Source organism: Lichenostomus cassidix, chromosome 1Aa, assembly GCF_008360975.1.
Source record: "Lichenostomus cassidix isolate B80296 chromosome 1Aa, HeHo_3.0, whole genome shotgun sequence".
Taxonomy (NCBI): domain Eukaryota; kingdom Metazoa; phylum Chordata; class Aves; order Passeriformes; family Meliphagidae; genus Lichenostomus; species Lichenostomus cassidix.
This window is the reverse complement of record NC_139480.1, coordinates 29,830,124-29,902,212: the sequence shown is the minus strand read 5'-3', so window position 1 is coordinate 29,902,212 and position 72,089 is coordinate 29,830,124. Positions and strand designations below refer to the sequence as shown.

The following is a 72,089-nucleotide window of genomic DNA, read 5'->3' as shown; positions in this document are numbered from 1 at the left end:
AATGGAAGGACCCTGGGCACATGTTTGAGGACAGCTATGTCCAGGCTGGAGAGAAATCTGGGACTGAAGAGGCTGAGCAGGAAGGACAGAGATACCTTCTCTCTGCACTGTATACCTGCAGAGAGGGCTTGTGCTTGGAGCAGATGAAGCTATTTAGGATTTCAGCCATGCTCCCTCCACTGTCCTTCCCCACTTGGTGCCAGAACAATGGCAGCTGTGCGCTGTGAGCTGTGCATGTGTTTGTTGTATTAGTTTGGCAGACTGAACACAGAACTCAGCCAGGGAACAGACATTGCCTCCAGAAGGGGAAATTTTAATGAGAGGTGTTTGTGGAAACACCATACAGCCTTCTTCAGAGCCCTGAGCTGGAAAAGAACTGTAATGTATCCTTCTCTTCCCAGCACAAGAGCATCTGTCCTAACAAATTCAGACTTGCTTTATTTTAATTTTCTTTGTTTCTGTTTAATTAAGTTTCCTCATACCTAAGAGAATAGTAAAAAAAAATATTATTGCAATCCACACAACTATAAAACAAAACAAACCCAAATAATAAAAACATTATATGCCAAGATATTAACCCAAAAATGCAAGGCAGACAAATGCCTTTTCCTTAAAAATTGCAGTGTCAAAGCTTTCGTTTGGACTACCTCTGCCATTGCACAAGTAGATTCAGATTACCAGAGAAACACATTCAAAAACATTTTCTCTGTGTTCTTGCATGCTGTTTATTTTGCGAAATAAGTTTACAAACTGCCTTGTCAAATTCACAACATATACAAAAGAAAGAGTCACATGGTGATTACTGCCCTTGAACGTGAACCAGCCTGAATTTAATGAGTTACAGATCTTTAGCTATCTTTATTTTTTGAAGGTGTTTGGATAAGGATTCTATTGCTATCATTATGTTGCTGATCATTGTTATTACTAATAATATCAGGCATGAACAATGGCTCTCAAGATCCTTAAATGTGAAACCAGGTTTAGCAGTCTGAGATTATCTGTTGTACTTGGGAAGGAGTACCAATGATCTCTTCTCCTGCAACTAACATAAGTTTCTTGCAGAGGGAAGACAGTGCAGGCAGGCAGTGCCATTGCTGCTCCTCCATGAAGGCTGCTGTGCTCCTGCAAGGGCTCTAAGCCTTTGGCTGATATAATTATTTTCATTCCACCTCATTCTCAACAGCTTTTCTACTGCATCTTTGCCTCTCTGCCTTTCTGATTGCTTTTTTTCTGCTTTTTCTCCAGTAGTTCTCTGCATAAAAAAACAAACAGTATTTCTTCCAATTAAGAACCTCAGTAAAATTCCTAGCGCAAAAGAATCAGCAATTTTATTTAAAGAAAGAAAGACAACTTGAACAAAAGCAGAAGTGTTCCTCTGTTAGAAGAAGGAATACTAAACTCAGTCTAGTTCTTTCAGACTCATGACATGAATCATTCTGCTCCGATGCCAGTACTTGGCAATTTCACTCTGAGATAAAACAGAAATAATATGCAATAAAGTATAAGGAATCAACAAATGGTAAATAAAGGCATTTAATTTGAAACATGCATGCAACAGGATCTATAATAATTAAAAAGCTCTACAAAACACTACAAAATAGCATTAAAAGTAGTTCAAGACAATGCTTATATATATATAACACCTACCCACAGAATGAGCCATTTATAGCATTGGTGAGTAACCAATGGACTGTATAATGAAATAATTATTTCATTAGAAATTATCTAGTTAAAAAAGATCTGCATTTCCAAATTACAGAGTTGGGGATTTGGAGGAAACTGAAGATGCTCACTCACTCTGAAAGAGCTAAATGTTTAAGTCAGCCAAGAAAAGAAGATGACATCTCTCATGAAGGCTCAGGAGTCAGGCAGTGGGAGATAACCAAACTCGTGAACAAGGCAATGTGTTAAATCAATCCCAAAAAGCAAAATCAGCCACATTTAGAGTACTAGCTAGAATCCTTTAGAGCCTGTAAGAAGTTACTCCAATAATGCTCTTCATGAGAGTCCACTCTAATGACATGCAGAAGTGTCTTTGTCAGACTAGACAGGATCCTTCTCACCTGACTTTGACTGTCTCAAAGTGCCTTATGGCCATTTCATATTGGTCATAAAGCACTTCTAGACAATTATATGGCTTCTTCTGTGTCTGAGGCATGTCCTGAGGATGTTCAATCCCATCCAAAAAGATTTCAGGAGGGGGTTCTTTCTTTCTATTTACTACAGAGGCAAACCAGACAGTTGTTATTAAGATGGGCACAATTAGGCAAGATTTTCAGCAAGAGAAATCCATTTAGATACTAGATTAAAAAAGCCCTTCACCATAAGGGTGGTCATATATTGGAACAGATGCCCAGCACTGCTGAGCAATCTCCATCCTTGGAGACATCCAAAAACAATTGAACAAAGGTCTGAACAACTTAATAAAACTTTGGAGTTTTAATTGCTTTGTGCAGAGAAGCTCCAGAGATCCCTTCCAGGCTAAATTATTCTGTGATTGCATGAATTCCTTCTGCAGAACAGTATATTATTTATCCACCCACAGATCCACATGCTTTCATGATTTTCCCTCTGTAGGCCATGCTGTGTCATTCCTCCACACATCAAACTCTCAGAAAGCTGAGAGAAGACTGGACATGGAACAGGACATGACAAGGTTCAACTGTCCTCCCCACAATACACATTTTTGCAGTCATAATTTTTCACCATAATATATCTCTATTTGGATCCAAATAAGGGAAGGATAATTAGTATTTTTAGCTACAGACAGCATCGCCTCTATCTAAACAATAGCTGTTGGGTATAAAATTCTGGAAGGTTTTTGACAAGTGAAAACATATTAGCTGAGTTTACTGTGCAAAACAGTTGTAGCATTTAGAAACCAATAACTGATACATTTATGAATGCATTTTTTTAAAGTTATTTTCAAACATATTTAATTGCTTACTTTGACCAGATCAATAGAAATAGGAACTCACTGGATGCATTTTACCTGATATTTTTTGAACCATATATGATAGCTAGAAAGTCCTTTAAAAAACTCACTTTTATCTGTACAGACAGTCCTACATAACTTCTACAAGCAAATATATGCAATAAAAGTTGAAGAAAGAGGCATTGATTGGAGAATAAGCTTTTTGTATTCCTCATATTTCATGTTAATCAGGTTTAATTAGCTCCAGTTAAGGTTCTGTTATGTAAATTGTAATGTTTGTTCAAGGATCCTGTTTGCAGAACTGATAAATGTTGTTCAGCAAAGACCAGACGAAGAAAAGCACAGTTCCAGGGTCACACTAGCTTGAAACTGCTGCAAATTGTACGGAAGCAGACAACAGATTCTGCCATGACCTGAGAGAGATTCTCTTCCATCCCATTTGTTGCCTGCCTGGCTGCCTAAAGCACTTGGATTGTCCAAGCAGGTTCACAGAAGTGTCTGTTAAAAGCAGTGTCAATTCCCAAACCAACAGTTAAAAACCTGAAGCTCAGCTCTTGCTCTATCTACCCAGAGCCATGTCCCAGTCTTTAATCAGGAGCAGTCTCTGCATTTTTCCCCCCATGCTCCCATAACCAGGGCTCTGCTGCAGCCTTGCTCCATACCTCAGCATCAACCATTTGCATCCATTGTAAGCAACTGAAGGAGGCCCCTTGGTACAAATATTCTTAGTATTTAGAAGAGCTAAAATATTATTATGGCAACTTCTCCAGCCCATATGCACAGGTAACACTTTTATATACCATTTCCAAGCACAGCAGCTAAAACACAAATTTTAAATTAGACAACAGATTTTAAATTAAAAATTGATTAAACATTAGACTATTGCAGTTCAAGTATGGGAGCAGAGAAATATTTCGTTGTTTTTATGGGTAACTGTAAAACTTCTAATAACTGATATTGAGCTTGAAAGATGATTAGATTACGTTTTTGATCTCAGTAGAATTAAACTCCATGTGGCATATTAAATAGGCTAGGTAGAATTCCAGTAAGCATAAAAATTAATGTTGTGAATATACTTGGATTTGATCAGCCAAAATGCAATATTATCTCAAATATAAACTATGTTTACTAGCAGCACACTTATGATGCTGAGCTATTGAATCTGGCATAGCAGTTCTAATCAAATCTGGTACTGATAATATAAAACATAAGAAACAGACCAAGTTATTGGAATTACTTCACATCAGAAGTGCACAAATTACTTCTAGATGAATGGACTGAGATTAGTTCTATGTTACCTCTCTACTATGTTTTATTTCTGGCACTCCTCTTCCTGCCATGTGGAGAGAAGAGTATCCCCCAAATAACGATAGCACAGGCATCTGCTTACATGATGGGTTTGCACTAAGTTTGGGCTCTCTATATATTTTAACAAACAACTGCATAAATGTCCATAAATGATGGGCAACATTTTGCTCTTGTGGGAATGTGGAATTGCAAAGAAGGCCAGACTTGAGCAAAGATTTGAGGCTAACCACTCGTTATATTGTAGCACTGATAATAATTTGTTAAATCCACACTACCCTTGCTATTCACATAGTTCTAAAGGCCAACATTAAGTCTGAATAGAATATCCCACATAGTTATGGGGCATTTCCACTCTAGACACAGATTGTGATACACAAGGAACTAATTTAGACCTATCCTGTCATCTGTACTTGCTAAATACTCCTCAGAGCACAGCTGTGCTACCAGCTGCCTAAAGAATAGGGCAATTCTAAAGTTCATGTGCAGACATGGTTTGTCAGAAAAAGCAGGGAAACACAAAAAAATCCTTTAGAGTTGTGCTTTGTCTTTTCCTGAAGACACATCTAAGTTCTGAGTAGGTGTTTATATACAGAAAATCTCCAGAACATAAACCATAGAAAATTAGCAAAGAAATTAGGAGCAGTGTGTAAAGTTGTACACACTCCAAGTTAAAAGGTTTTCCCTGTTACATGATGCTCCCAATTTCTTTGCAAAAAGAAATTCTGCTGTGTGACATGAGGCCAGACCAGAAGGTCTTCCATCTAAAGAGACTCTAGGTCCTAAATCTCATTTTCAGAACACACAATGTTTTCTTTACCTTGAATCAAACAGAGGATATCTTAGTCAAAGTGATCAGATACCATGGCAATGCAAATAAATAGTATCAGCCTTTTGTAACATCAAACCTTCATACAGAAGGATGTCAGATTTTTTAGACAGGTAATTTACTCATCAGAAATAAGGACTCTAATCATTTAAAGTATGTGAAGGTTCATGTTGAATGTACTGAACTGCTGTGATTTTAATAAATGGAAAAATACACTGTGATCAAAAAATTCACTCCCACTTTTTTTAAACTTTCAAAATTTACTTGTAGGTTATTGTTTTTTAAAAAGGCTACACTTAAACCCATTTTTATCCAAAGTAAATAAACTCTTTTACTTGCTTTTTTAGTTAGGCCAGTTTTATTTAACTCTTTTACTTAAACCAAACAAAAAAAATCTGTCCTTCCAGCAAATAATATTTTAGCTATTCACTTTACTCTAAAGTATAGAATACCATTTGGAAGCAGAAATAATTTGAAAAATACTGAAATGAAGACAAACAGGTGCTCCTTGCAAGAGGCTAATCAGGCCCAAGCAAAATCAGCAAGGGGACCCTGAAACCACCTGCTTTGGGGTTTTTTCCATTAAACAACGTGGGGTAGTGGTGTGGTTTGGTTTGGGGGTTTTTCAAGGTTTTTTTTTTCCTTTGTTTTTTGTTTGTTTGATGAACACGAAGCTCTTCATAGATTACCAGCTCCAGGTTTGGACTTAAATTCCCCCTTCTCCAGCAGGTTAGCACTTACCTTCCACATGTTTGTTTTACAGAGCTGGAGTTGCCACAGGGGCAGAATCCCAGAATGCTGTGATCAACCTCCCAGTAGGAGGTGAAGCTGTGTTACTCCTCTCCCACTACACAGCTATTCCCATCCCTGCAGCAAAAATAGTGTAGTTGGTCTTGCTTTGATCAATAAGTTTCTCTTTTGTTCCCTCGTGCACTCAATCAACACACTTTTTTACAAAAGAAATAACAAAATTTCAGTGGACTTTTCCATCAGGAGGCTCAGAAGATGTCTCTACTAATCCATTCAAATGACCTTCAGACTGGCAATGATTTCAATTAGATAATTTTGCACATAAAACCAGGAAGAGCTCTTGCTTGATTAAGACCAGCTTTCCCAAAACCAGGCCACAGAATTTCATTTTTTTTCCTGTACTAGCCTTAAACTTTTGCATTAAAGACACATCTGAAGAGCAGCTCAGTTTTGAAGGTTTTATTTTAAAGGAAAAGGAGTGTAAAACCTGTTTTTCTATGTGGCAAAAAAATGCAAAGTCTCAGAGATATTTTTGTGGGTTGAAGTTTATAAATGCAAATCTGGTCTCTATGAAACCAACATTTTGCCCCAAGAGATCAATCTCAGTGGAAAACCAGTAGATAAAAAGCTGAAGGAGAAAAGTAATTAAGGACAATAAAAACTTTTTTTTTTTAATTTTGAAAAATTTTGCTTAATTCTATATTTGTATTGTATTTTCTACTGTATTTTCTCACAAAGGGTGGTGGGTAGGTTATGCCCAATATATTATACACAGTATTTTACAACACTTTGCCAGTTAATGCATCGTTTTCCAGGACTACTATGCCTGTGGCTGGTAACATGTTCTGATAGCCAGTGTTGATCACGTGTTTTGTAGCAAATATATACAACCCATAATTATATATTTCTTTATGCCAGATGCTGGCTACCCTTCATGCCCTTCAGCAGAGGATCTTTGTTCTTTGGGTTGCACCACTGACATTGACATCAGCTTGCCCAACACCAAGAGGGTTCAACCCATAGGCTTTATGAGCATTGGAAAGAAACATTCCCAAGCTGAACAGCAGGCTGCACCACAAGCACTGCTGAAAACACACTGCAGAGCACTAGCTTCTGCCTGGCTCTGTGGAGAATACATGGGACAACCCTGGGACACCCCCAGGGCCAGTGTTGCAGTGGGGGAAGGACAGAAGCATTTTCCACTTTCTCCTCAGCTCCTGACACCAAAAATTCCATGCTTCAAAAAGGAGAGTTGAAGAGAAGAGTGTAACTGCACCACTAAAGATCACACTGCAGTGTGTACAAACATGATTGGAGACGCTAGGGTAAAGAGTACTAATAATTCAAGCCTGAGGCAAGTACCTGTCTCAGAAAGTTCAGCACACACAACAAAAGTTTGGAAAGCAATACCAAGTAAGGATGTCTTCACGGTGGGCAGCTGATATCTCCGGTTTCCAAGGTCAGTCTCACTACATACATAAGATTATTTTCTTCTGCCTTCTTAAGTATCTCTTTAACTATAAAAACCGAAAGCCTCCTGATTCTTGCATTACAGGAAAGTATAATTAAGCATACTTGAGGATTCCCTGTGCATCTTTCTAGTCAGTAATTTTAATTGCAACATTTCTTTGCAAGTGAAGACCTAAGAAGGCGGCAGTTAGACCATTCTCATACTCTGCATGGCTTTTCCAAACTGTTGTCCACAGTCCACAGTCAAGCCTCAACAGCACTCTCCAAAAGGCAGAGAGTTGGTAATTAGTCCTATGATTAGCACTTTCCTTAGCCTGCTATTCTGTAGCATTCCACTGATTTGCAGTTTCTTCAGTAGTGGAAGAAACCTGGAAATATCTGCCAGTTCTCTTACACAGGTCTGAATTATATTTTAAAATGAACATAAAAATGTTACATACAAGTAAATATGAAAATATTTTATATGCATAAAAATGCTGTTCTCCATATAATTATCCATATAATTATCTCACTATAATTTAATTTCCCACCCAAGGCCTTGCTCTGGGTGGGAATAAGAATTCAGAGAGATAAGTTGTAAAGTGTTGAAATACTGATGACAGGGATCACCATCTTCCCTTCCGAAGGCCGAACGTATCAGAGGAATTGATCTTCATTACTCTTCCCCTCTCTCTCTTTCCTTTTTTTTTTTTTCTCCTCATGTCTCTCCATGAGGAGGTAAAAAAACCCAAAACCAAGCTAATAAACCCAAACAAACAGATGAACAAGAGAGAGGTGAAATGTTATAAACTTGTCTTTCAACTCACTCAAATGAGCTATGGGACTAATTGAGCATGCACTGAAGTCGTGAACCTTTAGGGAAGAAACCTTCAGAACGTGGCCCTACTAATCCATGTGAGATGTGTGACAGGCTTGGGTCCTTGCCCCTTTGGCCATGCTCAATGCTGCCAAAGGAAACCACAAAGGCAGTCCATCAGGCAGCCATCAGAGGAACCAGTCTCAGCCTTGTCTAATTTTATGTCAGTGAAACTGCGTCACCATGCTCCAGAGAGGACAACATGTTCCTTGCATTTTGTTAGAACAGGGCGGATCATAAATTATTTCGGGGCATGTTTTCCCTTGGGTAAATGCATTCTCCAGTAATGTTCAATATACTTGAGAGTATGCTGCTGCAGCTTGGCAAAATGAGTAGGAACAGCAACTCACTCACCCATTATTTTATGTAAAACAGCTCTGTATTTGCAATTATCTGGATAAGTGACAGGACAGTACCCGACTGGGAAAAGTGAAAGCTGCTGAGATTAATCAAGTGTTCCCATGGCAAGAACTGTTCTGGAGTATATGTCAGGTTTGAAAAGAGAAATCTTTCATGTAATATTTGTTTGTTACCATAAAATATGTGGTTTCCCTCCACTTCTCTTTCTGATTTTGACAAGTGGACGCTTTGAAGAATGAAAGCTCAAAAGGTCTACTTTTTCTACCACAAGTATATTGAGTGTTTACAATGTCAGGTTTAATTCTATAGTGAACACTAGCAAAATTGATGAAAAATACCTCTGACTTATGTCTGAATAGAGGGGAAAAAATCACCATAATAATTTTTAAGCTATTCTTCAGAAAAACTGAGAAGAAAACCTTTAGGTACTGGTAACATGAGAAAAAAATACTGAAAGCCTTCCAAAAGAAAAGTGTTGGTGAAATTATTACTGCCATGATAACACAGATATGGTTTATATTTTAGACTGCTATTCCTGTGAAATTATACATGGTAATAACAGCAAGTTGAAAATGCTGCACTGCTTATGACTTGCTAAAACTCTGGCTTTGGATTTAAAAGGTACAAATAGTGTTAACACAGCAAAGAAGGGCTTCCTTCAAAATCATAAATTCCTTTGGAAATAGCTGGAAAAAGAGAGTATTTCAGCTCCAGCTAGCTAAATACTTGAACCTGTGCCCAAGGTTGACCTTCCTCACAAATTGTTTTGATTGAAATAATGCCTACTGGTTGAGACAGGCCCAAGATCCAAACTTGGCAGAGACCAGGCACAAGTTTTTGAATTCCCAATATTTAGCTCACTTGTGGGATTTTTTTCTTTTAAAATACCAAACACCATGAAGTGAAAAGGTTAGCAGGCTAAAATGCTGAGAGTATGACTGTCCAGTGAAGCAGCCTGATTTTTCATAACCTTGTACAAAGTTATGTACAAGGTGTGTACAAAAGGTCTGGGGCATGTTTAGATTGGTATCAGAACTTCAGCACCAGATTCCATATGCCTTTCGCATCCCTCTTCAACCCCAAATTATTTAGGAAACTATGTAGGAAAAGGTTTTGAAGTGAGAATAAAGAAAGGGAGCCATAGTGAAGAGGCTACCATCTGTATATCCTAACAGGGATGTCAGTATGACCTGAAGTGCTGCACCAAAGCTCTTCAAAACTAGATCAGCCCGTTCAGGCACCACAGTGACAAAATCACGTGAAATGGCATGTCAGTCCATACAGTCTTAATGTGTTATATCCCTTTTAGTTGCTTCACTTCATGCTGTAGCCTAGGCCTCTATAAAAGTGTCTTTGAAATCCTGAGATTTTCCCTATCTTGTGGGAAAAAAATAAAGCTCTTTATTTTTTCTCTTAAAAATGTGCATTTGATTCATTCTAAGAGATGACAATCTGAGATCTTGTCAGCAGTTTTCTTGGGTTAATTTCTGTAATAAACAGAGGCTTCTAGTAGATTTAATCTCAAAAAGTATCTTCAGAAACAGAGGTTCAGCTTTTTCAGGGGAGTATATAAGGGGTATAAGGCTCTTCAGCAAGGGATTCCTCACATATTTGAAGTTTTAATCTGACCATATTTTATTCCCAAAGGATTGTATGCAATTTAGTTTTCTTTTTGCAGTTTAGTGCAGAGTGAAACCCATTGAAACTCTGATAAAAGCCTTTATTAAGTGACCATCTCAGATTTATTAAAGGTCTGGGTTGAAAAGTTCACATGGCTGAGGATTTGCTGTGTTTTTTCCTGCCATCTCTAGATTGCATTAATTTCAAGAATAATTAGCAAGTTACTGGAAGCTCAGCATGTGTACAAAAGGAGATGGGAGTTTATTCTCCATAATCTTTAGAAGTAATTTATTCATTCTTAAATCAGATCCAAACAGATTCTGCAAGAAGTATTTTATTATAGGTGTTTATAATTTGTAGTGTGATGGTGCTTAGAAGTTCCAGTCAAGGACCAAGTTTTCTATATGTCACTGGAAGACAGCCCCTGCCTTAAGGATCTAGACGTCTCATTTAAAAAGCCTAGTAATAAAATTATGCCCATGCACTTTCAACCAATTTTAAGAAATAAATCTGTTCATTAAGCAGTGAAAGATTACCCACATTTCTTATTCTTTTACTGGAAAGCACAATGTCTTCTACATGTCAGCAATAATTCATGGTATTGTATAACCTAAGTAAGGTCCTGCCTTTTTCCCATTAAATTCAGTTGTAGGTTTCTTTCAGACAACAGAAGAAGTAAGACCTTTGTGAGTTTTAATTAGATTAAATTGTCTAGTTGTCATCTTAAACAGACAGTAGATCATATAGGTACCTACAGTGCTATTAAATAACATTTGTGTTTAACAGAGCATTAAAAGACTAGATACTTCTACTGCTAGTCATTGCTCTTGCAGTTGTACTTTTAGTGAAATATGGGACTGCATTTTGTGAAGTATTGTATTTTGCTGACAGTTGTAAATTGATTTCTGCCCATCAGCAGAAAAATTTGGAGAATGCATTGTCAAGCTCATGTGACATATCTGTGTGGAGATAGAGGCCTTGTCCACTTACATCTATTTCTCATCACATACAAGTCTGAAGACTCTGTTTAGAGCCAGTAGCATCAGAAATGCATGTCTTCAAGTGCAAGCCTACTCACATGTCATCAAGATGTGTGCAAAATAATAGAATGGCCTCAATTATCAATTATGAAGAGCTCTATCACACTGCGGCTCTTGAGACCAGCTCAACATGTGCCACAATATAAAATGCAGTTTCCTCATTCTACTATCTCAAGTTCAGATATGTGACAATTAACTAAAACTAAAAAGTGGGAAAAAAATCTAATATTCGTCCTTTTAGCTATTATAAAAGGAAAGAACTGGTTTAAAATAGGATTTCTACTATTTTAAAATCTCCTTTATCTTTCCAGATTTAGTACAAAGAAGCAGCCTACGTAATGAATAGCAATTATCGCAAAACACATCAAACAAACATGCACAATAACAAGCGCAATTTAGGATGGATACAGGAAGTGTCTCACAGGATAGTCTGGAAGAAAATCTAATGTAGGGTAGATTTGAATGTATAGGAAGGGGTGAAATTTAAAAATGGGGAAAAAAAAGACATATTGGGATATGGTGAGAGAAGGAAGATGCAGATGACAACTACTGTAATAAGGAAAGAGAAGAGGGATTATGCATCCTTTAGAGCCAACAGTAGAAAAGAAGAGTTAAAGGAGAAATGAGAAAACAAGTGTCATATTGCCTTCAATATAATATTTCAAATCAGTATAAAAGAGGTCTCCTTCTACTAAAAATCTCAACCTCCTTAGCTTGAAGGACATAGAGAGCTGCACCAAAGCCAATGAGCTCATATCTCTAGCAGGCAGCTTTCCAGGGTCCAGCTACACACAGTTTTACTTTGGTGCCATTTACCCAGCCTGAAACATAAAGAGGGAAGTCAGTTGCTATGTCTGTACTGAGTTTGACAGCAATCCTACACTTAGAATTGTCCACAGAGCTCAGAAGTTGTGCACAAGACAGGGACTACTCCTAACAGGCAAAATGGGTAAGGCAAAAGAAAGTTTGCCATACAAACATAAGTTATGCCATGACACTTGTCTGCATGGCCAAGAGCACATCTTAGGGTCATTGAATAGCTTGGCTTAGAAGAGACTTCAAACATCATCTAGTGCCAACATCCCTCTCATGGGCAGGAACACCTTCCACTGGACCAGGTGACTAGAGCAGAGCTAATTTGTCATCTCAGCTACTGGATTGCTTCTGCACTACATTCTTTAGGTAATGAGGAGCTAAATTTCAGTACTGCATTAAAAGGCTTGATATAGTTATACACTATTCACTGAATTTATAGTATGAACTTTCGCAGTTTTGAGAAAATAATTATTTTTCTTCACAGACCATAGCTCTAGTGTGTTTGGACCAGGCCTTTGGATTTCTAGAATATCAGGAAACCTCTAAAATTCTGCAAATTTTAGACCCTGCTTGCTTTTCTTTTTCTAGTAATTATAGTGTCTCTTACATTTCTTCCACTTGGAAACTGGTTGCAGCAGTTTTAAAATAGAAAGCTCATGTTAACAGTAGCAATGCTGTCTCTTCCAGGGTTTATAAATCCCATTTCACTGTTTCACCAGCTTCTCCAGGCCTGCTGAAGAAGTGACTACCATCTAAATGGAGGCACAGCCCTGACAGTTTCTTTGAAGTTTCGATCCGGTTCTTGATCACAAAGAGCAAAATTTGAGCATTTCAGTGATAGCAACAGCTTTGCACAAGGAAGGCTGTTATCCTTGTTTTACCTGGAGTCTTGGATGATGTGCCATGATTTGTTTGCAGGGAGTTTTGCCAAGTTACTGAAATGATAGTGAACTAAATTTGACTTTGTTGTTAAAGAGAATAACCCCATTTGACCCCAGACCTATTCAAAGACAAATAGCCTGAACTTATTATACATATGTTTTGCAAAAGCTGTTTCAACATAGGTGGACACATATAATACAAAGTAAGCAGATATGACCATCTTCCAAGAAGATCAAATTGGTTGTGCTCATGGAGCAACAATGCAACCTAGCACACCTTGCTTCAGATCAGCTGCTTTGGATTTGGAAGTACTTTAACAGAAACACAAGGTTTTTCAGTCAGAATGAACTTGTAGGAAGACCTCATCATCCATGCAGGTGTTCCTTGTATCACTAGTGAGTCAGGTTGCCTTTTCATAAGCATTACACAATAGGCTGTGTTGGTTTTGTGTGCTGATATTTCCTAGGAAACTTAATGTAGGTATATGGCCAGAAAAATTCTTCTCAGAAGTTGCCGTGGTTTTAACTCAGTTATGTTTTTAAACTCACTTTTGGAACAGCAGGGGATTGGTTTTCTATTAAGCTCATTTCAAAGAAAATATTTTGTTTAGATGTAACGCTGGTATGTTTTGAGACTCTTTTTCCTTGCATTTCTTGTGCATTATTTTAATTAGAAAGGAGAGATTTACGTGGACTGACAGAAACTAATAGATACTATAAATAGATAGAGGTCTTTTAGACAATACCAACAAAAAAGCCCACATAGTAAATCTTAAAGTTTAAAGATTTACTATCTAGTTTAAAGGCAAAAAGCAAAGCCAGTCAAAAAAGCAACAGAAAAAAAAATCAAACCTCCCCCCAAATAATTTTTCCTCTTAATACATAAAAGATGCTGACTTTCTAAAGATGCCACCATTCGAGACTTTCCTTTGTTAAAAATCAAAATACATTGTCTTTTTTTGTTACTATTCAAAATGCTGGTTTGAGTGGACTAAAAATATTTAGGGAGGAAGAAGAAATACATTTTGGATTTCACAAAACAATGATTTTTCCATTGCTTCTTTTTCCCTTAGTTTTCCAAATATACACACAGATTTTCAATCATGTCATTGTATTCCTTTGAGTCCAATAGTCTGGCACTGAGCTTCCCCTTCCAGTGCTCTGACCACATCTGTGTGGCACCAAGCCCAAGGGGCCTTATCCCAACTCTTATCAAGTCCTATGCCAACCTAAGTTCAGCCTTTCTCATATCAAATTCGTCTTTCAATCCAAGGGGCCAGAAACCTGCTGATGAGTATTAAGAGTTGGACCATATGAAGGGCAGCAGTCATTCTCATCACACATGACCTTTCTGATTGTCACATTTGTGATAACCAAAATGTGATACCTTTCTCATCTTTGCTTATAGAGCAGTTGCTGGGTCTTGCCCTACAGACCCTTTCCCCAGTGAAAAATCCTCTCACTTTACCCTGGCCTGATTGCCAAATTAACGTCCTTTCTTCTGCCACAACTCTCCTAAGGAATTGCCCAAGGAGAGGAAAAGACACAACACAATATGATGATCAGCAAGTTAATCACAGGATTAACTACCACTATTTTTTCTATTCCTATTACTGTCAGTGGCAGGTTAGCTATTGCCTTTTTGAGTTGTGACTTTTTGAGATCTAATTGTGCCAGTTTAAAAAGCCTAAGCTAGAGAGTACTGACATTGCTGTCTTTTATACCATTGTGCTACATGCAGCTCACAGCCCTGCCCTGATGCTACCAAGTAAATCCATTTGTATGCAAGCCTTACTACATTTACACAATAGCAAGATAACTTTAAAAATTAAATCATTTTTGTCAGTTTATAATATGAAGCTTTCCAGTTAGTTTTTATTTCTTAATCTCTGGTGAAACCTAAACCCTGACAAAGGCCTTAATAGCATTTATGTCCTTAGCTGTTTGCTTTGCCCAGCATCTTTTCTTTTCACTTCACTGTCACCAGACACCACATTACACGAGACACTTTGATGCTGTCATATTTCCAGGTATATCCACTCTGCAGAGCTTATGATTATCTTTTTTAAAAGTATGGTGTGATTTGGGAGACCATTTGATAAGCTGGTAGGTGATTGACTTTAAAATGCCAAAGGGACTCAGCTGACTCTCCTGTTTTAGGCTAAATTTTAGGCAGAACCAAGAAATGAGAGACTGAGCAAGCTGCTTCACTTTCCTCCAGCGTGTTTATCGCATGAAATAAAACACTCTTGTGGAAGCTACTTCTGCTGTAGTTTATGCTACTGTGGCACACTCTCAGTGTTGCTGGGGTGCACCCAGTTAGTGACTTAAGCTCAGCTGATCTCAGCTGCTCTCAGCTCAGGTGACCCAGGTGCCTATGAATGTGTTGATGTTAGTAACAGATTCTGCTTGAAGCTCCCTTAAAGCAATAATCTTCTCAGAGACATCAGGCAGAAGATACCACACAGCAAAAGCTGGTGCACTCAGCCTTATTGCTGCCACCGAGTCAGATATTCACCTTAAAATAAATATTCCTCAGACACAGTGAAAGACCTAACCTTTTGGAATTCATTGCTTCCTCCATTAACATACAAAAAGTGTCGTTTATGTGGCAAGAATGATGCAATACTATTTTCCTTCTGGGTATCCCTGGTCTCTCAGCACTCCCCAACAGTCTTTGCCCATAATGCATGTTTGAAAGAGAGAAAGATCCATGAGAAAAGATTGCCAACAACTTTTGGATTTTGTTTCTAGCTGTTTTAGTTCCTGTGCAGGACCAGAGACCAACCAGCTGCCAATATAGCTCTGACTTTAAAGGGACATCAGTTATTTCTCCCTTCTAAGTTCATTGTATGTCTAAGTCAATTAAAGAATGATTATCCTGTTTAAATATCTTCCTATCTGTTATAAACTCACATAAATATTTAGTTTAAACAAGCATCTTCAATGTGTCTCCCTGCAATCAGCAGCAGGCCCTTCCCATACAAATACAGCTGGATGTTTTGAAATCGAGCATGATGAACTGTGAAAATACAAACCAAAAAATATTAACTGCACATTCTTACAAAGCTGCATTTTTGAGGCAGTATTTCTATCCTCTGAAATATGAACTGTTTATATTGCAACAACTCTGGCAAAATGTGGGTGGGTGAATGCTGACCAATGATGACTACAAGAGGAGATTTTAATATTCATCCTGCTAGGAAAGAAGAACTCTGAAGGGGAGGGGTGAGGGATGAAAGGTAAGAGCAATTGTGCTATTTTAGCTGTTTACAAGTCTTCACCAGGGCTCACTGTGACCTGTTGTGTGGCATCACTTTATCCTGCCCAAAAGCAGGCACTTTTATTTGATCAGATGGATTTCTTCTTGAATACCAGTTTACTATATGTGATCAGTGTTATGTACATCTGCATTGTGAATCTCCTCTAAAACACATTGGCGTTTTTACAATTGATTTAAGGAGAACCAGAATCAGCAATTTTCAAGATGTAAAAAAAGGAATTACTACTATGGAAACTTACTTAATTGCTTCTTAGAACAGAGCATTTTTAAAGGGACATAACTGAAATAAAGCCATGGTTATTATCTAATTATGAGTATTCTACATTCACTGAATCAATAGTAGAAATAATTACTTTTAAGCTTTGAGATACACTGAACACAAACATTTCTTTTTCCACATTAAACAACTACCAGAAATTATCATTCCTCATTCTTTGGCTTTTTTTAAGTGCATAGAAGAAATTTATGGGTAAATAATGGTTGGAGATAATTTTTGACCTGAACAAAGTTTATAAAATTTCTTTGACAATTGCAGAGTACAATGATGCATAACAAAATGCCATGATTAAGCAGACTGACCTAGGACAAGTTACATAACAGATGTTTTAGCTGTAGAAGCATATGTATTATACATCTGACAAGCTTCTGTCTCTACAGATCAGTACTTGTTTGCAAAGCCATAGAGAAGTGATGTCTTAGTATGCAAACTGAATAAGGAAAAAGAAATGCTATATTTAGAAAAAAAATGTTTACTACATAATTTCAGCTGTTAGAGAACAACTATAATTTTAAAATATAACAGATTGAAAGTATTTTTACTCTTCAGATGCTATTAGCCTCATAAGTGGGTAAGTAACAAAAGCATAATTTGAGTCATTGCACTGAAATTTGTATTTGCAAACAATGTGGCACAGTTTTGTGGCCATTCCAGAGCTTTCCTTCTGATCAGGAATGTGCTGGAGATTGCATCTGACCCCTGCCTGGGCAGCAGCTGAGGCAACACTGAAAAAGGTCTGTCAACCACCTACCAAATTAAAAATGTTGCACGGCCATAACTGCATTATTTATTAGTTTAATTTATGTGTTTGCTATGACCACAGGAGGCTGCTCCTGCCAAAGCTTCCCATACTGGATAGCAGGAGGAGGAGATCCACAGTGTTTGGTTTCCAGAAAGGTCAGTCCCAAACACTGGAGCCATACACCTCATAACTTTGTGTCTCAGCATTAAGCTGATTTTCCAGCTCCTTTGTGCCTGAAGAGGAATGGCCAGTGACATGAAAGCTACATCAAAGACTGAAGTAGGAAACTGTCTTTATTTTCTCTTCTATCTCAGTGCTACAAAGCTCCCTACAAAAGAATTCAGTGGATCGTGGCTGGAAGGCTGAGAAAACCAAAAAATTTGAACCTAGCAAACAGAAATTGCAAATATTTACATTTATTATGTTATGAAGGAGTAAAATTTACCTTGTTCAACTAGAATCTGCTAGATAATAGAAGCATGGCATGTCCACTTAAATAACTGTTATTTTGGTAATAAAACTTGATATTAAAAGCTATTCAAAATAATGAATTTATATAAAGTTGCTAATGCCAACCATTAGATGATGTTAAGGTGATTGTAGGAAATGGAATAGAAGATTGTCTTCCTATGTCCAATATTAACACTCAGGATTTAATACTTAGAAATAGTTCAATTAAAATATATATCTCTTTGTTTCTAATAATTACAAACTTTTTCATTGTCTAGTTTTAGCTTTCCTTAACTGCAATCAGGAAAAGATCTGAGTCTGTATCTGGGGATTTTTCAGGTTTGTTTTTTTTTAATGTTATTATTTAGTAATTCAGCTGGGATGGCTTGAAATTAGATTTAACTAAAATTACACTGAAGCGGAACAACAATCACTAAACAGTATTAAAAAAAGAAAGAGTTATGCTTGTTGATTTTCCCTCTAAAATCAATTAAAGAGCCTACAGAAATTAGGAGCAACTGAAAGCACTTCTGGCATAAATGTTGTCTCTGCTGACTTTAAATGGGGACCATAAATTTACTCTGGTATTATAGACTATAGGATGGTGCACTGGGGATTAAAACAGGGAACCACAACAGGTGACAACTGAGGAAAAACATTGTCTGTGACCCCTTTCTCTACGGATCATGGCAAACACAGTCATCAGTTCTTCTAACAGAAAATGAATTCCACCTCCTTCACAATTACATTATAAGTTTAGAAGGAAATCAAACATCAACTAAATTCATTTAAAGCAAGTCACAACCTCTCCCTTTCCTTAATAATTTCAACAGCAGGCAGACATGTTCTTGTTGGTCATCAGCTATTACAGCGTGTGTTTACAGTTTATCACAGTATGTTGGATTTAGCCTCTAAATGTACTTTTTTTTTTCTTTTTAATTTCCTCATTACTTTATTTTTAAAGCATATTGTATATTTAGCAATGTGAATTAGTTGCCATAAAAGTGCAACTCATTACTGGGTAGTTGACTTCGGATGTCTCCTCACTCTTTCAGTGCAGCAAATTGCCAAAGCAGTCCTGTCGGGATGAACAATTCTCCCCTACTCCCTGGGGTTTGTTACAGGGAAGCTAGACTGCACTGGGAAAGTACTGACAGATTTTTAACTTCTTTCCATGCAATTATAAGAATGGAAACAAAGTGAAAGAACACCACAGGAACCACTGTGCTCTCCAGAGAGCATCGCACAGCACATCCCAGAGATAACTGGTGGCCCACAGAGCACAACTGGGGAGCTGCTGGAAGAGAGGTGGCTTTGTAATGAGCCTGCTTTGCTTGCAAGTGAGTTAAATGTGCACTTCAAAGCCCATTTTGCTACCATGTATTTAACGTCCTGTACAAAAGTCACACAGATTTGCCTTCAATTAAAATTTCAGTGCCGAATAATACTTGTAAAATCACTATAATCCCTACGTTTTTCACATTCTACCAACCCACAGAATCACTTCGTAGCATTTTCGGAATAATGTCCAGGTTGTATGAAGAGAAATCATGCTAATTTTTCTCAAATCAGGATACTAAACTCAGAAACTACAATAATAGCATTATAACTGCAATAGTAGCATTAATATTGATTGAAATATTATTAGGCATTGCAATATTAAAACTGTTATTTTAATATTTTTATTAAATTTCCTTTCTTATTTAAAAGTTATCTTTTAGACTATACAGCTTCATAATCTGATTTACTTCTTTATGAAAATAAAAAAATTAAGTTGGTTGCATTGCTCTTTAATACTTACTGAAGCATTTTGCAGACACAATCAATTCAGGGAAGAATATGTTATGCACTTTTCTGATTATGGACATAAACAGGATGGAAATTATGTGACATATTATGTAGGAGAGAGAAAAGGAGTAGTTAGGCAGAAAGTAGAGGCAGGAATTTTCAGTGTCTCAAATAAGGGATTACTCACCACTCTTTCGATAGGCTTCATGGTGTACATTTGTTTGAACCCACCTTTTCCAAAGAGCAGCCAAAGTTGTTTATTTTGCTAGAGAAATCACCCTTAAATTTAGAACAATTTTGGAGAACACTGAGAAATTTGATGCTTTATGAGAGCTGGTTTTTTTCCCCCAGATAAACAACATACACATTTGAAATGCATTCTCTCTTTACTATACTATTTCTTGAATGCAAGCTGGTAATTCTTCTGCATTCTCAGATAATGTCCAGAAATAACAATCAGAAGAACTACTGATAAGGTGAGGCTCCATAATAAAATATGCTATAAGTCACAAACACACAAAGGTAATCAGATGATTTTTCAAAGGCAAAAAGATAATCCAATAAATATACAGGAAAAAGCTTTCTTTGGCTACCAGAAGCTAGTGAGAATATTTTCTTTCTTTTTACTTTTTCTTGATAAATCAAAACAACAGATTACGTCAATTTCTTTTGTTCTTAAATGAATACAGTATAATTAGTGTGGGTATTTTTATTGTATCTTGGTGCTTGAAGTATCAGTCATTGTTCCATATTTATCATTAGAGGCATTTACTTGCTATGGATAATGCTTTAATGCAGTACCAAGTTGGAAAATCAAACATTTCACAGGAGTACACAATCTAAATCTCACTAAAGCAAATGTACAGATCACAGTGAACATGGAACCAGACTCATGATGACTGACATAATGCACACTAACTTCACTCAATACTATGCAAACCTTTTTTTAATATATGTATCTACATGTACAACTTTAAGAATTCCAAAATATAATTAAATGGTTATAGCCTTATCATGATTATTTTTAGCAACATATGTTGCTAAATATTGCATAAAATCAAATTAGTCATGGTATTCAAGTGAGTGTAATGAAACCATCCACCTTTAGGAAGTACTTTCTAATTATAAAAATTTAAAAAACAAAACCAAAAACCATTAACATCAGCTATACCTAAATGTGCACTTTTAAACAGAGTGAAATTAGACTGTTTTACCTTCTTTCATTCAAAGTTGTTTTCCCAGCTGTGCCCTTAACTGTGTTTATGTCCTATTTATTTTAGTAGAAGAACGATTAATTTTTTAGGAAATATTACAACAAACAATTTAGATTTTAAAGATCTCCCCAGGGCTTCTGTTTAAAAAAGACAGAAAGTTACAACTATGGGACCCATGAGCACACCAAAATGGTCTCAATGTGGTACTCCTGATGTAGGGGTTTTGAGGTTTAAACTGAATAAGCTTTAATAATAATACATCAGCTAGAAATACATGTGACAGAACTGCACCTGTTGTATCACAGCCCTTTAACAGACAGATTCTAACTGGATCTGAAAACTGATGTAAGCTAAATTCAGTTTTAGAATACAGCCATTCTTAATAATAAGGGTCATTTTTAATGAAAAAAATACTTTAATGTGTTTGAATATTTTGCATTCTTTCATTACAGGGCAATAAGATCAAATAAGGTACTATTTTAAAAGAAAAATACAGGGATCATGAACATTTTTTCATCTCCATTTGTATTATTTAAAGTTTATCATGACAGCAAAAAATAATTTAATTTCAGCTGCCTAAAAACTAGCAGTGTAGTTTAAGTCTAGCCTCATTTATTAGGCTCCCTTTAATTTTATCATCACCTTCAGAAGTAGATTCATCTTCTCTCTTCTGAAGAAAAATCACTGTTACTTCCAAAGAAAGCTGCTGTGCAATCCATGGCCATTATATCAACAGCCAACATTCTGCAACTGCAACTCCCAGCATAAAAAGTCAAGTAGTTTACATCTGACAAAGCCAAGTTAACCTTTTCCTAGGTTTTTGGCCATTCTGATTTTACTCATCTACTTAGACTGCTGTTCCCTCTCATACCTTAAGCACCAGCTGCCTGCAGAAGTTCAGTGACATCAAATGACCCAAGGAGCAGTGGCAGCACAGGAGCTTTGGTCATTCCACAGGCTCAGGTGTGTCAGTGGAAGTCATGCCTTGGGCACTGTTTGGGGATGTATAACATACAGTATAAATTATTCCATAGTCTGATAACAGAAGCTTCCTGATCTTGCTTTTTCAGTTCAGAACAATACAACTGTACAAAGTAGTGAGATTTTCCACAGTATTAGAAACAGTAGCACACAAGTAGCATTGTCTTTTTTTTCAAATTTAATTTACTTCTTTGAGGTGAGACCCAGCTGTCATACCCTTGAGTACTAATAAGAGTGCCAAGAATCTTCATATCATCCAGTCAAAGCCAGCTAATGAACTCCTCAGGAAAAATAACCTATGAAAAAATGCCAAAGTAAATAAAAATCCTGGCAATTTCCAACATACAATTTTCAGAGATAACTTTATTTTTCCAATTCAATTTTTTATTTGTGAAGTCTTTAGGATCAAATACTGCTCCAGGCAGTCTTGTGAGAAGATGAAAGATGAAGATATTTGTAGCATCACAGACAATGAAACCACTGATCAGCATGACCAAGAATCTATATAAAAAGAGAAATGCAACAGGCTGCAGAATACAGCATAGGGCAGCTTTTCAGACACTTTTATGATCTCTAAAGGGACAATTTAGCATGGTAGAAGTTCACTGAATGGCAGAGATTCAATACCTCCAATGTAATAAGATATCAAAATTATTTCTCTGTTGTCATTAAAACAGGAAAATTAAATTAAGTGGATAAAAATTGTCTCAATGACTGTATCAAAATAATTCAGCCAGCAAGTCTTTCCTCAGGGCTGTAGAAGAGAGGAAATAATGGTCACTTAATCTATGTTAAGTGTGCACAGTGCTATACAGAAGTAGGAGAAAAGATGACACTTGCAGCTAGCTTTCTAATTAATGGTTAGTGAAGATTAGGAAATTTCACTATATAAGACAGACAAAATATCTTGCATGAATATTTTTCTTCTTTAGAAATTCCTGATTCTAAATGGGAATCATCTGAAGCTCTTCCACTTAGGTAAGTCAAGTCAGAGTAGTAGTTAGGTACAAATCCACACCTTTCCAATGATGTCCCTAGCCAACGATGCTCAAAAGTGTTGAAAATCTAGAAATATCCAATTCCACCCTATTTTCCACCTAAGGGCAATGTAGGTTTGCTATATTCATCTGTTAGGAAGTCAAACTTTTAGGTGAAAGATCTATCTTTTATAAAAGCACTTCCACATGGGAAGCGATAGGAAGTCATTCTTACACCATCAGTTGATATCCTTACCATATGGTCATATGCTGTTTTCCCTAAGTTGACAAGCTCTCACAACAAACACTGTCTTCCTCAATGGGAACCAGACAGCAAAACTGTACAAACATATGGTGGTCACTTAAAATGAATTTTAAAAAAGGGAACACGTATAGATTTGGTAAGGATGGATGGGTTCTTGCTTCTTTAGGAGAAATCTCCTTTATTATATTTTTAAGAATATTAAGAGTTTGTTTAAAGAATATTATTCAAGCTTGCTTATTTCTCTATTTATTCAATTACAGAACAGGCCATAAGTATTTACAGACAGAGGCAGTGAAAACAACCAGCTTCTGGCAGACAAGATATGACTGAACATACTGCACGAAGAGTGGCAATATTAATCTTCACTGTTTAATACAGCAACCCAAAAAGGCCATCTGTTTGTCATTTGCAAATGTTTCATAAAACCTACTGAAGCATGTGGATGGTTTGTTGGGACTCTGATAAGAGACAGGAAAAAAGAGCCACATGTATTAATTATATTCATTTCTAATTGCTTATCCTTTAGGAAGTAAACAATATTGCTCCTGCTGAACATGAAACACAAATGTTTAAAAATGCAGATGGGTGTATGGGCACAATCAGCTGCTTGCAGAATACTTTGTAGAAATTTGAGTTTCACATGTGAATCCCTTATCCAAGTATTTGTTCTTCCTGTTTGGGGCTTATAGTAATTAAACAAAAAAAAAAAAACCCAAAAATATTAAAAAACCCACCAAGCAAACAAACAAACCATCAAACAAAAAACAGGGACAAAAAAATAAACAGAAAAAAAATGTTGCTTGGTATGAATACCATGAATACTTCATTATTGATAAAAGACAAAACAGGCAGAAAGCTTTACAAAAAATAATGTTTTATTAAACAAGGCCAGCCTGATTCTTGCAGCCTGACTCATCATTTAGACATGATGAGTAGCAGCAGATCTAAACACACAATATGGGTTCACTGTGAAAAAGGTAATACTCAGAATGAAAAACTAAATCAAGCCAATGGGAGGGCCAGTGTTCATGAGTCACATTAGCTCTTTGCTCCCCACAATTGTTTGCTGAACAAATTTCAGGTCTGCATAAATAGAAGGAGAAACTATATAAAGACACCTGCGCTCCTAATCCAAAAGGTATTATTTTTCTCTTGAACTCTGAGTCTTTGTCATTTCTATTATGCTTATTCTATTATACTAATTCTATTTTACAGGCAACTAGCTCCCTTTCAGTGAATAAGGTTGGGTAATTAGCAGTACTGTCAAATTTATGTCTTCCAGAGACTTTAATTACCACAGAGGAGGCCTAGTTTCTTTAGTGGGCAACCAGGTTTGTGACACACTATTGTGATCCAAGTTTTCTAATACTTCATTTTCAGGTTCTTATTATAGAAAGAGAACTGCTCCCAAACTTGATATCTCAACTGATTTCTGTTGCATTGATTTCTACTTCCTTTTAACAGTATCACAGTCCCTCTCGAGTTGAATAAATGTGGTCAAAATATTGCCTAACCTGTCTTTTTACCTGATTTCTGAAAGAATGAGTCTACCTACACTAGATAGCTTCTTCCAGAGCCAGACAGACCTTTAGCCAATTCGTGATCAAACGTCTAGAAGACATACCAGAGACTAGGATGATTACAGCTTCCCCATTCATTCCCACATTATTCAGCACCACTTGTGCCTGACAACCCAATTCACAGCATGTCTGGCTCAATCCCCAAATCAGACATATTTTCTCAATTATTTGATGACTGTCCACAATATGTTTTCCACAGTTCTGATCTCATCTCTCATTAGCAGACAGGAGTTTGATTAGCTTTTGATCCAGAGAAGCATGGTTTAGTCTGTTACATTTTCAAACAGGATCCATTGTTGAAAATAGTCTTACAGAATATTATCTGTGTGGAAGATTATATTTCACAGTGCTGGCAAAAGGCTTAGACACTGCCTGGCAATTATATTTCTGCAGCACTCTCAGACAGAAGTAAACTATTTTAAAGGTGATTAAGAGTATGTATATGTGATTACATTAAGGCACTTCACCTGTTCCTGCTGATCAGATGATCATTGATCCTTAAATGATATCTGCATGTTCCGAGTTGGTCCAGCGGCAAGGTAAAGTACATTATTTTATAATTCCACTAATTCCACTATGTCAAATACTTTTAAAAATTGTTATGAAGTGCCCAAAACTACATTCAGTCTTGCTCAAGTACAAATACCAAAAAAACCTCAATAACCCACTTGCCTCTAAGTTACTACCCACAGCATGTTGGCTCCTTCCTTTCCAGTTCAATTTAAAGATCTTCAACCTCTAAGCTTATCACAGACTGTAGACACAATTCTTTTGGATAATTCCCAGAAATAGATTAAAAGACATAGCCCAATCTAGGATTGAACCAGGCTGTTGAAGTACAGTTTGAAGTGGTTTTGGACTGCAAACCTTTATGACTGGGCTCTCTTGTTGTCACAATGCTGGACAACAGTACGGCAAAAGATCCTATAACCATACAGAATTTGATGGCTTCTGATGTCTAATGTTAATAGAGGTCTGCCTCTCTGACAACATTAAAGCTTACTACTGTATAAATGTTTCTGGAAAATCATCTGTGAGATGAAATTATAATCTATTTTTCCACCTGATTCATTCCCCCTGGCATTTTCCTAAACAAATAGAACTGTGTTTTAGAGACCTTCAGGGCATAGTATGATAAACTGCAGCAAGTTTCAAGGTAAAATAATGTCCTCTTGATAAAACCAATGTTTACAGCATCTTTATTAGATGCTGAGACAGTGTGCAGGTAGTCTGAAGCATTGCAAGATGAGCAGTGTTGAAATGTATGCTACTTTTTCTTTCAGCTCATTGAAGTCTTCCATTGTTATTAATAGAATTGAGCAAAAGTTCTATTTTATTGCCCTTACCATTAGACAAGGAAGACTAAATATTTATTACATTATATAGCAATTTTTGTAATGCATGACAGACATTGCCTAACAACTACACAAATTCTAAAACAAATTAGAGTCTACTAGTACATTTTTGGAGTCTGCATCAATGCAGACACTGCATTACTGTACAATTAAGATAAGATTTTATTTCTAAAAATCTAACTTTCCTCATTTCTGCTCCTAACTCTGGTGATAAGCCTTGACTAATTTTCCTAAGAAAAAAACTAGGGAAGCTGTTTTTTCTTGTAGAAGACAATATTTTCACTAAGAATCTCATTCAGTTTGAATAACATTTCCAAATCTTTTGATTTACACATTTTTTCACCCTTGATGACATTTTCTGTTGCAAATGCAATAGAATTCTGTCAGTACTCTCCTCCTGTTTTCCTAAAGCTTGGGGCATTGAAGTCTTTCAAGAGACACATTATCTTCCTTTTCCTCTAAAATGGAAGAAATTGTTTCTTCTGATAAAAAGACACCTTCAACAACAGCATTATTTTACCTATGATCAATATTATATTAAAATATTTTGCTGACAAGAAATGTAGCTGATTTTCCCACCCCAGTTTAGTATTAGAAAGCTGGGTGAAGCAAGCTTCAGCTTGCAGATAGGAAAAAACTAAGGTTTAACTCCTACTTTTCCCTAGCAGGGCCCTAGCTGGAATAACCAATTTTCTGCTCATGTCTGAATTCTCCCATTATTGGCTCATGTTGAGCTTCTCGTCCACAGACACTCATGAGTTCTTCTCCCCAGGGCTGCTTTCAATCCATTCTCCTCACAGCCTGTTCTTTGGACTGCCCCAGCTGAGATGCAGGATCCTCCCTAGTGCGCAAAGGGCAGACAGACAGGGGAAGAAGAAACCCTACTGTCTTCAATGTATAATGGAAAACCCCCATAGATGCTTTGCAGAAGCTTCCTTCTCTGCTGGGAAACAGATGTAAACATTTTTTCAGAAGGAGTTGATGGAAACTTTTTAATACTTTCATTCTCTTCATATAGAGCTACTCTAATTTATGCTGCAATCAGCATACAGCTTCAGGCAACAACCAGCTATTAATTTTTCTGGTATGTAATCTATTACTGCCCAGTTGCAAATAGCACTTCTATCACAAATCCAGTGGAATTGTGAATGTAGTGCTGATAATTATCTATGACAAAGATGTTGAACCATAGAGTCTTCCTACTTTATGTTCAGTCAAGCGTCTCTGATGCAGCGACAAATTCATTCTCCCCTGTGGTTCATGAACTGTATACTGAATAATAAATAACATAAAAGAATGCCAAGGACTCTACTCAGGAAATTATTTACAGAGATGATGCAGATGCTGTGATGGCAAAAAGTCAAGCTGTGTACATATGCAGTTGGATGTTTTTGCACTACCTTTGAAGTACTCTGTGAAATCCTACTTTCAAGAGCCCTGATAATTATACCCTTGCCTTGTCCGTACTTTTTATGTATAGTTGAACATGTACTCAGTCAAAAAGAAGTCTTTCATGAAGTGCTTCTCCTGATTCAGCCAACAACACAACCTGTGTGTCCCTGAGTTTTAGATCTGTAGATATTTTGGTCTGAGTTCACTTTACCAAATACCCACATGTCCAAAGAGACGTGGCCACAACACACTGCAGACTGTTTCTTATCTCCTAAAATGTTTTAGCTTTATTTCTGGGATGAGGTTGGCTGCATAAGCTAGAAGGGAAAGGACTGAGAACAAGTAACAAATATTCTCCATCATACAAGCACAGGTTTCCCTCTGTTACTAACTTCTTTCTCCATCAGCATGTGCTAATGAGGCACAGGTCCACATTCTAGAACATGTGTCCCTTGCTTCAGCTTCCACTTCGAGGCTCAGAGAATGAATCTCTCTGAAATTCAAGCCAATCTCACAGCCTAATTTTACTCTGTACCCCTACATCTTATTTTTCTGGGTTGCTGGTGCTTGTCTAACTTGCCAGTAATTCAGTTTTGCTCACTGACACAGCTGATCCTCTACAGACAACAAATATTCCTTAATAATAACGTGCTTTTGAAAGCAATGTTGACGAAACAGTGACGAAACATGGGTGAATTAATTGAATCATCTGTTTATTCTTTTTCTGAAGCACATTCATGGCTTTCTTCTCTGCTCTTACCATAAAATGGAGCACTAATTGAAATTTAATAATAGTCACAAATCCTTGTGTTATTAATAAGCATATTTGAAAGATTATTAATTGTTACTTGGAAAGTACTTGCTAGCAATTCTCTATCAATGTTCTCATATATATTATTGACAGTCAGATTTTAGGTGGCAGATGAATTCAACCTGCTGAGAACACTGCTGAGATGTAGAAAAATCTCAAAAAAAAACCCCCACAAAACCCTACACAGAAGGGTAACTTTGGCACAGAGCTGCCAAATTTTGAAGTTTTGAAAGAGGTAAATCCAGAAAGTGCTTGCCATTATTCCAAACAAAAAGTACCAAATTAAATGCCTTAAAACAGAAGATGAAAATAGTGCTCTTCCCCTAAATACTACCCATCAGTCATACCAATCATAACAAATGATAGTCATTGAAGTAGTACAAGTTTGTAGGAATTTTAAAGAAAGATGGAATATATTGGCTAATTGTCTAGAACAGAAAGAGATTAAAATTGGAAACATTTTTTTTCAGGACATTGTCTTTTTGCCCATGAATCAGATTATTTGGTTGACAAATGAAAAGTCAAGAAAGCAATAAATCTTCTCTTCTTCATTCAGCTCAGAAATAAAAATGAGATGGAGAGGATCTATTAAGTCTAAATCTTTGACAGACTTGGTCTTCTGATTCCATTCAACCATTAAGTACTGTCAGAATTTCTTCCATGGAATAGACTAATATAAGCACCTGATATTTTTGTTACTTTTATTAAAGAAGTGAAGCAGGGTTTCTAATTCAATAGAAAGGAATCTGGGTTTTGTCTAAGTGGGTCCTAATTTCCAATCAAATGCAGCTTGCCACAGTTTCCAATATCCAAGTTATTTACTAAGTAATAAAGAAATATATTGTTTACATTTTTCCCTATTGAAAATACTTCATAAATAATTACAAATAATTCTAACACTGTGGAAGTTGCTCAGCTAAAAGAGATTTTATCTTTTGTAAGTCAAGATGGATCTTCAATTTTAAAGTTTAAATTTACTTGAAAGTCACAATTCAAATGAGTTATATTGGGAATGCCATTATACAGAACCTAAGTGAAATGCAAATATGCAGAAAAAAGGTTAAAAATGTACAATTTAAGTTTTTTTGGTGACTAATTAAATCTCAGTTTATGATCAGTAAATTATACAATAGATTAATTCTATACAAATTAAATTTTATTAGCAAGCAGAGGGCAGACAAAGGCTGAAGTGTGTGTTGTGATAACTGAGAACTTATCTTAAGACCAGATCTGAAAATGAAACAAGCAGACTTTTCTCTGAGAATCCAAATATTGAACTGCTATTATGTACATATTAGACGTGATCTGCACATTATCTTTGAATAATAAAATCAACTTTTCAAACAAGTAAAATAATTAGGAAACTGTGCTTTCATTTCCTGTTTTGGTAACCCTATAAAAAGACAAGCTCATTATTCTTTTAGTTATGGATTATTTAAAATGTGCCCTACAATCTTTGTAATTTCAATGTCAGTAGGTTACCAAAAGCTCCAGGTTGTTGGAGATTAAACTAGTGCCTTCAACCATGGCCTTTTTCTAATTACACACATAATGTAAGCAGTAAAGCCCTGGATTACACTTCTTCCTAAAAGTAAGCAATTTACTGTTCTAATTCTGGCTTGCACTAAGCTAGAATCAAATTATATGCATGTTAGACATATCCAGGATAAACACACAATTTCACAATCAAAAGAATTTCTTGCAGTTGCATGTTCTGCTCTTTTTCAGACTCTATCTCAGGAATGTTTATTATTCTTAAGCAAATCTAGATCAATTTTGAATTAATCATAAAACAAAAATAGCTTTTTTGTTTATTACATGGAGGACTTTTTGTTCCTACTCAAACACAGTCAGCCTTGAAGCTAAATTTCCTAAGCAGAGATGGCTTACTGAGTGATGTGTTGGCATGATGTAGCAGAAAGACATAATAATAGACTTTGACAAGGGTTTTTGTCAAGGTCAGGCTAGATTCTTAGCACCCTGGCAGATCTTCATCTACCATGCCTATCTGCAAAATGCATATGTCAAAGACATAACTGAGGCCAGAGACTCGAAAAGAAACCATACCAAATCAAGGTGAAAAAAAGCAGTGGTTGCTATAGGTAGGATGAGTAAATATTGAAACAAACTACCATGGAAAATGATGGACACCCCATTTTCTACTGTTGATAAATTGTGGCTGAATACATAGCTGGAAAACACACATTAAAACTAATTGTAACTAGCAGGCTACCCATGTGGATCTCTCTGCCTGCTTGCACAGACAACAGAAAAAGGCATTGCAGTCTCTTCTTTCCTTGAAGTGTATGGAGTAAAGGAATAGTTAAGAACTGAGAGTCACAGAAATGATCCTGCTGTTGGTTCTGCCCCTCTTAAGTCAAATTATTTTAACTGATGTCACCATATTTCATCAGGCATTATGTGCATGTCTGTGATCTTGGAAATTTAGTACTGATTGACGACAATTTTGCTGTTGGGAAATATTAGTTTTAAATTTGGGAAATTATCATTTGGTTAGTAGATATTTAAAAGGAAATCAAGTCTTTCAGAAATAGTGTTTACCTTGCATTAAAGAGGCCTGTTGCTTTCATTTCTGTGCAAAGCTCATTTAATTTAGTTAAATACTCATTTCACTCCAGAACAGAAACACCACAGCAAAACCTACTCAGGAAGGAGATGGTATTAGGGTTTTTTTCCATAATCAGGCTTCATTTTCTAAAGTCTTCACCTCTTAACAGATGTAAAATTAATTAGATCACTTTATTAACCTTCAAGGAAAGAGTTGGCAACTCTTTCCATGAAGAAATCATGCATTCATGGTTCTAAAACCCCTTCAGAAGTTATATCTCCCACATCAAAGTAGAAGCAACTATTAGACAAATCTCTGTGGAAAATGGCAAGGAAAAAGGCAATAAATGCATCTATTTCCAGTTTTTCCATTTACCAGATGTTATTTAGAATGTCTCTCATTATCCATCTTTGTTCCTCAAACATTTAATCTGTGAAATTAAAATAGTCAGAGGAACCACCTTCACAAATATTTTGCAAATCCATGCATAAATATTGATAAATGAGCTGAGCAACATCAGTGTGATACTGCTCTCCAGCTAACACTTGAAAGGAGCAAATGTAGAGCAATGCAAATCCAACCACATTTAAGAAAAATTGAAAGATCAATTCTTTTCTCATCGTTTCATCTCAAAATGCTGGAAGAGATCCAAAACTACACTGAAAGGTCCCAAGATGTCTGGCACAAAATGTCATACAAAGCATTTTGTCCTCTGAATTCTCATGAGCAAGTTTGTCACAAAAACAATTCCTTTGCAGTATTTTCTTTATGACCCGACCGTGCAGAGTTGAAGGCATTTCTCTATTCAAGGGTGTTCAAGATTTCTCACTTCATCTTTTGATATGTTTTGTCCCTTTTCCAGGACTAGGTGTCCCTGAAAATGTCTTTACCTGAAAAATTACCTGTTGCATGGGGGAGGGTAGATCCTTCTGCCTGACCTGAACCTTGCAGGACTCCAAAAGGAGTTTCCTGGCTTCCCATAAGTCTTCTGAAGGCTGGCTGGAGAGCTATCAATACTAAAAGACAAGGACTTCAAAAATGAAACCACACAATCTGATGCTACAACAATTATTCCACCACCAGAAACGATCCTTCAGTCATTCAGTCATACATGCTTTTTCACTACTCACAAAATGGGTTTTTCAGGTTTTAGGCACATATGCAGCATATAAATATCATCGTGAATTAAGTGAACTAGAGAAACAATTGGAGCACACAGTGTACTGGTCCCATGTCAAACATAAACTCCCTCAAAGCATAAGGATTTGTCCACAGAAGTCCAGCAAAGCTTCAGAGTTCAGAAGAACAAGAGCCTGTATTTTACCATAACAGATAGGTTACTATAAAGTATCACCATGGCTTAAATTTGATATATCACTTTTAAGTTAAAAAGTATCAAGTTCTTTCGACAAAGGAATTCTTGAGGCTTTTAATCTTATGGATCTTTCAATGCTGTATTTCTCCTTCTCATGATAGCTCCAGTTTCTCTTCCTGTGATGAACCTCTTTTGCCTGCCTCAGAGTAACCCACCTTGCCCCACAAGCCCTCACTATGCACACCCATAGCCCAGCGCTGGGGCTCATTCCAGCTGTGCTGTGCTGAGTTGCTGAGTAGTATTCACCAGGGCACTGGCCAGCAACAGGCCAAACACAGCAGGAAACTTGCAGGTTTCTTCCTAGGGAAGGTTTTCCTTGCTCAGCTGCAATAGGAACTATATTTAAGTAACCTAATGACAAAGGGTCTGTTCATCTGAGAAAATGTTATTAACATTGAACAGTGGAGTAAAACTTTGCTCTCATGGAACAGAGATACACAGCTACATGGTCAGAATGATTGTATAGCCCTTACTGCCTTAGAAAACCTGCAGAAAGATTCTGTGTTAATGAAACACACATAAGGAACTATGTATTCACCACCTTACACTTTCAAAGGGAAGCTTAGCAATGGGTTTTTTTCCTGACTTGCTTTTGTCTGTTTGTAGATGAATGGGCAAATAGGCAAAAATCACAAATAAAAACCAAGGCTGCTATTTCATACAACAGCTGACTGTGCTGCTGATCCCACATGCCAGATGCTATACTGCCATGACCAAATGTGGTGCTGACATAAATACTGTCCATACTAGTAAATTGAAATTATTTTTGGATGGAAGACATATGTACTTTTTTTTTTTTTTAAATCTAGGAGGCTTAGACATACAAGTTTGTAACAAGCCGTTGCTGTTAATCAAAATATTGCTTTTGATTTTTCAAACATTTTTAATTACTTTGTATAACAGGGATAGGAAAAAAAACTAGGGGGGTTTTTTTGGTGGCTTTTTTTTTTTTTTTTTTTTGCAATGCTCTTAAAAAATCTTACCTAACGTGCTCTATTATGTGATTTGCTTGGGTGGATGTGAGGATAAACTGCAAAGTTTATTTCCCTGAGAACCTTGAGTTCTGCCAAGTTAAATCTGCTGAATGGAGTGGCCATTAGGAGCAGGTGGTGGCTCATGCAGAGACAGGCTTAGCTGAAGAAAAGTTTAGTTTCCTGTAAGATGTCCTTCCCACTAGACTAGAAACAGGTAAACTGGGGAAAAGGACAGAAGAGAGAGGAAAAGGTACATTTCTGGATGCAGCAAAAATAAGGAGAATACAGCAGAGATCTCAGTAACTCCAGACAGATGCTGCAGGCTAGCTGTACACCTCATTTTATACAAGTCTCACAGAAAATAACTGTCAGAAAGCTCACAATAAGCTGCCATCCACTGCCAATATTTACACTGAAATTAACGATTTTACCCAATGTTACTAGGCAGCATTGAGTGATTCAGAGGTTTTCCACTCAGGAGATAGCTTGTCAGTCATATCTGCCTGACAAAGAGGCTCAAAGTTTTCTCAACTTGGACAAGCTAAAGTGGCACATGGGAAAGGGTTACTCAGAGAGGCTGGAACTAGTTAAGACCCTGAGAAACATAATCTGACTTCACAGCTGGATCTGCTTTTAGCACGGAGGTTGTACTAGATGTTCTCCAACAGGTCCTTCCCATCTAAAAATCTACCATGATTACCTAATTTCTTTTATAAACCTTGGGTTTTAGTAGAGTTTCTGACTGACACTAGTTGATCACGCAATGTCAACCAGAAATAAGGCTGCTTGTGTTTACCTTAGTTCATAACTTTTCTCTGTGCAGTTACCCTATTTCCCACTGTTTTTCCCATCACCGTTTTGCTCTCATACCCACCTCTAAGCACTCCCCTCCTCTACTGGCATGGAAGGATCTCCCTTCTCCCAGCTGTTCTGTCCCCAGGAGTGATCATTAGGAAAAAAAAAGAAAGAGCTGGACTCCCAGTTCAGATGTCAAGTTCAAGACCAAAGAACAGGTTTTTTCCCCTTGTTCCATCTTAGACTCAGGCATTTCCAGTGCCAGACAGAATATTTAAGGTATTTGGTTTATTAATATATCATTCAAAGATTTACAAATTGACTACTTCCTCACAAATTCCTACAAAACGAGGTGCTAGGGGAAAATTCATCATAAACGTTAACACAGGCAATGCTGGTTGTTCATTATTCCTTTTTTCCCTAGATGTATTTCAGAACATGTCAGAAATGTCTGACACTTCCTAATCAAGCACCAACTGAGGCAGATAGATAGTGTAGGATATTTTTGTTCCAACCGTGAAATATTTACAAGGCTATAAACAACCAAAACTTGAGACTTACAATGGGAAGTACTCAATTATTCCAAAAAATAACGTTTTACCACCCTTCCAAAATTAATCCCTTGGTCATTTCTTAAAAATGGATGACAAACTAACAAACTGGGGCATAAACTTATGTGAAAACAGACCTGCTCTTTAAGTATCTATCAGCCATGTACTGTCTGTCCAAATTAAACTTAAAATCAAATCTGGATAAAATAAAATGTTGTTACATCTTCATCTAAACAAAAGCTCTGAATGGGAATTGCATGTCTCAAAAGCAGTGGCTCGGCTCAGGTGATGTTAGTTACATGAACTTTGCCAAATATATCAAACATATTTTTTGTCTAACATATGAAATTTTATTTCCTTCAAAAACAACTGAACTGTTTCTCCACAGTTATGGCGAGGTTCAGAAAAATCTGAGAGAAGTAGATGACTGCTGGGTCTCACCACCAGAGGTGAATAGGCAAGGTTTGAAAATAGGTGAGTACTGGCTACATCCTTCCAGTGTTCCAGCTGAAAGATCTGTAGTAATACAAAGATTAAATAATCCTGCAGCTACTGATGATACTAATTAAACAAAGGAATAAAAAGGATAAATTACCTGATACCTCAGTAAAACTATTAATGCATATTGTCTGAGAGTATGCTTTGATGTTTGGCTGGGTGCAAGCCATGGGTCACATCACAAAACTCATAAACAGCAAAAGGATAAAAGAAACTGTGTGGGTACAGACTGTTCAAGATTAAATAGGTAGCAATGGCCAAAGAGGAAAAAAACAAAGTTGTTCTAATATAAAAAAAAAAACCTGACTCTGAAAATTTAGCTCTACAAGTTTAGAAAATTAACCTTTGCATTTCAATTACTGAAAAAGGGAACTAGTACTTAAAACAGACTCAGATTCTTACTTGGATCTTAATCTTACCATTGTCTCCTCTCACACTGACCTTTGTAAGATCCTACTGGATACAAGCATGAATACAGAAATCAGTTCCAGGAAATCCAGAGACAAATGTATTAATGTATTTATCTGAGGCCAAGAATAACCACAGAAGGTGCACAAATTGTCATCTCCTTGCAGCTTCTTCCAATGTGTATGATCAGTATTATTGCAGCTATGCCAAAAACACAGGGAGCTATATTTAAACTCCAAAGAAGGTTTTTGGAGTTCAAAATGTTAATCATATTTACACAGAAAGGGAAGGAAACCTCATAATAAAATACGTATGAATTTTATTGACTTATTTGTGTTCATTAAAAGCAGGTTTTCTCAGTATCCAGAAAAAACCCTATGAACTTACCAGAAGAGAAAAGCAGACTTGGTTGGTTAAAGCATGGCAATTATTTTACCTCACCATGTGTTGTTTTTCAAGCTTCTAACAGTCAGATGGCTGATGGAAAATAAGCACAGTCATATGTGAGGGCACAGGGAGTTATCAAATAATAAAGGCTTTGCCTGATAAAAACTGATTAGTTCTTGGGGCAAAAGAGCAAAATTTGTTCCAAAGGTTAGAATGGAATTTTATTTCCACTTCCTGGAATGGAGGCTTCCCATTCAAAATATTTAAGTTACTAATGTAAATAAAACTTTGGGCTGACTTTTTTCTATTTCTTTGAACACAGTAGTTCATATAATAATAAACTTACAGAAAATCAGCTGAAGGCAGATCTGAAATTCTGACATCAGCTTTATATATCTCTTCCTTCTGGTTACTTACTGACAAGAATGATAGAGGCAAGTATGTCCTTGGGGGGAAAAAACAGTAATTTGGACACCACGATGACCTTAGGCAGCCTCAGACTTTGTATTTTAAATTTCTGGTAGATCTTAAAAATCTTATTAACAAAAACTATAGCCCAAGAGAGGAGAAAGTAGTATCAGTTCAGGGAACTGATGATGGGATGAGTTTACCTGAATAAATAATAGATGGAGGGATGTCCATTCTCTCCTGCATATTTAAAGCTTTTTGAATTGAGCAGGTCAGAAGGCTCTAAAGTGTCATTTACCAGAATCACCCAATTTTAACTTCAGCAATACCTACCAACATGACTCTGTTCAGTCTCTTATCAATTAAGCCAGCCATAAATGAGGCTATAGAGGCTATTAAGTGAAAGTACCTGCTGAAATCAATTACACCATATGTACAGACCCATTAACAAAGCTGACTGCAGCCCCCGCACTCAGAGGCACTAATGGCAGAGCCAATGTACAGTATCTCCCACTTCTCCTTCTTCAGGGACTGGGCACTGTAACCCCCTCTCAGCTGTTTTCCTTCTAACATGGTGTCTCAAGTAAATGAGGCTTGTGCAGACAGACTGACTGTCGCTGTAGCTCTCTGTCTCCCCAGGGACTTCAAGTTTCAGCCAAACTTACAGAGGAACGGAAGTCTCAGACATAATGTTGGACCTACAAGCTTAATAAAAATAATCACTGGGTAAAGGAGAAGTAACAAGCAAAGGCTCTGACAGTGGGAAGAAGAACCAAGCAAGTGAACATGAGCTTTTTAGCTTTACTGGAGATTCCATCTGGACAGGATACCCAGCAGATGCTCTATTCATATGAAAGTCTTCCATCAGAGTTTGTAATCAAGCACAAATGCAAACAGGAAAAAAAGTTTTCCTGTTTCAGGATTTGAAATAAATACTTTTTTTTTCAGAACATTGAAATGAGAATCGAAAAAAACAGAGAGACAGAGAGGGTAAGTCTCTACCATATGCTCTCCCATGCTCCCAAACATTTCTGCTTTCCCTAATGTTACTGGAGGTGGTGACTAAAGCAATAGACTGTGGAAGCTTCTTATTGCAGCATAATGGGGTTTTTTTCCACAAATAAAAAGATGCTTCTCTTCTTCATTTGTTAGGAAGAGTATTTTCCAAAATACTCTTTACCTCCACTTTAAAATCGGCCTCAAGTTCTAGACCTGTCAATTTATTTTCAGGTACATTTGAAGTTCAAAGTATAAGCTGTTTTGAAATTTTTTTCTATTATTCTGAATATATTACTTTTTCTCAGTTCTCCATTTTTCAAAACCCAAGCTCTCAGATGCTATCAGCCATCCAGGTGTATTGGAAATGAATCCCTATTAGAAAAGACCACAACCTCAACTGAGTACACTGATAAGAATACATAACATGTTCTTGAATTTACTCTCAATAAAAATGCATTCATTTACACACAGGCATTACCCATTATTTTGAAACTCAGATATGATCAAAGCCATAAATAGGTGTCATGATTTTTGTGAGATCATACGCCTCAAAACATAGTAAAATAAAAAAAACACCTTGTTTTTTCAATGAGCCTCTCCCTTCCTACCAATATCAGGGTTTAAAGGTGACTCTCAGGTATCCCTTACTAAGAACTTAGCCTAAAACAGATGCTGATACTGACTTCTACCTCTGCACAAGATACAAGCAAGACTGAGAGAGCAGGACAGGGAATTCCAATTTCTGCAAACACAAGTATACTTCAGAGCAAACTGCATTGCACAACATTGCAAGCATTTCAGTCCTGAAACTGAAAGAAGAGAAAGGCTCTCTGCAAAATCTGAAGTGGGTCAGAAGCAAGCTCCATGTGAGGGGCCACTCCAGCATTCCCAAAGGCACTGCAAACAAGAAGGCAGTGCATGGTCATTATGGAGACACATATGGGGATATATGATGGAGTTGCTGCAGTGGACTGTGCTGGCTTTGCTATGGTTGTAGCAAAAAGAATAAGCAGCATACTGAACATGAGTCTGCATACAAACAAAATTCTACCCTTAAAGGCACCCTTGCTGCTTTCAAGGTGCATGGTTATAAATAATGGGCAATGTGTCCTTTTATTTCCAGATGATATATTGCCAAAAGAAATAAGCAGGGAAGCTGTCTTCATGTCCAGGATCACAGTGAGAGATCTGAACAGATTTTTCCTTATATCCTTTTTTTTTTCCCAAAAGTAACTAATATTAATGGATGGTTCTGCTCATCCCAGTTATTAGCTGAAGCAAAGTCAGGACAGTTTTAGTTATGGATCATAAAAGCCTTTGCAAAGTAAGCATTGTTCAACAAATTAATATACAACTTGCCTACTTGTTTTTCCTACATTGTTTGTCAGCTACTTACTATAAGCTAGTGGTAAAATATCTGATTTGAAAAGCACAAAGGCTGGGCAAAAGATGTCATAAAAATTATTAGGAGATTTGGTTTTTTTTTTATAAAAAGTAAAAAGAAAACATTGGTTCTACACCTCCTGAAAAGTATTTTTGTTGACTTGCAGCCATAACTCATTGTCAAGAGGAGTTACAAATCTTTAACTCCCCTTTGAAGGAATTTGTGTGCAGAAACTTGTCTGTCCTTTCCAGATATGTAACTACACCCACACACACTCCCTGAGCAAACTCACAGCACTGCTGTACTGGATCTGGTGTCTTTGGGTCAGTCTGGAGAATCGTGTGGCACTGTGACCTGGGGTTCCACACTGGTCACAGAATGGAGGCCCACAGCTCACACCTTGAGTCCTATGGGGAGAAGGAGATGCAGAGGAAGGCTGTAGGTAGCTACTGATATTCTAGATGGGCTTTTAATTACTTTTATTTTTTATTCTATTTTTTACTCTTTTTTTCTATACAATGCACCACCTCCTGTGCTCTCTCCTGCTCTGTAAGCAGGCACACTCTCTCTCCAGGCACACTCCCCTGACAGATCATGGTTAAGACTGACCATTCATGATCTGTCATATTCAGCATGTGGGGTCTCTGAATGAGACAGAAAATGTGCAGAAGCACCATGAAAAGTGTGAGGGGGAGCAGGACGTAGGAGCCAATTAAATGAGCCACACACTCAATATGAGACACTCCAAGAACCTCCTCAATCTCCTAACAGTGCTGCATATCCACAAAATGGGTCTGAACTACAACTCCTGTTAAGTATAGCCAGGGTAGTGCTGTATCCATGAACAGCTGAAGCTGAGAGTGAGATTATCCATCTTCCTTTACCTCATGACTGATATTGCAAATCTAGATTATTCACAATTACTTTATGTATTGCTGTGAGATAGCATCCACATTTCATTAGAAAATCCACTTGCATGCTCTCTCTTTAGACAGTATTTTACAGTTACTGTAGGAACTCACTACATCCCATTATAATGCAAAACAAATCTGGTTCTAAAACAGATTTCCTGCTTTATTTTAGATATGTGGGAGACACACGGTGTTCCAAGAAATAAGTAATGCCTGAGGGCATGCAAAATCACCTTTTAAAGTCCATTACCCAGGTTTATTTGCATGAAGAACTCATTTTAAAGGTTAAGTTACCTGTTATCATAGAAAAGCTACCATACTGCTTTAAAATAGACTCCTCAAGGCCATGACAAATTACTTTCCCAAATGTCCTTACTATTGGCTCAATTCAGTGAACCAATAACTTACTTTTAATTTGTAACATTTTCTCAAGTTCTGCCTACAGAATAGAAAATTAAAATAAATTATCCTCCAGTGCTTAACAATTCCTTCCTTGCATATAAATTTGCTCTGAAGACTTGAATACTTGAATGCTTAACAAGGTTGTTTGTGAGATCTGCAAATTCAAAGACTTAAGGACCCTAAAAATCCACAAGGCACACAAAGCCACTGACATCTCCGTTTTTCCAAACATTTAGATTTCAAGAGCAAATCTAGTTCAAAATAAGAATTTATCTCAGAATTTTCATTTATTTTTCATACAATGTATGAAACACACCTTTAGATGGAGAATATCTCAGTTTAACCTCTATCAGTGTTTTAGAAATTATCCAGGACATAAATTGCATGTTCAGTAAGTTATAAACAAACTTGATGGTGCCAGCACGGAGCAAGTAAAGTAAATCAATTTGATAAACAGAGACACTTAAGATGTATCTGATGATCTTTTTCCTATTTTTGGTCTTATGAAATCCTTGAGAAAACAAAGACATCATAGAGGACTGCAAGTAACAGCAAATCTGCCAAACTGAGGAACTGATATTTTGGGTATTAAAGAGGCATTTTGAATGCAGAAAGGGCCAGAACTCAGGGCTATATCAACAAATAAAAGTAATATAAAGCTTTAATTCTGAAATATTCATGCTCCTAAAGAGAAGCTTGATTTAAAATTAGCCATTCTTACTCATTTTTCAACAGTACTTCCTAGCTGATGGCAATTCTGCAGACAGAATGAGCAAAGATGGCACTGGTGGACAGGTGATCTCTTCAAACATCCCCTCTACACCTACAGAGCTGTCAAAGTGAAAACAGGGAGTAATAGAATATGTTTGAGTGACAGGAAGAAAAGTCAGTTCTGAATGCCTAAGTATGGAGAGCGAGGAACCACTTGTCCAGGAATGCAGTGAGTATAATCTTCTAACATCCCCACACTGGTCTAAAGACTCACTCATTTTCTTTGTCCTTAGTCTAACAAATAGTATTCATTACATGTGGGAGTAAAAAAGGAGTTTTTCAGCAGAAAAAATAAAAAAGAAAAAAGAGGAAAATAGTTGGAGTCCTTGGAAACTGAGCAGCCTGGTGAGTAGTGTCCCGCTGAAACAGAAGAGTTATTCTCAGGGCACACCTTCAAACTGGTTGGAAAGCAGAGCTGAAAGGAATCATAGAAAGGAATCATTCACTCCAACCCTGGACCCAACACCATCATGACAACTACACCATAGCACTGATCTCCAGTCATTTCTTGAACACTTCCAAGGTTGTGACTCCACCACCTTCCTCAGTAATGTTTAACCACCCTTTCAGGGAAGAAATTATTCCTGATGTCCAACCTGACCCTCCCCTGGTGCAGCTTGAGGCTGTCCTCGCATCCTGTCACTGGTTGCCTGGTAGGAGACACAGGCCCACTTCTGCTAACAATCTCTTTCAGGCAGCTGGGGAGAGTGAGACAATCTCCCCTGAGCCTCCTTTTTTCCAGGCTAAACAAGCCCAGTTCCCTCAGCTGCTCCTCATGTGATTTATTCTCTAAACCCTTCACCAACCTCATTGCCCTTCTCTCAACTCACTCCAGCACCTCAAGGTCTTTCTTGAAGGGAGGGGCTCAAAACTGGACACAGAATTTGAGGTGCAGCCTCACCAATGCCAAGTTTAGAGGGGCAATCACTGCCCTGGTCCTGCTGGCCACACTATTGCTGATGCAGGTCAGGATGCCATTGGCTTTCTTGGCCACCTAGACACAGCTGGCTCATGTTCAGCCACTGGCAACCAAGTCCTTTTTCACTGGGCCACTTTCCCGGCCTGTAGCACTGCAGGGGGTTGTTGTGATCCAAGTCAGGAAGTTTTCTTCCAAATGCTCCACGAATTTCCTAGACTGCCTCCTCTGCACTGTGCTGTGTTTCCAGCAGACAACCATCAGGTTAAAGTCTCACAGAAGAAAAAGGGCTGGTGATCATGAAACATCAGCCAGCTGCTTAAAGAATAGTTCATCCAACTCTTCATCCTGGTTGCAGTCTATAAAAGACTCCCACCAGGATGTCTGCCTTGTTAGCTTTCCCTCTGATCCTTACCCATAGGAACTCAATTTTATTATTATTTTTGGTGGCTTCACCTTGGCTGGATGCCAGGTGCCCACCAAGCTGCTCTATCACTCCCCCTTCCCAGCTGGACAGATTGAGACAATAAGATGGAAAACGACTCATAGGCTGATATAAGGCAATTTACTAAAGCAAAAGCAAAAGTCTGCATGCACACAATCAAAGTGAAAAAAGCAATAATTTTATTCTCTACTTCCCATCATCAAGCCATGTCTGGCCACTGCCTGGTAAGCAGGGCTTCAGCACAAATAGTAGTTGCTTGGGAAGGCAAACATTGTAAATGACAAAAGTCCTTCCCTTCCTCCTCCTTTTATTAGCTTCTGTATCTGAGCTGACACCATATGGTAGGGAATATCCCTTTGGTTGAGTCAGCTGACCTCGTTGTGTCCCCTCCCAGGATCTTGCCCTCCCAGCCTAATGGTGGGGGTGGAAATGCTGAGAGACAGGGCTGAGGCTGTGCCAGCACTGCTCAGCTGTAGCCAAAGCTCCAGTGTGTGATCAACACCTTCCTAGCTACCAATGCAAAGACCAGCACTGAGAACTGCCATGGGGAAAATGAACTCCATCTCAGCCAGACCCAATAAACTATCCTAAGAACAGCTGCAAGTCTCAAGTGACACTTTTCCTTATCATCTGATAAGAGCCTTAAAACACTGATCTGCCACAGCCATCCCTGCCAGACCTGCATCTTGTTCTCTCCATGTCCTGAAGCACTGCAGGATTCCCAGAGTCACCCAGATGGGGCAGAGGGCATGTTTTGCTTCAGAGCATGCCAAAAGTGTTAGAGCCTTGACAGGACCAAGCATTTGTGCTTGTACCTCACAGTGAAGTCCACACAGGATCCATGGCCCACGTGTTTGCCGCTAAGGGGCTTAGCCCACTAGATGTCAAATGGTTTGGTGTAGACTTTAGTAAAAATATTGTGCTGGCTAGGAGAAGGGAAGGTGACTCTTTCCCCCAAGTACTCACAAATCTATGTTTAAGTCCCTGTGCAACTTTCATCCCTGTCTTCTTCTGGGGGCTCTGAGTTCCAGCTCACCGAAGTACCCTAACCCCGTGACTGGACTTTCACTGAAACAGAACTAATTCAGGATGGAGAGAGGGGAATCACAAAAAAAGGAATATGACTCTCTGGCTCTCTTCATTGTGTGGTATCTAATGGCTATAATGTATGTAACCAGGCCTTAAAGTGGAGGCTGGAAATCCTGCTTCCTGCATGAGCACTATGGCAGAAAACCCATGTCCTTGCCAGAAGCAGAGTGTAAGAGAAGAGGTGGAGGATATTCCTTTTTTCAGTACCTCCCTCCTACTTAATCTCTAGCCCAGTAGTTACATTGCTTGCTCACAAAGGTATTGTAAACTCCCTGTAGCCAAATGGCTTTTGAAAAAGTCTTTTAATGATCAATGTAGTTATATAACTGCAACAAATTTGCTGTTTTAATAAAGAAACCTAATTTTGAAGATATTAGAGGCAGTTCGGTATTTGTGGGGGCTTTCAAGATCACATGGTAAATATTGTTATTAAAAGACCTTATCAAGCCCCATCAGTCTGTCTGGCACAGCACAGGAGGTGAAAACAAGCACTGAAAAGCTTTCTCTCTAATAGATAGTTTGGTGCAGGGGCATGGAAACACAGGCAGGATCCTGATGGTTTTGGAAGGAGCAGACAGCTATCAGCAATTCTCTGCAATAAGAATCCCTACTGGTGATGCCAGAAACCTTACATTTGTATAGATTATCAAAAGAGAGGTTTCACATTTTAATTAATGTACTGTCAGCTTCACACAGCTCATGCCCATGTATGATCAACAAAGATTTTGGATAGGTACTGTTTTCACATTAGTGCTATTTGGTAGAGTAATACTAAATACCAATTGTTCTCATCCAAATTAGATTTTAAAAAGCAATCTTCCTTGTAATTTAGCATGTAACAAGTGACAAAAGCTCCTTTATGTTGTGAAATAGCACACAGAATCAGATTGCATCATGCCATGTTGAAATTTGTCAGCATTCAGTGGGAATGAAGAATTGCTGGGCTTACAACCAGCTGTTTCCAGACATACAATAATCCTGTGGTTCTGAACTCCTTTCAGACCATTGAATACATCCCTTGATCATGACTTCTCTGCAAAGTCTGCTTATTGGCAAATGGCCTCTCTCTGTAAGCTGAGAAGCTCATGAAAGGATGATCACAACTCCCATCAATTTTTTGAGCATCTGGGCTCTGAGATCTCCAATTTAAAAGGCAAATCCCAGTCAGCATTAACAAGAAAAATAAAACTGGAGATCAAAATTCTTATTGCCTTAAGTATTGGAATTCACTTTGACCTGGATCCTGCCTTCCCCAGAGCAATTATCACTATGTCCAGCTCTCATGCCTGGAATCTAAATAACTTAGCTACATGCAGTACTGTCACTTTGCACCTACCAGTTCTCCACACTTACTGAGGTCTGAACACGCTGCAATTAAAATTCTTAGTATTTTAAAACCAGTTTACTTCAAAGTGTGCACAAAACTCACCAATGGACAGCTACTCCATATGCTACCACAGAGGGAATTTTCATTCCATAAGTAAGTCTTTAAGAAGAATTCAGGCTCAACATATTCAGTTTTGAAAGCAGCGGAAGGAAGACTACAAAAGTGATTACCCTCTTCCTCAGGCTGTATTGGTAATGTGATCAACTTAAATTTCACCCTGTATTTTGCAATATAGAGGCCACCAGGAAAGTTTAATGCTTTAGTCTAAATGAAGACAACAAGCTTATTTAAACAAATGAATATTCCAATGGAGAGTCTGAAACAAATTAGTGTTGAATCTATAACCTTGAGATTAAAATTGTTTCAGTGCTTTATAGCCTGACTGCACAGAAATATAGAAATTCAGCACAAGGCAGTGTTCAAAAAGTCTTTAAAATCAATATCAGTATTACCTATATCTCACCAGGCTTCACTATATCAGGCCTTTAACACATACCTTGTATCATACTGAAGAATTTCAGTTTGCCTCTAGGGTGAATTCTAGGACAAGATGGAACCCTTTAGCTTTATATGTAGCCACAAACCCTCGTATTAAAAATCACTTTGCTATGTGCCCTTAAAAGAAAAGTGTGATTTGCAACAGCTTTAATATGCAAGCCCATTTGCTGAGAACTGTTCTATGAACTGTATGTCTGCATGACAATAAATCCACCATCTCTGATATTTGCTAAAGTAGCCCATGTTCAGTCTCTAAATGTAGGGTACTCTAAATTATGATGGAAAGGTCGTGAGAAACTTGGCCGGGGGAGGTTAAAATCAGTGTGAAACAGAAGGAAATGCGTTCTCTGGCTTTCAGCTGCAGCTTTGCCTCTCCCTCATCTGGTCACATTTCCCCATTTGATTTGCAGCAGTTCTCCCACAGATTCCATGGTCAAGAGAATCCCTGTACACGTCAATTAATTTTCGATAACCCCTTGTATCATTTGACAGACTCCTCCGCTCTGATCAAAGCCTAGTTTACTACGGAGCTTCCCTGAGGTCTGACCATTTAATTAACCGGAGGAAGGTTTTCTAAAGCTAACACAACGCCTTTTAAATTTATCCGCCCCTCACGAGCACCCCGCGGTTCCATATTCGCTCACGGAGAGTTTTGATGCATTTTTAACGAGGACCGTGTGGTCGGCTGCGCCCTCCGGAAGAAGGGGCTTCCCCGGAGGCGGCTGCGGAGCCGGGCTCTGCCCCCCGCCCGGGCTGTGAGGAGCTGCAGGCCGGGCTGGGGGCAGCGCGCAGCGCAAGGGCAGAGCCCACCCGGGCGGCGGAGCCTCCCCGCTGCCGGCGGGGGCTGCGGCGGGTGAGGAGCGGGGCCGGAGCGGAGCGGAGCGGGCGGAGCGGCGGGCAGCCCCCGGGAGGCGAGGGGCGGAGCGGGGGCAGCCGGTGCGCTCCTCCCCCGGGGCACCGACCGCTCCGTCCCGCTGCCGCGGAACCCTCGGCAGCGCGTCGAGGGAGGCGGAGGAGGGTAGGGTCGGGTCGGGTGCTGCGCGGCGGGGGACATCGGGGGGGAGGGCGGAGGCAGGAGGGGATTAAAAAAAACACATCGCCGGGAGTCTCCTGCCTTCCCTGCTCCCCCGCCGGCGGTACCGAGCTGCGGGCAGCAGCTCCGTTCCCGGGGGCAGCGGGCCAGCACTGCCTGCGTCCGCCGGGGAGCGCAGACGAGCTGCTGCCGCTCTCCCCGCGTCCCGCGACTTCCCCCGAGCCGAGCGGAGCGGAGCGGAGCGGAGCGCAGCATGCGGGGCAGGGGCTGGAGGCGGCGGCGGGGCCGGCATCGCGCTCCCCGGACATGAAGCGGCCATCGGAAGCTGCAGGTAACGCTGCCCGGCGGGGTGGCGGAGCAGACATACCCCCGGTAGCCGCAGTGTGACGGGAGCAGGGTCCGGAGGGGCAGGAGTCGGGGCTGAGAGGGGGCGGCGGAGGCGAGCGCAGCCCGGCAGCGGGCGGGGGAAACCCGGACTCTGCCTCCGCCGCGGAACGCCGGCAGTGGCCGAGCCTGCCCGGGGAAGTCGGTCAGAGACCCCTCGGAAAGCCTGTGGGTACCCTCTCCGAAACCTGTTTAGCCTGCTCGGTCGCTGGGCTCGCCGAAACTTTGCCCTCCGCCGACTCCCGGTAGGAATCTGGGCTGCAGCGGACAGTCCCCGCCGTGAGACTGGCAGGAACCTCCCAAATCGTAGGCAAGGGGGTTTCTGTGAAGTTTAGCTCTCAGATAAATTTTTGGAGGCGGTGAGGATTCTTCGCTGGGCAACTAAACTTTCGTAAGATCTGACACTGCTTGGAGACTGGTTACTGATACTGTAATAGGCACTGCCACTTAGCATTGCATTTTTTCTTAATTATTTGCTGATCTCCTTAGCAACTGAAGTAATTTGCAAGGTTCAAGCTTGGTTGCAGTTTGATTTATAAAGTAACATGGCAAAAAGGATGAATTTGTTGTTTCACTGATGCATATATCCCTTGTACTCTCTCAGAGGGATAAGAGCTGCAGAGATGTTGACTTCACGTAGATAGTACTGCTGTAAAGACACTGTTGATTAGTCCAACTGAGGCTCTGTTGTACGTCACCCCGTTGCTCTTCTGTGTCTGTTTTCTTTAAGACATGTGAGTTACCATGGTTAAAAAAAAACAAAAAAAACCTCTCTTCAAGGAAATTCAATCTTTAGTCAGGGATTAGTGGGAGATGATAGTTTTATCTGGCTAAGGTTACTAGGACAAATTAATCTCTAATTCAGCATGATTGAGGTATGACCAGATGCTGGCCAAAGAGAACACTCCATTTGCCATGCTGAGCACAGGATCAGCTTGCTGCAAATATGATGTAAAGCCATTTTTTCATCACAGTTAGGTCCTGCACCAAGCACAGTTTAGCCCAATTCAGGGATTTGGTCCAGTGTATCAAGACATCTCCCAGATGTAGCTCACCAACAGTCTTTGCTGTTCAATCCATCATGTCACTAAATCTCATGGATTACGATGTTTGGGTAATCTGTATGTGTTCAGTCAGAGATGCTGAGCACCGCTGTCAGGAAGATTTGATGCAGAGAGTGCCTTTTCCACTCAGGAGTGAGAAAGGCAGAGCAGAGCCTGGAGGCTGAGGTGAGGTGGCTGCTGTATGAATATTTCCTCTGACAGTATCACACACACAGGGAATGCAAGTTTATGCAGACCTTCCCTATAAAAGTAACTTTTTAAAAGAGTAATTGTGTAGGATGCCACTAGACTCTTTGTAATTAATGTCTATATCATGCACTCAAGCAGGATTCATAAAGTTGGGATTAAAAGCATGAATAAATATACTTGTATAATATTGTTGTTATGAATTAATAAAATCCCATTCTAAAAATCACTTTTTCTTCCAAGTTCATGAGGAACCTTTGTCAAATGTCATGCCATAAAAAAATAGGTCTGTGAGAAAACAGTAGCACCTGAGCCATCACATTTTCATTTCATGTATTGTTACATGTAACTAGTACAGCCCTATCCAATATGTAGACAGTTATAGGGGGAGAGCACCTATGTGATATTGGAAGTCAGTGAGAGGTGCAAAGATTTATGAGTATGTTGTGGGCTGGTGAGACTGGGGTGAGACTCAAGACAGCCACAGGAGATGGGGCGCAAGGGAGGAAGGTAGGGAATGTAGAAATGGTTTGAACCTTCTGGAGGGTGAACCGAGGTCTTTAATATTTTCAAGTGCTTGATCTCTCTAGGGGCTCAACACTATTGCAGCAGTAGTACACAGCAGGCACCAGTGTTGTGTGCAAATATTTGCATTTTCACTGTGCAGAAAGTACCAGCCAGATGTGGGATTATTTGCATCATCAATGTACAGGAAAATTCTTCAAACTAGGAATAACATCTACCAGTCCAATTTTTTTAACAGTGAAAAGACTAATGGTAATGTTTGCAAAAGCAATCAGGTGAATCATGATCTCCTGTCCAATTCACTGCTTAAATTAAGAGATGTGCCACATAAGGATTTTTTAGCAAAGTCTCAAATGACCTGGGAGAGATAGTTCGGTGTACAAGTTCTGTGGGAGAAACGGCAATAAGCCTGAAGGTACTTGCAGAGGATGAGAAAACTGGATTATTAACGTCGCGTTAGTGAGAGAGAGACCCCAAACAAAGGAGTGTTTAGGACATTAGTTGAGTTGATCTTCAAGTGATAACTGATGGTGAGACTATGTTGCCTGGCATTCCTCTTCTCCATAAGCAGGTCTAGTTGCTCGTTACTTTAAAAACAAAACAACAAACAAACAACCCCCCAGAAATAAACGAAAAACATTAAAAAGTTCAAATCCAAGAACCAAATCCTTATCTTCTCTAGAATTTGATCAGTTGTAGTCAGTTCTGCTGTTTCTGACCACAGAGGATTTTTCCTATGTCCTGCATTTCTTCTTGAGCAGTTAAGAAGCATGTACACCATTACTATTCAGATGATTCATTTCAGGGAGTAAGTACTGTGTTTTTGGCAGTGAACTTAAAATACTGCACTTTAACATCACGAAGAAATTATTTCTTTGAACAGAATTCAAGAACAAAGCTCCCAACCATGCCCTTCACTTTACTATAAATCAGAAAAGATATTTACCCAGCTCATTCAGAAATAATAGTTAAGTACTTGGCCAAAGTCTGTTGGCCCATGTTAGCTGATAGTATTCAATAGCAATATCTCTCTTGAGAAAATGTGCAATATTGAAATTTGTAAAATAAGACTTCGCTAAGATCTGAAGTAGTGTAACTGGGATGAAACAAAATGCCAGGTTTTTTAATGTCAGGCTAACTGTGAGCTTTGTTTTTCCTTGCCACTTAACATATTACTACCCAGAAATGTTTATGCAGGCATTTTGAGTCAGTTCAAATGATCACATACCCTATAAATATTTATGTTGAACATGCTTGGCTTTGCAGACCATCCTGAGTAATCTGTGCAGAAGATATGGGGAACACAGGTTGAAGAGCAGGTTGAAGCTCAACAATCCTACTCTCCAAAAGATCAAAGAACCTGTTGGGAATGTAGGCACTGCACTGTGAATTGGGCATGGAAAGGAAGGCTTCTGCTCATCAGAGTACTCTCTAAATTCTCTTGTGTGTCCTGTGATCTCTTTAGGATGTCTATAATTTGGATTTGACCTGCCAGACAAGGCAAGTTACCTGAAACTATTTTCATTTTGCAACTCCAGTGAGCTTTGAAAATGGACAATCAAGTTTTCAGCCCTTGCAAACTGTTTTAATTCCTTAAAACTCAAAGGTATTATGCTGGTGTACACCAGCCACTGATTTGAATCTGCTCATGGGATTTGGTTGCAGACTAGCTTGGAGTTTTGATGAGATAATTGTAGACATGGACAGAAGCAAACATGCAAGGTCATCTAGTGTATTAAACTTGGTAACCTTTCCAAACCTGAGCATTGATCTAGTATGTCTCATTTGGAGTATCTCTAGGATCACACTTATATTCAGCATGGAAGCTGATTTTTTAAAGTGCCATTCATCTTGTTGCAAGTGCAGTTATATTAAAAACTAGGCTGCATAGCTTGCAGAATCCGGCATTCAGATGTTAGTGGGAAAGGCAACCTTTGCAGCCAAAATCTTCTATTTCGTTGATGCTTTATAATCCAGTCTTCAAGGAGGTTTTACTGTATGCAGGTTTTACTGTATGCAGTTTTCAGATGCCTTGCTTCATACAATAGACTAACTAAATGAGCAATTACTAAAACTTTTTTCATTTGCCAGTGTGTTTTCATTGTGTCTTGTGTCTGTCTGCCCTACAAATTCTCACTGTGGTACAGAACTATTTCCTGATGGTAGTTTCTCTAATATTTCGTAGGTCTCACCCTCTAGAAGAATTTTTATCTATTAATTGTTGCTATAGACTGGCTGACTAGCAAAAACAGCTAAGTAAGGAGCTTAGGACTTGTTAAAAAAATATTCCTCTAGATTCCTAACTTCGCATTGTAAACCCCATGCAGTTAGAGGCTTCAGGAGACTCTAAAAGCTTGGAAGAATTTAAGAATCCTAATATTAAGCTTTAATTCAAACCAATCAATTTATTTTTATGATATTTCTATAGCTAAGATCATGTTACTATATCTCTTGCATAGAGAGGAGGCAGGAGAAGCCTGTGCAGACAGAAGTGCTAGACACAGTCACAGCATTTTGTCTCTCATCTCATGACTTCTTCAAATCAGTCCTTCCCAAATTCAGCATGCAGAGGTTCCTTATTCTCTAAGTGCCAAACTGGTGGCTCTAATACGTTCATTATTTTCTAATAGTTTGCCTGATCTCACAGGAATTTTGTGGCAAAGGCTAGGATATGCTCCAGTTCTCAGGTATAGGGATTTACTGAGCTCTTGATATAATCACCCTTTCTTTTCCCTGCTCTTCCTCAGAACCTGTATACAGTGTCAGGACAGGTTTTGGGGTGGAAAATTTAGCAACCATGTAACCAAGGACTGTATATAAAATCTAAAATGGCAAGAAAAACATAATCCTGACATTTCAATTTTTGAGCATTTGACTTGGCAGTCTTGCAATTCTCTTAATGTTTTTTTTTTTTTTGTAATGCAAATATCTAAAGCCAATTTATATATAAGTTCTTGTGAAAGGTGAATTGTCCCATTCTCCCATGCTGCCTTCATATTTCTTCTTTTAATGGGTCATTAGAGGGTTCAGCTCTTTAGTTTCATAGCACATGAGTAGATTTGTTTGCAGAAGACAGGAGTCTGCCAGACTGGCAGAGGGTTACAGATGAGGAACTGAGAGGAGTGAAAATTTTTGCATTTTGCGTATATTAATTAATTGCATCGGTAATCTTAAGTTCTTAAGTAGCAGGTGTAAATTGTCTGGAGAGGTGTGTTCTGAGGATTACCTCCTGAAACTCATTTGTCTTCTGCTTAGTCCTCTTTTTTCCCTTTACGCCCTCCTCATCTGATTTTCCAGTCCCATATGCCTTAACTGACTCCTGGATCCGCAGACTAACCTCCTCCCCAGTTGCTTCATTAGTAACAGTGATGATGCTCCATAAGCATCCACCTCGCCTGGTTCTGCACTTCTTCCCTATGCATCTCTTATCCTCTTCCCTCTGTCCCCTTCTTTCATTGTTCCTCTACCCTGCTGCACTTTAGGTCTTGACCATTTAGGTCTTGGTTTTAATCTTCATCCTTCTTGCATCATCAGAGAATACAATTCCTTCTTTTATTCTCCTCCTTTCCATTTGAGGTTGCTTCTTTCTCCTCATCCCACTATTTACAGGCTGCTGGCCATAGCCACTAACAGCAGCACAGAGCAGACATTGCAGGGTTTGCCCTGCTCAGATACTGCTCTAACAAAGGGGTAAGATTAGAGAAATGAGTTTGAAGATAATAATGTGGGAGCTGAATACCACATCTGAACTCTGAAGGGGTGATGATAATCAGTGCAGATGAACTCACCTGTGTATTTACCGACGAACTCTGAACAGGTACCAGGGAGAGCAAGAACGAACAGAAATGTTCATTCCTCTGCTACATGTGAAGCGTTTTCTCAGAAGGTGGCAAAAAGCATATCCCTTAGCACAGAATCACTATTGTGCCAAGTCTTACATCCCTGCTTCAAACCGTACTGACTCTAAAATATTCTCAGAAAACAGTATGGTTGGGGTTTTTCTATCTACATATGAGCAAAATATTTTTTTCTTTACTAAATTTTGAGAAACAGCTGACTCATTCCCAAAACTGGTGCCTGAGGTAGGCACTAGGCATAGATTTCTTCCTCATTACTTGTATTGGCAAAGGTAGAAAAGCTGATTACAAAATGCTGTTATTGAACAACTTTAATAACTCTCAAAATTGGCTGTTTCTATCTGAACCATAAGTTACTGAATTTAAGAGAAAGAAAAGAAATTCATATGACATTTAAAGCTAGAAAGTCTGAGAAAATTCTTTACTTGAAAATGTGTGATATTTTCTGATTGTAAAGAAAAGCATGTTGTAACTGTTTGCCACTAGACAAGAAAAAAACATTTTAGGATGAGGCTTTTTTTTCCTGTACTGGGAATTCTATCTGTGTTGGTTTGGAAACAGGTAGGGGATGCCATTGCCAAGTCATGTTTCACAGAGGAACATTTCCAGGTTATTTTAGTGAACTGTCAGAAATTGTATTACTTGGTCCAAGACTGAAGAATAGTTGCATTCTTTTTGAAGATAAAAAATACTGTACCTACAGTATATATATTTACACATGAATGCGGAATTTCATGTTTACATAAAACCAATGTTAAGCTTACATCACCTTAGAACTAGATTTTACAGTTAACTGTATGAAACCCTAAGGATTAACTCCCTGTATTTTTCAAAAGGCATAAGAAATCAGGCAGAATATGAATGGTAAATGTTAACATGCTGTACCTCTATATCCCTCTTTTGACAGCAACTAGTGCAAAGCAAACTGCACATGTAATCTGTGGCAAGGAGCACTGGGAGACAGCTGAAAGACAGTGACAATGTCTTTAAACTGGTGGACACTTCCTACTCGACTTGGAGTTTTTAAAGTGAGCTTCAAAGGACTCGCATGCCTCTTGGTGTTCACCGTGAGTGTTTGTGGCAGTGCCCTGGGGATGTGTCCAGCAGCCTGCATCTGTGCCAGTGATATCGTAAGCTGCACAAATAAGAACCTCACTCGAGTGCCAGGAAATCTTTATAAATGTATGAAAAGACTGGATCTGAGCTATAACAGAATTGGGATTTTGGAGCCTGAATGGGTCCCAGTGCTGTCTGAGAAACTGAACACTTTAATAGTCAATCATAATAGCATTAGCAGCATTAGCACTGGAAGCTTTTCCACAACTCCAAATCTGAAGTATCTGGACTTGTCATCCAACAACCTGAAAACCCTGGGCAGCCCTGTGTTTCAGGAGCTAAAGGCACTAGAGGTTCTCCTGCTGTACAGCAATCAAATAACACAGATTGAGTCTTTGGCCTTTGGAGGATTGTACAAATTACAGAAACTGTACCTAAGCTACAACTTTGTCTCACATTTCCCACTGGACTTATACGTCGGAAAACATAAACTGGCAGACCTTGTGTTGCTGGACATTTCTTTTAATCACATCCAGTCGATGCCTATTCAGCGCCTGAGTTCAGTGCCAGCCAAACAACTTAGCGGTATTTATCTTCATGGCAACCCATTCTATTGTGACTGTGTCCTGTACTCCATGCTAATCTTCTGGTATCAAAGGCACTTCAGCTCAGTGGTGGACTTCAAAAATGAGTACAGCTGTTTGTTGCAGTCAGACCCCAGAGGTCACAATAAACTGCCTCTACTGCACGACAACGTTCTGAATTGCTCTGAAAGTACCGTCAACAGCTCTTTCCAAGCCTTTGGGTTTATTCATGATGCCCAGGTTGGTGACAGGCTGGTTGTACACTGTGACAGCAGAATCAGCGATGCGGACTCGCAGTTTGTTTGGGTTAGCCCAGACAATAGATTGCTGGAGCCAGACAGGGAGACCGATAACTTCAAGGTGTTTCCGAATGGCAGCCTGGAGATAACAGATGCCCAGCTAGAGAACTCAGGGCTGTATTCCTGCATTGCAATAAATAAGAAAAGACTATTAAATGAAACCATAGAGGTCAGGATAAATGTTAGCAATTTCACAGTGAACAGGTCCCACGCTCATGAAGCATTTAATACAGCTTTTACCACCCTTGCTGCCTGTGTGGCCAGTATTATTTTAGTACTGCTGTATCTCTATCTGACCCCCTGCCCCTGTCAATGTAAGGCAAAAAAGAAAAAGAGGAAGCTGAACCAAAGCAGTGCCCACTCATCCATACTGAATTCCACACTGCCACAGGAGCTGCCAGCCGACGAGAAGAAGGCTAGCACTGGTAAACGGGTGGTTTTCCTGGAACCCGTGCACGAACCAAAACAGAGTCAGAATGGGAAAGTAAAACTGTTTCCTAATGACGGTGTCATTACTGAGAGTATCTTAAAAACTACTCGAACAAAATCCGACTCTGACTCTGTCAACTCTGTGTTCTCAGATACACCTTTCATGCCGCCAGCTTAGTTTGCTGCCTGTGTTTGTATCGTGCAGTTACATTTCTGAATACCTCCTTTGCCTGTAGCAACCATCAGGACAAACAAATAAAAAGAGATAAAATGTTTTAAAAAAGAGTATGCTTTGTCAGTCCTTGAGCTGCGTCTCCTCTCTGTGCAGGCCATGCAACAGTGATATCTCGTTTGGGAAAAGCAAACAGCTTGTCATTATTGTGAATGTCTTCAGTGCAAGCTTAGCCTTGGTTTTGCTCTCTGGTCCATACACAGCAATTGCTCATGCATGTTCAGAGACATTTTCAAAAGTGCATACAGCTGACTCTGCAGAGGCAGAGGCTGACCCCTGTGCAACACCCAGTGATGCTGATAACTCAGCTCTTCTGAAGTGAGCACGGAAGCAAACTCGCATGGCTGAGGACAAAAATGACCAGACTTCCTGCAGTTCCTTTCACGGGCTCATAAAACCTTTACACAAAATCACTAGGGGAAAAACATCATGAGTTTTTTTGGACTGCTTGGCACAAAAGGATTAAATTTGTCACCAAAATACCTAGCAGCGCTGGGTAAATGTGTGTGGCCTTCAATTGACAATATATTTGCAAATAATCACTTGAAAACATTAAATGAGGGGCCTTGTAATAATTTTATTCAAAACTTAGTCATGAGACTACTTGTGAAACGTGCTTGTATTTCTTTACAAATACTTCATGCAATGAAAACCGGTAAGAGTTAACATGCTACCTTTGCAGTTGCCTTAATCAAAAAATGAAAGTTGTCGGGCGTGAGGACTTAGACAAATCAGCAGTAACTAATTAAGCTGTGATGACTGGATTGATTATAACCAGTTGTCTTTACCTCCACTGCTCAGTGTATGCTTGGCTTCACATGTGGTGAACAAATCTGCCACCGTGGTCAGGGCTCCTGCTTCATCTTAGGAGTGAGTGGCTTCTCTTCATAGATAACCATGAAATCATGGAAATATTTTAATTATTTTTTTCAGTGGCACATGGATCCTGCAGCCTTATTACATTTGCTTCCTTAAGTTTTCTCTTAAAAGAGGAAATGCAGTATTTGGACAAACTCATGAAAAGTATACAAGACTTCACACGCTCTAAATTCACGGATTTTAAAAACACAAATTTTACCTAGATTTGGCCCTTGTGTTGTACATACTGCTTTCTTCCTTGCCCAAATGTACCGCAGTCAAAGTTTATGAGTCTGGTAAAATTGACCTGGACGAGTTCTGCAATATTGGTTGCGTGAAGTATATTATTGTAACGAGCACACTGTTCTATTAGCTTTCCCTGTTATATTTGCCTTTTTTTTTTTTTTTTTCTTTTGTAACTTGCTTACCTTGGGGCTGGGCTTTTTCGATCTTCCTCACATTGATAAGTAGCAACTTCAAAGGAGTTTTTCAAGTAATTACAGCTTACCAAAGACAAGTAAATGGAGCATGTCTGTCGTTCTATTTTGGGGGAATATACTGAGAAGGTAAAGGATAAACTAACTCCGAATCAAAGGGCTACATGGTATGGCAACTCTAATTTATTTTCAAGAAGCTTACTGTAACAGCCACTTGCCATTTTTTGTGATTTATTTTGAGAGGCGTGTCAACATTCTAAAGCTTATATCTGGCTGAGCCAAAGCGATGAGCAATTGATTTGCTACGCAGAAATCCTGATGTAGCTAATTGTTTGAAGACAAGCTATCTGACAAACAGATTAGCTCAGGAAACAGTGTCTCTTTAGTGTGTACAAAGTATGTGGAAATGTAAAACTGCTGGAGATTTTAATTCAGATATTCAGGGAAATGGAAAATGGGAATTATTTTTCCCATTTAGGTAGAGGATAATAAATATTGAGGAGAGGAAGATGACCTGAAGTTTGTGTCTTTTGTTTGTAGATTTATCTGTGCAAATTTAAAAATAGCTTCTGCTGTCAAGCAGGTTACTGTCCTGTCATAAAGCTCTTTCCTTCTTTTGTCTGTGTATATGCAGTAATCCAAAATCTACATTTTTTACATATAAGGTGTGATGGTAATACAGTGATTTTCTTTGCTAAAATCAGGTTTGGTCATCTGTCAGTGTGGCAGATTTGACACTGTCGCCTTCTCAAAGCAGTTTTTTTTAATGATTTAACTAAGCTGCATGGTGTGCTGCTATTTCTCAGGTATGGTTGGTGAGTGGGTGGATGTCCTCCGTGTTGTGCAAGGAGATGATCAGTGACACAGGGCCAAGGAGTTGAAATGGTGGTGAGGCAGAGTGGGAAACAGAAAGACAAATGCTCTGTTGTACAGATCAGTTACAGCTCTGGGCAGATGTTATACTCTTGTTGTCATACATGAGGTTGATTGACCCAGATTTCAGTGTTTACACAAGAGCGCTGATGGTCAGTTCCAAATTGGGCAGAAAAAGAAAACAGGCATTTTTCAGCATGTCTGGGAGGCAGATACACTTCTCCTTAGCAGCTACAGCTGAGCAGGTGCACTCCACTGCTGTTCCCAGCCCAGGGCAGTGGGAGTAGCACATATTGAACTCACTGAGCATGTTAAATCTGGATGGTAGTCCTAAATAAAAAAAAGGTAGAGATCCTTCAGCCTTTCCTCCACAGGGCTGCTGCCCTGCAGCAAAAGCATGGGGATTTGTGGGATCAGAGTAATCCTGACAGATGTCTAGAGAAGCTGAGCATTGATCTAAACAGCAGATACTCACTGTGACTATTAACTGTCTGTATTTTACTGACTCCTTCAAAGTGCTCACAGTTGAAACTATGAGTATAAACAAGGTGGTAAAATCAAAGCTTTTGAAAGAGATGGCTTTTTTGCTGCTTCTTTACATTGTCATAGCAGTGAGTTCAATAGGTGCAAGTTTAATGAAGATTTTTAATCATTAATGAATATTTTTCATATAGCACCGACATCATAATCTACAGCCCCAGTCTCTCTCCTTAGAAGGCTGTGGAAAGCCAATGCAGGTCATTAGTTCCTTTCCTCCCACTGCAACGTGACCTCTGCCAGGGCTGTGAGCAGGGATCTGGTGCTGCCATCCAGCTCCATGGCCTTGCAGCACCCTGGCTGTCACATGGGCAGGAGGGGCTGCCCAGATGCAGCTCTGCTGTGATCTACTCTCCTAGAAAACTTTTGTTGACAGGCCTGTCCTACAACCATGTCTTACCCATTAGGCTGTGTCCTGGATTTCTTGTTGATGTTTCCAGCAACCACAAAAACTGAGTATTTTTAATGCAGAGAGAGCGCAGTTCTGGGAGGTGTTGGATGCTCTGGCAGCAATCCAGACACGCTCTTTAACTGGGTTTGCAATAAGGCAGAGGTACCAAGCTAGTAGCAAGAAGTCTGTCTCTGGGCATGGGGTCACTCACTGCCTCTGCAAGACACCTGGAGTGAGATATTCCCCATGAGGCTCTGATAACCCCAGGTGCTTTTGCTCTCCCTTGTCTTCTTTCCATTGCCTGAGACCAAGCCATCCAAGGTTGTAGGCAGAGCTCTAAACTTTAGTTTAACACTGTGTCTTTTTGGGGGCTCCTCTGAATATACATCCTCCACCACTTTAATGGTGGTAAGCAGCTTTTCTCTTAGTCAAGGGCCTATTGCATTGGTTCCAGCTGTCTCATGGATCAAAAAATAAGAGTAATGTGTGCAGGTAGCTCTGGGAAATTGTCCTTGCCTCTGTCTGTTTCCAGTACCACACATGCCTGCAAGCATCAGCTTTCATGGAGTGCGTTGGAAGGAAGTCATGTAAAGTCAGCATGGAACCTCTCAGGTCAGTCCTGAGTGGAACAACAGCTGCACAATCACATTGTCCCTGTGTGCTCCACTTGTAGTAGCAGGAGAGAGGTAAGGCTGCTTGCTGGTCATCTCTTCTGCCCTTGATAAGATTCAGTGTCTGATTCAGTCCACCTCACTAACAATGAACACATACAATGTCTGACTGCCTCTCAAATACACTGAGCAGCTGCCATCCATGCTTGAAGCTGAGGGTGAACTAAAGTGCTTTCCCGACACCAGCCTTTAATCTGCAGTTGGCTCTGTCAGCCAGTACTATGTCATTTTAGCCCAGTAGTTTACCTGCTGCTTGCTAGGCAAGTGGTGCTCTAGGTTAGCAATGTGTCTATCTCCTTAGCATCACTGCTTCAAAAAGTCAGAATTCTGAGGACTGCTAGTTCTTGACAGTGTCAAAGAACCAACAGATTATCTGGTTCATTTTTCTGAACAACTAAAACCCTAGGGCAAAACTGGGATTAAACCAAAAACTTTAATTTAGGATTGCACAAGATGATTTCTTCCTTCTAGAGTAAATCAACCTCCTTCAGAGTGCTTTTATACCTTGTCTACAGCTTAGTCCTACGCACCCCTCACGTCTCGGAAGTGGGTGAAAATAAAACAGCCTTTTTGGGCAATATACTATTATGTTATCTCTACAGTACCTCATCTCTAAAGTAATGCAGCAGTGACAGTCCCCCATTGACTACTGCTACTGGCCATCCCACCCAGCACACACTTCTCATCTTCAAGGCTGAGTTGTCACCATTTGGCCAGGGCAGGTGCAGGGACCTTTTCCAGCCTCTTCCTTCAGAGTTTTCATAGTAAGGACTAGCTTAAGATGATTTCTGCATGTACTGCAAAGTTGCTGTAAGGTATTATTTGAATTTACTAACTGAAACAACTACTTCCAAGTGGCGTCTGACTCATGAGAGCTGACACTGGTAAGTAGTAGCTTTTGAGAAGACAGGATATACGTTTGTTTTACAGATTTAGCAATTTAGGCTTTACTTTCTTTTTGCTCCTTCTGGTAAACATTACTTTAATTGTTAAACATATAGAGAAAGTGCATATTTAAGGGTTTTTTTTCCCTCTGTTACTCTTTTTCCATTTGTCCCGTAGGGTTCAGATATGAATAAAAGGAGAAATACGACGTTGAGGGGGATAAGGGCAAGAAATAATTTTAGCCAAAGTTCACTTGCTATTTTAAAAGAAGACTAATATCTTAGCTTGTCTTCAGTGGGTACATGTTAAAAATATATATTAAAAAAAAGCTACCTAAATACAGATTTCATGTGTATTTTCTAGGTTCTCTAGTTTAACAGAGTTCTGACAGTAATGAAGTTATGAAAGTAATCCACACAAAAATCAAGCATAAGAGTATTATTAATAGTAGTTTCTGAAGAAAGGCTATCCCAAATTTGCTGAAGAGGTCATAGATAAAAGGATCATACCTCTCTTCCTGACTTAAAATAAATTTCTAATAGTAATATTGAAGAACTGAACAGATGCAATGGAGAAAGTATTTTTCTTGTGAATTACTGGTTTATGTTCCGATTTTGTTAGGTGGATTCTATTCCTTTTATGAATCTGTTTTCCTTTCCTTTGCAGAATAATGTAATTAACTAGAATAATATTTTCTCATTTAGTTCTCCGAATGAAGTCTACTTTTCATAGGAAAGGCAAGGAGGGTCAAGAATGATACAATCAGTTTGACATCACTGAGATGTCAGGAACAGTTAGTTGTGGATTCAAGTGTTCTTTGATCAGACATGAGATTATTTGGGAATAAACCTGTGGGTTGTTTTAATTTAACTGATATTTTCTGTCTCATTTGAATAATTCAAAATGGCATATTTTAGGGTTTTTTAAGGAGAAAGACTATTCCTGCAACTTCTTGCATCAACTTAACTAAATTGATATAGAAAGCATCAGTGATGTGAAACAACTCTGTGAGCTTAAAGTAACTCTGGTATATAGAGAGGTTGTCCAGTGTCTATGAATGTTTCTCATGACAGCCAGGGGTCAGCTGTAAGTATTTCCTAGGCAAGCTAGAGCCAAATTGCATTATGCAGACCTTTCCTAGACAATCGGGAAGATATTTTCTTCAATGAGATTAGCTTAATCAACAAACTCAATTGCAATCCCCATTTAGGCCTTACCACAGATCCCATTTTGAATTCAGTGCTTTTATTTGCACTTTTGAACTATGCATGAAACAGAACAGGCTGCCACAGGATATGTCCCTGATAGGGACTTCAGGAGCGGGAGAGCAGTGGAGGAGGAGTGAACACGTTTGCTTGAGAGCTGCGTAATATGGTACACTGCCAATTTCTCTCCTCAAGGGTTAATGGTCCTAAAATCAAAATGCTCATCAAATCCAAACTTTACACATCCTCTCCAGAGTGGGGAGAGGCTCTGATATGTGAGAGCTTCAGCAACTGCTACCCTCTGCATAAGAAAAAATGTCCTTTTACAAAAACAAAAGGATTTCTAGGACTTTCCCTGGTAGCTGAGGTGATGGTGGCAATAATAGACCAGAAAATAAATTAGCTCTGATAAGCACTGCTTATCAGAGCTAATCTTTCTCAGCCGGCGAACACAGGCGCCCGGCTCAGGTAATTAACTAGGGCTAGGCTTAGGGCTAGGGTTAGGGTTAGGGTTACGCCTAGGGTTAGGGTTGAGAGATCTAAAGGGCCTGGAGCTGCAGGCACACTGCCGCTGGAAAGAGCCTCCCAAGGCCATTGCGAGAAGGCCCTAACATGGCTGCTCCGCCATCTTTCTCAGCCGGCGAACACAGGCACCCGCCTCAGGTAATTAACTAGGGCTAGGGTTAGGGTTAGGGTTATGGCTAGGGTTAGGGTTGAGAGATCTAAAGGGCCTGCAGCTGCAGGCACACTGCCGCTGGAAAGAGCCTCCCAAGGCCATTGGGAGAAGCCCTAACATGGCTGCTCCGCCATCTTTCTCAGCCGGCGAACACAGGCGCCCGCCTCAGGTAATTAACTAGCAGCCTCAGACCAGGCTACATCTGACTGCTGTCCTCTTTGCTCTTTTTACCTGACATCAGAGTCATTGAGAGCCACTAGACTTGTTTTTTTACGTGAGTATTTAGAACAAACAAAATCTTGAGCCTTTTTCCAGGCAGTCCCACACTGCCTGTAAAAGCATTGGTGGATGGGAAACAACGCTTTTCACCATTCAGATATGTCAGTCAAGGCTGGATCCTGTTGAAGGAGGTGTTTTGCAAAAGAGCAGAGGGTATACTTGCTTCTCTGACCTTGTTTTGCTAAGAAAAAGGTAATATACTTGAGCTATTGCCTGAAGTAATTTCAAATCTCATTTTTTAAACTACTTTCATGAATGCCAGTGAATGACATTTGTTGTTGCAACCCTATCAGTTGATTTCTAATTTGGGGGTGAAATAATGTTGTTTAATCTCTTTTCCTTCCCTTTTTGCCCATAAAAAATAGTGCATCTATTTTTCAATGCATGTGTATGCCCTCCCCTTTTTATTTTCAAGCATGGATAATCAGCCCATATAATTTAAACAAAATTATCATGTTGCAGTGAAGGGTCCCTATGATCCATATTTTCTGTAGATATGTGCTGTTTTGTTGAGTATTCTGTCCTGTATATCACTTCACATTTTAAAAATATATTTAGACATGCTGTTATTGTTGCTACATTTGTGGTATATAATTTTTATGAAATTTCCTTCCCATTACAGATTAAAAAAAACACAGTAGAGTGTCAAAAATCACCGCATTTACTAAAAACAGTAATTTTTTCCTTTAACACTCTAATGTTTTGTCTTTTAGCAGTCCCACCTAATAATTCACACCAAATGCAGTCAAAGAGCTTTCAACAGCACCTGCTTCACATCAGTTGTGAAAACAGGCTTCTTCCCTTCATGTAGTAATGAAAACACTTATAAGAGCGTAGAGGATACATTCTCATCACTTATTCACCAAGAATTTTATTATAGGGTCAGCAGTGTGGCTGTTGGCATTATAATTTTGTATTAAAGAAAACTAATTCTCATTGGTGCTCCATGTGGAAAAGTGCTGTTGCAAAGTGCTGTTTGCTGGACTGCTTGTGACGAATTCCCATATCAGTCATGTGCCTGTCACCTCATTAAGTGCCTGGGGGTGATAAGAATGGCCAGATCTCCAGCACGGCCAGACCCTGCTCATTCTAGATTCAGCAGGGAGAAATTGTTGGAAAGCATGCCAGAAGAATCCAAGTGTTGTGTTCTTGGCACATTCATGGTGATTTATAATTGCTTCATAATAAAGAAAAGTAATAGAAGGAAGTTTTAAAATTCTCATCATTATGATGCATAAATGTTATAAAGCTATCCTTTTATTACTGTGTCATTTTCATATTCTTCAAAAATACCAGTAAATCTCCCTATGCAGTATATACAATAGTATCCAATTAGGCCTACACAAGATACCGTGTTCGCTGGTAATAACTCAAGAGTTTTGGGGATATTTCCTGAAGCTCTCCTACAGATTCTGCTCAGTAAGGCATAACTTGCAAAATTTATGCTCATCTACTACAAGGAATTAAGGACTGCACTAGCTTTCATTACCTGTGGGGATATGTCACCTGCTGTATTACGCAGGGTGCATTCATAGTGATGACATGTGTGAGGGGGCCCCATTTTCTTATCAAAACTATTCAAAAGGCAGAGTGAAGACCAGGCCTCAGATGAGTGCTGTTTTCTTACTGCCCACAAGCCATGAGCTTCTTTTGTGGAGAGCACAGGCTGCAATTTGTCAAAAATAGAAACGTTGCAGTGAGAAATTTTTGCCAGAAGAAGGATACTACCCTTTGAGTTAAAGGTGGGAAAATAATGTACAGAAGTCAAAAGTGAAAAACAAAAGCAGTACCTGAAACTTGGTAGAGGCTCAGGATTTTGAAAATATGTTAAATTTTCATACTGTCTTAGTAATCTCCTGCTGCGTAGAGAACTGTTTTCTCAATAATTCAGGCGCAGATCATTCATCCCAGAGATGCGAAGACCTTATACATGGACAGAAAAGTACTTTCTGGTTATTTTTAATTGTCATCACATCATGATTTCAGGCCACATTGTTCCCAGTAGGTAGACAATGTTAATATTAATCCATGATTTCCCAAAGAGGCAGTGGATAATTGGACTGATTTCTAAGAGTGCCAGAGCATTAGTGACCTGGAAATTTCTTTAAGTTTTTGTGGTCTTGAGTAGATTGCCTTACTGTCTCCAAGCCATCACTTTCAAAATGCTGAAATATTGTCACTGAAGTAGGAGTGTTTAGGATTTTTATTTTTCCTCTGCAGAAAATGAAGTAACTAACTTAAATTGTGCCCTAAAGACAGAATGTAACATTTTCTTCTTTAGAGATTTATTTGCAACAGGGTGTGTGTACTGCTGTCAGCTTTGCCAATTAATATTTCACCCTTGTAGTGGGAGGAGTAGAACTGACACAGTAAGAGGGGAAAATGCATGTGCATCTCTGGAGACTAAATATAAAAGATGACAGTTGCTCTATATGGTTTCCTAAACAGCCAGTATGGGAAATTGTGCTCTCATGGAGGGCAGAAGAAACACAGCTCCTCTAGACCAACTGCATGCTGGCAACAGAATGCACAGATGCCACATTTCAGGTATTCAGATACATTCATATAGAGCAAAGTAGGATTAACTTTATCATTTTGATAAGGAATGCTTCTCTTTCCCAGAGCTTATGTGAGGAGTTTGACCAGGCTTACAGAACTTAAAAAAGGAGCTTAATGTATGTCTAGGAAGCTGTAAGCTACTATTCATGATTACTGATAACCACTGTGGAATGCTGTGTTAATGGTATTTTGGTAATGTCTACTTTAAAATCTGACTCTGAGCATCTTTGTTCATTAGCAGCTTAGTTCATTAGCAGCTGCAAAACATTTTTATTTCTGGCAACAGGAAGCATTATAGTAGGCTATAGTATATTAGGATCTTTCCCCATCTTGGATGCTTTTTCAATGTTTTTATGAAGTACAGTAAGTATGCATTGTACTTCAAGGAGCATATACATTCACAAGTATTTATCAATATACAATATCTGTGTTTTCAAATAGATGATAACATTCTTGCTACGAGTATTGCATTTTAACAAAAGAACTCCCAGACTGTAGCCTGCTGCCACCTGCTTAGGGCAAAGAGAGATCTTTTCCTCCAGAGGATAGTTTAGAGCTTCAGAAAGCCTTTCTCTCTTCACTGGCCACACAGGAAAACAGAAGACTAATGTCCTTGAGCATATATTAGCCTGCAGGAATGTTTCCATAATGGACCATTTGAGTCTAGCTCCCTGAATCCTTTCAAAAGGCCATGCTTTCAGTTGTGACAAGTGCTTTTCTGTGATATTCATGCTGAAAGACTCTCCAAAAACTGACATAGGAAGCCAGATCTTGAAGCTGATCTGTGTGCTGTGTCGCCAGAAAGGAGCCTTACTGCTCAGTGAAGATTTGACGCCAGCTGACCTTTCAAGGACGCCAGAGAAATGCTGATTTTGGCTGTATGGATTTGAAGCCTCTTACTGCTGAGAAAAAGTTGTCATCAGTGACTGCTCCATGGAGTAGCACTGGCACATTCCTGACATTAATCCACTGACACAACTAGAGTTTAGTCTTTGCTTTCTGTCAACTGCACTTCCTTCTTTGAATAATAGCAGCATCTGGAAGGTTTTCTGGAGGTTTTTTTACATTTTGTTTTTATTTAGTTTCTACATGAATTCATGAATATAAGCCAGACTTAACTACACTGTCCCTATGTAACCTCTTTTTCCTTTATCTCCTTCTCTCTCTGCCTCATGGGCATTGCTCACGAGCAGGATGAGGTTGTGATGTGCACATGTCAGGAGGTCCAAGAAGGCCTTTTGACCCCAAGGAGTTCCTGCAAAGACTGGGGTAAGACCTGACAACATGGCAACATAAGACACATTATTCAATTTATGCCAGAATTTAAAATTTACTTTAGGTATTCAACGCAGAGTTTCTTGAATGCTTCAAAAATCCTCTGATTGTCAGTAATCTTTACATGAACAATATATATAAATATACTGTGTCTGTGAGCAATTTCAAGTTTCACAGCTGAAGCACAAAAGCACTTCAGTTTTCTATCATTGTTTCCAATTTAAGAATATCAGTAACAAAACCCTCTAATTTAGTCACCCACAAACCAGCAATCACTACATCAGTGAGGCTGTTAAAGCTAGAAGTGAGCTAAATTTTAGAAGAAAGCACAATGAGAGAAGCCTAGAGATTAGTAAGAAGAAATGTGACTTGAATTTCTGAAATACATAATCTAAGTGATAAAGCACATGAGCAAAAGTGATAGGAATATAAAAATATTAGCAGCAAAGTACATTACAACTGCATCAAAACCTTCCTAAGAATCTAAAATCAAAAGGAGTCATACAGAAAGTAGAAATAAGGAACATAATTAGATATGAGTTAATTGCAATGGAGAAAGTTCAGAGGGTAAAGTGTTAACATTTTCAAACATAAAGGCAGCAAAGTTATGCAAGGTAAAATAAGTACATGAGAAGAAAAGAAGGGCAAACTAAAAGTTCATAACAGGCAATTCCGAGTGTACTGAAGTGTTCACATAAAATCACATAAAACTATTAATTTCCTATCAGATACTTAACCACATTAATTTAATGTGAAAATAGGAGCATGATCAGAATAGTGATAAGTTTAAAAATGTCTGTATAAGTTAAGTGTAATTGAAGTCATCAGGTATTGATGACATTCAATTTCACATCTTTGAAGAAATATGAAAAAACCTCTGAAATACGCTGTTATCTTTGAAAATTCACAAGAAGATGGGCAGGTCCCATACAAGAAAAGCAAAGACAATACCTTACCTTCAAAAAAAAAAAAAAAAACAACCACAAGGAGGGAATTATAGATTGTTCAGTACAACACCAATTCCTGGAATGATTCTGGAATAGGTGGTTAGATAACCAATTTATAAGTGCCTGGAGCATACTGAAATGGTAAAAACAGCAGACAGATTTGACAAGAACAAATTGTATTGACCCTGTTCACTGCTGACAAGTTAACTGATCTTGGCTGGATAATAAGGACAGCCTTTTGACCACAAGGATGGTGGAACAATGGGGGAGACTATTGACTGACACTGTTGCAGCTTTTTCTTTTCTTCTTTAGCTGGAGGATTTTTAAAAACAAGTTAGGAACACAACTTCTGTGAAAGCTACAGGCATCTTTGGTCTTTCTTCAGTGTAGGGTACTAGAAGAGCTGCAAGGTCTTTTCCAGGCCTGTAGTATTGCATAGGCAGTGTTTGTTTAGGTCCCCTTTGCCCCATGACTTAGATTTCATGTTTTCTGCCCTGAATGCAGGTTACTAGAGATTGTCTGGGATAGCATACAAGTTCTTTTATACAAATTGATCTGAAATTGAAATTGTTCATGTGTGCTTCATTTTCCTTTGGAAAGTTTAGCAGAAAGCAAGCAGTAATTTTCCCCAGAAGTTTGTTTTGATTTTACTCCTTAAGTTTATACAAATGGTACTTCTGAAATCTGCTCTTTCTCAACAGTACCACTGAAATAAATGTCATACGCAGGATGACTGATTACTAAGTTGGGGGACAAACTGTGGCCACTACATTGCAGAAGTGAATGTATTTTTTTCCTGAAACTTTCTCATGTTTTCCCAACATGAGCTTGTTGTGAAAATCTTGAGCCATGTTATTGCTTTTGAAACAGCTCCACAAACATGTCATTTAGGTTCACTTTTCAAATATTTCTAGGTCACTGGGCTGCAGTATTGCCTTAGCTGTGAATGTTGATCGTTCAAGATGAGTCTTTCTCTGTTTCCCAGTTTCTATCAGTGAAGGAAGGATTAACTTGGCCTTGGAGTGTGGAGATTCATTCTTGGGACCTCACAGGCTAAAGTTTGCTTTGCAGTAAACAATCCAGCGTGAAAGAGAGAGACACAGTCAGTGGGATTGCTGGCGGATTCACTGTGACTCAGCAGGAGGAAACTCTGCAGTCTGAGTTGAGCTTTTGAAAATGAGAGAGGTCTGTTTCCCCTCTCCAAATGTGGGCCTGTCACTGCACAGTGCCCCCAGATGGAACTAACTTTGTCCCCACTTCCCTGAATTTGTGAGAGTATAACAGGTTTTGGAAGACAATGTTGCCTTTTCAAAGTGGGGTTGCCTTCACTGAAATACTTCATCCCCAAAGGGTAGGAAATCCTTGCACATTTCCAGTAACATTTCCTCTAAAAGGAAACATTAATCTGCTGTGTGAGCAAGGCAGAGTCACTCCACTGCAGTATTTCCTTACTACTTTTCCTGCCTGGCCTTTTTGTGATACCTCTTTTTGAAAAAATGGAAGATACTAAAATATCATTAGTAAGTGGAATAGATAAGTATTCAGACCTATTGAAAGTGTATTTTACTGAGTACATCTTAACAAAAGCAGAATTAGAGTCCGAACAAATTTGTGATGCTAAACACATCTTAAAACTGTTGTTTTATTGAAATAATCACACTTTATTAAAAACTAATTGGCACTTTTCTTTGTAAAGTGGAAGCTCTTAAGGAATACAAGCTATATTTTACCTTTATACAGATTTAGGCTTGATTGTTCCTTTCAGATGGTTGCATCAGAGCATCAGAATAAACTATTAAAATAGAATTACTAATAAAATTACAATAAACTAGACTGAGAGCAGAATTGGGGTCCTCAATACAGTCAGTAACCTCATGAGATCCTAACAGCAAAGCAACATCCTTCTTAATTTTTAGCCCAAGTATGAAATCTGAGAAATTTTGGTTTTCCCACATTATTTGTTTTCTATTAAACTGCAGTATTCTGGACACATTCAGCCATCAGAAGCATGAGAGTGGGCTCCTACATAATTTATTTGATGTACTTGATGGAATAAAAATAAATAAATAAATAAATCAGTTTTAACAGAGTTCAGCTGAGCAATTTCTTTTTATGTAACATGATGTTTCCATCCTTTAGGTTACGGACACTTTGCACTTGTGAATCTCTCAGATGCCTTTGCAGGGAGCTGTGTGGGAAAGCTGTGGATGATAAAGTCAATGCTGGAGAGCACAAAATGATGCCAACTAAGTGGACAGCACTTTGGCTTAGGCTTCTGACTCATAATGGAACTAACTCTGTATTTTAAGCAAGGAATGAGCCTTTCTCCTGTATCCCAGTATCCCAGATCTTGAGATTATCTGTGTGTCTTCAGGCAAATTTACTGAGTTCATCTGCGCCTTGATTTTCTGCAGATAAAATGGGATTCTGCCTCTGTTTTCCGTGTGTGGCCCCTGCTGCATACCTTCTTAATCCAGGTGTAAACAGAGATCTGGAATAGCTGCTTTCTGGTACCAGGTGGATGTCTGGGAGGTTTGGCTTTAAACAAACATTCAATTTTCTGTATATTTTGTAATTTTTTTTAAATAATTGGTTTTAGCAATTTCTTTTGAGAATATGATGTTATTGCAGAAAAGGGCAACAGTTTCCTCAGGTTAAACGATGCCAGTCTTGGATCCCATTTGCATCAATAAAGTCAAATCAATTAATTTCAGGTTGCGCAGGTTTGACTGAGAGCAGACTCAGCCCTTCACATGTAATCCTAATTGTAGCTTTCCAATACCCAAAGGGAGCCTGTGAGAAAGATGGAGAGTGACCTTCCGCAAGAGCATGGAGTGACAGGACAAGGGGGAATGGATTCAAAATGAAAGTGGATAGGTTTGGATTAGATATTAGGGAGAAATTTTTTACTGTGAGGGTGGTGAGACACCGGCAGAGGTTGCCCAGAAAGGCTATGGATGCCTCATCCCTAGAAGTGTTCAAGGCCAGGCTGGGTGGGGCACTGAACTACCTGATTTAGTGAAAGGTGTTATAGCCTGTGGTTGGAGGGTTGGAACTAGATAATCTTTAAAGTCCCGTCCAATTCAGGCCATTCAATGATTCTATGATTATGTGACAATCCATGTTCCTGTGGCTGAATGTCACCTACATTTATGCATATTGGATGCATCTTTCAGACAGAGAACTCTTACTGTGAGAGATGTTTTGCTTCACTGAGCAGCATTTCACAAAATATTCCAACTGGCTCTTGTATTTTGCAGATGCAATTTCCATTCTATTATCTTTTCTCCAACACATTATTCTGAAAGAGTTACACAAGAAGAGAAATCTCATGACAATGAAAAAACTACTTGTAATCAATATAATGTGTGCACTGATTAAGTTCCCTGTGGAGTCCTCAACTCCATGTCATTTCTCTGAACACTAGATTTTGCCTGTATGTCTCTGAAGTAGCCAAGATGTGTAAAAATTAATGTAAGCTGACAACTTGCTATTAGCTACACATCTGAAGAGTCTCAAGTGGATATGCTGTCCCTCCCCAAGTCAGTTGTGACTGAGGCTTGCTAATTTACTCAAATCTTCCTGGTGTGTACAGCATGTTAAGGGGAAAATGGTGGCTAGAGCTAGGGCTTTTGAGTCACATCATACCAAAACAATTTTCATTAAAGCCACTTGCTATAATTATATTTCCTCAAGCACAAGTCCTTATATAATAAGCAATGTATTTCAGAGCCGGTCCCAACACTCTGCTCTCGTCCGTGGCTGTCAGATCTTTTCCTGTGAGCTGGAAGATGTGACTGCTGGCTTCCTGTGCAAGAAACAGGGCTAGGCCCTCAGCTCTTCATTGTCCTGAAAGAGACTGGGCACTTCACTCTCCCACTGGCCATCGAGCAGACACAGAGGAGGGGCTGGGAGGAGGGAGAGAAAAACAGACTGGGGGAAAGAGGTAGGAATGTGAAAAGGAACGGGAGTAAAACAGGTAATTAGAGAGGGCATTGCTCAGGGATGAGCCAAGACATATCCAGGGCACAGGAAAATCCAGGGAAGCTGACTGAGGTGCCTGGAAGTCTGCTGGAGCTTGGGTGTTGTTTTGCTTCACCAGCTCCAAAAGGAGCCAGTCTTGTGATGTCTGGATGCACTCTGCATAAATTTATATCGTTGTTATAAGCTATTTTGATTTAAGATCATTTCATTGTGATAATTTTTAAAATGTATAATACTATGTAGTAGGAAATACGTATTTCACACTGCATTTAAACATGCAGCAAATTGAAATGAAAATAAGTGAAACAAAAAATCTATATTTCTGCATAGCCAGCATAAAATATTTTGGTACTATCATGGCAGTTTTATTGTTGCAGCTTTTTCCTGTTGCAATTTATTTACCTTTTGATACATTCTTGGTAAAGACCTATTCTTTGGAGTATTTCCAAAAGAAAATTACTCTCTAGAAAATCCTTCAGTCACCTTTATTAAAGTTAGCCTCTGGTAACCACTGTCAAACCATTAGGGCTAAAATAAAACACATTCTCAGAGGAGTAAATCTGAATCTGTGAGTAATATGGATTTAAAATTAAATGTTTAATGATGATGATTTCATCTCTAACTCCTCGGGGAGAAAAAAAGCAGAGTGAAAGACCCATGTGTGGGAAGAAGAGAAGGGAAGGTGAATAAATAAACCAGAAGAAAAAATCTAGGGCAATTATTTTGTATAAAGCACGTCTTTGAATTACCATATTGAATTATGTGAACATTTGTCTTTATTATAATCAGAAGACTTCAGTAAATAAAATAAAAAACAGGACATAAAGAGAAATTTCCAGGAGCACACGTATAGTATGGAACAGAAATGAAAGCAGGTGCCCAGAGCTTTTATATACAATTTCAAGCATAACAGAGTTTACTTTTAAGGACTGATGTTAGCTTCCATGTGAATGCTTGTACCTGTGACAATGGAGCATCTTAGACCACCTTAAAAATATATGGGGTTAAAATAACCCAATCTTTTCCTCTCACCATGGGCTAGTTTTATACTCCATTCCAGAAAACAAAAATACTTGGCAAGACCTGGTATTTTGAGCACAAGCAACAGCAATGGGTGAGTGGCTTCTGGCCTGGAGCTGAAGAGCAACAGGGTTACATCTGTCACCAGGTACACAGGCATTCCCCAACAATATCCATGTGTCTTTAGTATGACATTCTGGGATAAAGTACACCAAATTAGTCTCTGCATCCTTTCTTTAAAAGCATCTGACATTTTCCTAAGATTCTGAGGACAACTGTGAAACTGAGAATTTTTTTCTGTGTATCCTTTCTCTTATTTTCTCTCTTGCAGACAAACTTTCAGTAAATTATACACTCAGTCCATGAAGATGCAGACTGACTGCGATTTCAGAACAGGCTGAGTTACAAGTGTGTAAACCCAGAGTGACAGCTGCACAGTCAGTGATGTTCCTCGAGATTTAGGCTGCTTCAGCTGAGATCAGACTCCAGCCAAATTGACATTTATGTGCACAGAAAATGTAGGTCTCCTTCCAAAGACCTGCCACTGTATGTATGAGGGATGTGTGAGCATGAGGCAGAATTCCTGCAGGATTCCTCTGCATCACAGATTGTCAGGCATTCAAACAGTTAATTTATGACTACTTTCTGTGGCTTCACTGTGATTCCATTAAGTGGAGAACATATGGTTTACAAAATACTGTCTCCTCTGAGCCACATCCCTGTGATCTCAGCTAAGGTCAAATTTTACAGATTAAGTATTACCCTTCTACAAAGTGTCTGCCTTATGTGTCTTGAGATCTGGAATTTAAAAATAAATCTGCTTATCTTACTCCCTCAAAACATTTATCCTTCCAAGGAATGTAGGCTGGATAACCATGTTTTGGGATTTGGTTATTTGGAAAAGATTTGAGACGCACAGGAGAAAATCAATCATACTGAGGCATGATTGATTGAACATTGTCCAAAGCACTGTGCTGTCATAATCCTTGCAATTTCAAATAGAAATCCCAAGTAGGAGCAGGAGAGTGTGTTCCTTGGAGGAAAGAGTGTCCACTTCTGGTGTCCCCTCATTGAGAAGAGTGGTAAGAAACTCAGGAG

The 72,089-nt window shown here is 38.9% G+C and overlaps 1 protein-coding gene across 4 annotated transcripts; it reads left to right on the top strand.

Annotated features, from left to right (window-relative positions):
• Positions 1–45,412: 45,412 nt before the first annotated feature.
• On the top strand, positions 45,413–54,444 carry AMIGO2 (adhesion molecule with Ig like domain 2). 4 transcript variants are annotated; one of them, XM_085043928.1, is made up of 2 exons: positions 45,413–45,597; positions 52,701–54,444. In XM_085043928.1, exon 2 carries the CDS (start codon positions 52,774–52,776, stop codon positions 54,337–54,339), a length of 1,566 nt encoding a protein of 521 aa, XP_084900054.1. In that variant the 5' UTR covers positions 45,413–45,597; positions 52,701–52,773; the 3' UTR covers positions 54,340–54,444. The 4 variants fall into 4 exon arrangements, with proteins under 4 accessions (XP_084900054.1, XP_084900045.1, XP_084900028.1 ...); XM_085043919.1 differs by lacking the exon at positions 45,413–45,597 and adding an exon at positions 45,638–45,762; XM_085043902.1 differs by lacking the exon at positions 45,413–45,597 and adding an exon at positions 45,806–46,108.
• Positions 54,445–72,089: the final 17,645 nt, after the last annotated feature.

Excerpts from the sequence above, each read along its gene's own strand:
- AMIGO2 (XM_085043928.1), top strand. The coding sequence starts at position 52,774 with ATGTCTTTAAACTGGTGGACACTTCCTACTCGACTTGGAGTTTTTAAA.